The sequence below is a fragment of the Cimex lectularius genome, unplaced genomic scaffold, assembly GCF_000648675.2.
Source record: "Cimex lectularius strain Harlan isolate CLEC.00 unplaced genomic scaffold, Clec_2.1 scaffold335, whole genome shotgun sequence".
Lineage (NCBI taxonomy): Eukaryota > Metazoa > Arthropoda > Insecta > Hemiptera > Cimicidae > Cimex > Cimex lectularius.
The window spans coordinates 38,831-110,919 of record NW_019392870.1 but is presented as its reverse complement, the minus strand read 5'-3'; the positions used below and the strand labels follow the sequence as shown (position 1 = coordinate 110,919).

At 34.3% G+C, this 72,089-nt stretch overlaps 3 protein-coding genes and 1 long non-coding RNA gene across 6 annotated transcripts; 1 reads left to right on the top strand and 3 right to left on the bottom strand.

Moving 5' to 3' along the window:
* The first annotated feature begins 32,310 nt into the window (after positions 1 to 32,310).
* On the top strand, positions 32,311 to 37,866 carry LOC106672456. Of its 3 annotated transcripts, none has more exons than XM_014403911.2 (5): positions 32,311 to 32,419; positions 35,679 to 36,435; positions 36,626 to 36,838; positions 36,920 to 37,099; positions 37,279 to 37,866. In XM_014403911.2, exons 2-5 carry the CDS (start codon positions 35,761 to 35,763, stop codon positions 37,849 to 37,851), a joined length of 1,641 nt encoding a protein of 546 aa, XP_014259397.1. In that variant the 5' UTR covers positions 32,311 to 32,419; positions 35,679 to 35,760; the 3' UTR covers positions 37,852 to 37,866. The 3 variants fall into 3 exon arrangements, with proteins under 3 accessions (XP_014259397.1, XP_014259398.1, XP_014259399.1); XM_014403912.2 differs by lacking the exon at positions 32,311 to 32,419 and adding an exon at positions 32,443 to 32,606; XM_014403913.2 differs by lacking the exon at positions 32,311 to 32,419 and adding an exon at positions 35,493 to 35,517.
* Positions 37,867 to 48,267: 10,401 nt separating this feature from the next.
* Positions 48,268 to 57,089, bottom strand: LOC106672416 (oligodendrocyte transcription factor 2). The gene is made up of 5 exons (XM_014403823.2): positions 57,008 to 57,089; positions 52,373 to 52,644; positions 49,558 to 49,723; positions 49,048 to 49,342; positions 48,268 to 48,990 (listed from the first exon to the last, which is right to left on the bottom strand). Exons 1-5 carry the CDS (start codon positions 57,010 to 57,012, stop codon positions 48,871 to 48,873), a joined length of 858 nt encoding a protein of 285 aa, XP_014259309.2. The 5' UTR covers positions 57,013 to 57,089; the 3' UTR covers positions 48,268 to 48,870.
* A 1,210-nt stretch (positions 57,090 to 58,299) lies between these two features.
* Positions 58,300 to 61,540, bottom strand: LOC106672457 (tubulin alpha-1D chain-like). The gene is made up of 8 exons (XM_014403915.1): positions 61,268 to 61,540; positions 60,042 to 60,264; positions 59,683 to 59,984; positions 59,366 to 59,605; positions 59,115 to 59,305; positions 58,939 to 59,035; positions 58,718 to 58,881; positions 58,300 to 58,638 (listed from the first exon to the last, which is right to left on the bottom strand). Exons 1-8 carry the CDS (start codon positions 61,268 to 61,270, stop codon positions 58,503 to 58,505), a joined length of 1,356 nt encoding a protein of 451 aa, XP_014259401.1. The 5' UTR covers positions 61,271 to 61,540; the 3' UTR covers positions 58,300 to 58,502.
* Positions 61,541 to 70,889: 9,349 nt separating this feature from the next.
* Positions 70,890 to 71,510, bottom strand: LOC106672417. The gene is made up of 2 exons (XR_001341258.2): positions 71,066 to 71,510; positions 70,890 to 71,004 (listed from the first exon to the last, which is right to left on the bottom strand). It is a non-coding gene; the product is annotated as an uncharacterized LOC106672417 (long non-coding RNA).
* Between the last annotated feature and the right edge of the window lie 579 nt (positions 71,511 to 72,089).

The following is a 72,089-nucleotide window of genomic DNA, read 5'->3' as shown; positions in this document are numbered from 1 at the left end:
AACGCTGGTACATGTGTGTTTCGACAAAAAGAGTTTCATTTCCTTCGTGTTCCCAGGTCCGTAGACTCTCCTTCTAAGTAACTTTTTATGTTTTGATGTTTAAATTTAAGAGAATTAGCCCTTGTCCATACTTTAAACGACCTTAATTCTCCCTTTATATTGATATTATTTATGTTTGTTTAGATTTCATTTTAACAAAAAAAATCATTAAGTTTACTTCTCAATATTCACATTCTTGGTTTTTGCTTTTGGAAATTTATGTTAGGTTTTTGCGATTTATCTTCTAACGAGTCACTGTATACAAAATTCTACCAGTGGTCGCATTCCATAGTTGCCTAATTTCCATTTCCTCCTCACCATCCCTAATCATCCCTCATCTATTTCATGATTTCTGTTTTTAGTGATATTGATCCTGGTTAATTTAAATACAGAAAAAAATAATACGGATATGCCTCTGAACAATTTGTTTTCGTAATTGAAAATTAATAATTCGCAAACATACACATAAAGGAGGAGCTAAACTAGAATTACGTTTAACGAGAATCTAATCCACCATTGCAAAATGAACCAAGAACAACTATTGTTCTCTTGACAACTATAAAAATAAATTTATTTAAAATATTTGGCGTTTAACCGGGCAATACCGTTAATTTCCCCTTCCGGGATTGCCAAAAAGATTAAACGACTATATTCTTCTTCAGGTTCAAGGTATTCTTGACATATCTTTTGTAAATTATTGAACTGCGTTAGGAATTGAAAGTATTAGTGCATTCTAAAGAGATTTCTGCGAGTGGTTTGGGTGGTGATGAAACTGTATTTTGGTCGTTACCGTTTTTCGGTCTGTCATCGATGAATAGGTATGTGAGATGGGTTTCTGCAAAACTCCAATAGGGCTAAAACTTAAATGGGAATATAGTAACAGTTTAATGGAGGAACATCCCATACTCATGTCCTCGAAAGATATGAACAGGATGTTTGTGTTCAATCAAAATTTCCAAATAAATCTACGTACCAAAAAAGAATGCGAAAGAGGGAAGGACCCCCCGTTGAGAACGGCACCATCTTCTGGTACATTGACGGATTTAGAAAGCAGGAAGGTAAGGGGATCAGGAGTATTCTGTCCTGGAACCAAATACTCAGAACACCAATATCTTCCAGGCTGAAATCCATCCAATTGTGAGTTGTACCCAGTCAACTGCCATCAAAACGCTAAGTCCAAACATCATTATAATAAATATGGTTCTGAAGTACAAAACTAAACTAAATAGATTAGGTAGGCAAGGGTAAAGTCTCCCTCTGCTAAGTTTCAGGACTTATGGGAGTAGAAGGCAACGAGACAGCGGACGCCCTTGCAAGGAAAGGGGCTGCCATACACAAATTATTGAATGAACACAAATAGAACAGCGGCGTATTGAGCCGAAGGTTGTGGGTTCGAATCCCGCTCGTGACAATAACTTTTTCATTTCAACCATACCTTACATAAAGATTAATTGATTGAAAGAAGTTATTTGGTCAATCGGGCCACGACATTCCATTATATTTAATGGATTATAACTAAGAACAAAAGAATAATAATTAATAGTTTATCTTTCCAGTTAATTATGACATCGTTATAAATGAAACCATCATCGCCGTAGTTATTTAAATAATGAGCCAATTTTGTCGGGCAGACTAAAAAGAATTTCATATTTTCCAACAGAAGCTTTCAAGAGAAAATATCAATATATCAAAATCATTGATCCGTGCATTGCTGGATTTCCAAAAATTCAATCATGAATTGTACTCGCATGAATTTGGACATGAACTTTTTCAAATTGAGTTTAGTCTCACTGAAATGAATGTACCATCATTGTAAAAAGAATCAATAGATTTTTTTCGAAGTAAACATTGCACAAAAAATCCAAACTTTACCATACATGTCACTATCACTAAAAAAATCATCAATTCGCTTAATTTCTAAAAGCATATCTAAATAATTTAGTATAGTTTCTACATAAATAGGGTGAAATTTTCAGCTTAAAAAAAATCCTATCCCTTTCCCCTATGACTATCCGTAAATATGTAAATGGCATAGAAAGCGCATAAAAGTGTGAAACCTTTTCCTTTATTATATGTGAACCAATGTTAGTGGCCCAAAAAAAACCGAAGACGGTGAAAACAAATTGTACACCATAAAAGAGACACACAATACGTTTATTGGTGAAAAGAAAATTTTCACGTCCAACTAGCCAATTTACACAACAGAGCCGTTTTGCCGCCTTAATAATTTGTGTATGGCAGCCCCTTTCCTTGCAAGGGCGTCCGCTGTCTCGTTGCCTTCTACTCCCATAAGTCCTGAGACTTAGCAGAGGGGGACTTTACCTTTCCCTTGCCTACCTAATCTATTTAGTTTAGTTTTGTACTTCAGTACCATATTTATTATAATGATGTTTGGACTTAGCGTTTTGATGGCAGTTGACTGGGTACAACTCACAATTGGATGGATTTCAGCCTGGAAGATATTGGTGTTCTGAGTATTTGGTTCCAGGACAGAATACTCCTGATCCCCTTACCTTCCTGCTTTCTAAATCCGTCAATGTACCAGAAGATGGTGCCGTTCTCAACGGGGGGTCCTTCCCTCTTTCGCATTCTTTTTTGGTACGTAGATTTATTTGGAAATTTTGATTGAACACAAACATCCTGTTCATATCTTTCGAGGACATGAGTATGGGATGTTCCTCCATTAAACTGTTACTATATTCCCATTTAAGTTTTAGCCCTATTGGAGTTTTGCAGAAGCCCATCTCACAGACCTATTCATCGATGACAGACCAAAAAACGGTAACGACCAAAATTCAGTTTCATCACCACCAAAACCACTCGCAGAAATCTCTTTAGAATGCACTAATATTTCAATTCCTAACACAGTTCAATAATTTACCAAAGATATGTCAAGAATACCTTGAATCTGAAGAGGAAGACAGTCGTTTAATCTTTTTGGCAATCCCGGAAGGGGAAATTAACGGTATTGCCCGGTTAAACGCAAAATATATTAAATAAATTTATTTTTATAACAATAGTTGTCCTTGGTTCATTTTGCAATGGTGGATTAGATTCTCGTTAAACGTGATTCTAGTTTAGCTCCTCCTTTATGTATATGTTTGCTAATTAATAATTTACAATTACGAAAACAAATTGTTCAGAGGCATATCCGTATTATTTTTTTTTCTGTATTTAAATTAACCATGATCAATATCACTAAAAACAGAAATCATGAAATAGATGAGGGATGGTTAGGGATGGTGAGGAGGAAATGGAAATTAGGCAAATGTGGAATGCGACCACTGGTAGAATTTTATGTACAGTGACTTGTTAGAAGATAATCAAATTGCAAAAATCTAACATAAATTTCCAAAAGCAGAAACCAAGAATGTGAATATTGAGAAGTAAATTTATTGATTTTTTTTGTTAAAATGAAATCTAAACAAACATAAATAATATCAATATAAAGAGAAAATTAAGGTCGCTTAAAGTATGGACAAGAGCTAATCTCTTAAATTTAAACATCAAAGCTTAAAAAGTTACTTAGAAGGAGAGTCTACGGACCTGGGAAATGAAACTCTTTTTGTCGAAACACACATGTACCAGCGTTCTTGTCCTTCGGCTTTCGGAGCCGAGAAAAACAAATATTTTACCTGGTTTAAGTAATTTTTGACATATATTTTTCTGCTTTTTTGTGCATAAACGTCAAGGTTATTATATATCTGCCTATTTATGTTGGCTTTTTTACGTAGAATAAGAAAATAACATGCTAGATCGTATTAAATGATATTTATAAAAAGTTATAAAAAACGAATAATTTTCCATTAATTAAGGTTTTTAGTTGAGATAAAAACCTTAATTAATTGAAAGATATTAATTGGTCAAGCGGACCACGAAAACTAGTGTATTGTATTTAAAACCGAATAATGTTTAAAAAAAGGTAGTCAGAAAAATATTTTTTGAAACACAAAAACGAAATCGGATTCGATTTAAGCACTCTTTAATGAAATCCTTAAATACGAATTTTCATATCAAACTAAAAATTGATATTTCGGCCTGAATTCACAGGGGCCAATAGCTATCCGGCCGCAGAACAGATCGAGGTATTTTACGGAAGAGGACCACGGTAATAACTGACCTGTTATGTCACACATCTTATCAGGTTAGGGTGACTTTTAGTGAACAAGATGTTCTCAGATTTGTCAGAATTTATTTTAATTTTCCATTTAATAACAAATTTATCGACTTGCAGCAGACATCTACTTAGATACTTGAAGACCCTTGGCATGTCGTTTATGTAAATCAAAAATAACGTTGGGCCAAGAACAGAACATTGAGAGGAAACCAAAAGGGGCATGATGATAGGCTGCCGTACATCCTTCAAAGTGAACAACAAAACGACGATTTTTTTAAATAGGATATTAATGACTTTGTTAGGTAGGCAGGAAAACCATAATATATCAGTTTGAACCCATTGTGCCATAAGGTGTCAAAAGCTTTGTTAATGTCTAGTAAAACCATCCCTGTATGCTTTTTCCTATTAAAGTTAAGGGTAATTCCATCTATGATCCTACATAATTAGGACTGTGTGGATAAAAGAAGTCGAAAACCAAACTGTTCAGGAATTAAGAAGCCACTTATTTCCATAAAACTTGTCAGTCTTACATCAAAAATTTTTTCTAAAAGGTTACTTAACGCGCTTAATAGACAGATAGGTCTATAGTTCAATGGATCTGCTGGGTTTTTCCCACGTTTATGTAGCATAATGATTTTATTAGTTTTACCAAGGAAATAACCAAGAAGGTCAATAAAATTATTATATCAAATAAATAGGTCAATAAAACTAAGGTTTTTTTGGATAATTGTTTTAGCATAATATTAGTTATTCTCTCCAATCTGGTGTCTTTTTCTTGTCTCTCTTATTTTTATGAAAGTTTTAATTTCGTTTGGAGTCACCAATTAACAGGCTGATGGATTGTAATTGATTGAGTCACAATGTTGTTTAACTTTTTGTTGGCTAATCGAGTATGATTTAAAGAACCCCTTCCGGAGTGTGCCACAGCTGCTAGGGTTTTATCAAGACTTTGGGTTCTGGGATAATCGAATTTGAAAATTTTAATAACTGTCCATAATGTACCATTTCTCGGTTTCACCTTGCGTAAATAGGATTGGCATCGAGAGTTTCTCCAGGCCAAGATTCGTGATTTTATTCTAGCGGTACGTCAGTTTAACATTTTTTTGGAAGTTGTGAACGGTATTTTTGATAATTATTTTTAATTCTATTTTTAGTTTCAATTAGCATTACATCTACAAGAACGGTTTCTTGATAGTTTCGGCTTGAGATTGAGAATTCCTAAAATGAAGTTATTACGATGTCAGTAAAGGAGGTTAAGAGGTCCTCGGCCAAAGACGTGTTGTTAATTTTGGAAGGGAAGGAGATGCTTATATCCAGCTTCTCTCTAAATATTTTTCAGTCTGTATTTGCGCTATTTATGAATGTAGGCAGTGGTTGACTCACAGGAGCTGCTAGCACTTGGAAGTATATAGAGGAGCATAGGTACATAGAGACCTATGAAAATATCCATACAAAAGTTAAATATTAATTATGTTTATTTGTCGCGTTAGTATTAAAAAATCATAATATATCATTTTTGTTTAACTAAACAGTTCCGTACCTCAATATATTATGCAGGGTGGGCGACCAAGACCCGAGGGGTTAAAGGCCTGGGTAGACTCGTACCCCACGACCGTACCCCAAAGCCCATTTGTAAGTATGTCGGGTTCGAATGCAAGGGCCGTTGGATTCGAACCCGGGACCTTCACCTTACAGTGATGAACGCCGTGTCAACGCCTAAACCGTTGCGGCCACCGGTGCCCCATCTGGGTTTTTTTGTTTTTGTTGATGTGTATTGTTGTTGATACGGGTGTCCGTGCAACGCATAACAGTTTGGAATCCAGAAACAAGCCTTAATACCGTTCAAGGACGACCGTAGTGGATAGGCGGAGCAGAGATAATCAGCACTGAACAACGCGAAAACCGCTCGCAGTCATCACAGAAAGATTCGATTGGAAAAATCCTATTTATGATACGTATTCACCTGTTAAAAGGGGGAGAACAATCGCCAGAATGTTTTCGTTAGGCTTAAACTAGGACACCGTTTGTTTGCTTCGTCCAATGGAAATAAGAATGATTTATGCAGCCCATTAAATTTTCTGTTTCTATTTGTAGATATGATTTTATCAAATTGCATTTTCTGCTGAATTTGTTTGTTTCGGGGTTATGCTGACCTTTTATATTTGCAGAAATACAATTTCATAAAGTAGCAAAATAAGAAAGCTGTACGTTGCAGAAAAATGAAGTAATACATAAGTATAATCGTCGTTTAATAGTTTGTACATACACAGGAGGTATTGAGATATTTTCTTCATAAAAATCGCAGTGAGATGTGAACGAACGGCGGGAGAGTTTATACGCAGGAGAAAGAAGAAAAATTATATTGAAAATGAGGTTTCGATATGTATGGAATATACAGTTCGCAGGACGTGAAAGTTTTCGTGAACGGCCTTGGTCAGAAACGGCATGTAGCGGAATCAGCGGACGTAAGGCGTGAAGAAGAAACGGAGAAGTAAGGCGGAAGGAATGAAACTCCTCCAGGATCCCCTCCTCCCACGCAGGACGGATAAAAGGACGAGGCAGGAACGGTTCCTTGAGTGTGACGTCACGCAGGACTTCTCTCCACTACTCCAGTGCGACAATTGAGCCGTGCCGCATCCCGTAAAGGAAGCCGGATCCAAACGGAGCGATCCACCCTCGTTCCGAAATTAGAACTGCTGTTCAAATAAAAAAAAAACCAGAAGGGAATTTCTGACGAAAGGCGGACGGCACTAGTTTTGTTTATAACTATTTAGCACCAATATTATGTCGTCTGCTGAGTTTATTTATGCTGATGACCGCTTGTCTGAGGGGCGACCGGCCTGCACGATTCAGGCACCACTTGAACGAATTAACTGAACGATAAATTTCAACGACGAAACCGTCATTGTTTACGATGTCAGCCTTTAATTTAACGGACGCTGAGATTTCTTTTGAGTTCCATTGCTGTCGGTTTGACATTTAGGTTTCAAGGCAAAAAGCCAACCTTAACGGCAATTCTGAAATCTTTTTACGTTAAATAAAAAGGAAAAAATACATTCTTCAAGCAAACTATTTAATCAATTCTTTTGCAACAATTATTTATTTCCGATTACCAAGTTTTCTTTTTTTATTGCAAAGCAAAACCACCACTTATACGTTCTGAACCGGAAGCACATAATGTGAATTTTCAGGAGCAACAAACACAGAAAATTATAATGCAATTATATCAATATTATACTTTTGGCCTGGAATCACATTTTTTGCATCGGCGATTCCGTTATATTAGCTAAGGTTAGGTTGGATTGGGTACTTTTAGAGTTATAATTAGGCCATATTAGGTAAGGTTGCGTAGGGGTTAAGGTTAGGTTTAACGAGAGATTTAAGAATATGTAAGGTTAGGTTAAGCTGGGTGGTTAGGGTAGAATATAAAAACGGGTTAATTTTCACTGGAACGCAGGATAAAAATTGCTCCAGGTAATCCGTTTTGTTTGTTATAAAAATTTGAGGGCTGTAAAGGGTGATTAAAACAAATCTGAACAGTGTTTTTCAAAAACAATTTTTTTTGTCTATTTGAGTGGAAGCTCTTTTTGGGTTTTGTTCTTTTAATATTTTTATCTTACAAAAAAAACAGTAAATCGATTGTTATATAATAACAATAAGGTTATATAATAACCTAGAAATACATGCAAGATAAAAGCAGAAAACCGTAATACAATTTTAACAATGGTATATATTTGGGCTGAATACACATTTTTTGCATCCCCGGGAGGGCGCATGGGTTGCGTAAAATTAGGTTTAGGGTTGGTACTAGGCTTAGATGGGTAAGTTTAGGTTAGGTTGGGTTTGCTTAGGGTGATAATAAAAATATTTTATTTTCTAAATATAGGTGCAATTTACAACAAGTATTTACAGATCGGAATATTTCAATCCGTCAGCCAGGGTTAGGGTCATGGTTTTGGACGGGCAATATAGGATTAGGTTAGTATTAGGTTATGTTAGGTAGCATTAACATTAGCATTAGGGCCTGGTTATATGGCATATTCAGGATGCAATGCTTTTACATAAAGTGTTGGAAATATAATAACGCGACTTTTTCTTAGCTTCTAGAGCTTGTCACGAAAGCTGGGCCTAATATTTTTCGACCTGACATCTCCTAATCAAATCAATTAAAATTTCTGTTTCACTTGTTATAATTTGTTTCATTATTAATATTTCGAAAGTTCGTCTCCTAGTTACACCGTGATGAAAAAAGATTGATTATTTTGATTGATTATTATTTAAAGCAAATTTTGACTTTACACCATCGGTTTGAAGGAAGAAGGGAACGCGTATCTTTTAGTGACAAGAATGGCGGCTTCGAATTGAACTTCTAAGCCCATTTTCGATTTTTGTTTCTGATTTCAATCTAGAATTTTTTCCATTTTGCTAGCATACCTATGTGGCCGTGTATATACAAAAAAACAAACAAATGAAGATAATTTTTTCGATCAAATTTTATATTTTTCCACTTGAAAAAATTCCCTAGCATTCTTATTAATCGTGTGGTCTCCTGGGTATCATAATATGAGTTAAGTACGGGTAATTTAATAATACATTTTACTGGTTATGACATCTCGAAAAGTTTTCATTGACCGGACATCATTGCCTCGATTTACCTATTTATGTTCTACAGTAGAGCCTGGTTTTTCCTTGTTTTTCGAAAATGCATTACGAGCTTGGTCCTCTTTTATGTCAAAATTCCAAATCGTGTCTATTTTCTGCAGATTGTCAAAAACCTCAGTTAACTTCCTATCTTCATATATCTCAAATCAATTAGTACCACTTACAAACCAAAATTCAGAATTAGGCAATGTTAAATATACCATGGCTCAATATATATCAATGACCATTTTCAAGATTTAGCTATTACTCTGACCCTTAAGTCACTCAGGGAAAAATTCTAAGGCAATATTAAAATAAAAGACTGGTTTGATGCAAATGGTTCATTTAAACCACGCAACAACTAAAACATTTACCGTACATCTAAGAGATTTATCATAGGCTTATGGTAATCCAAAATAAATTGAACTATTAGGAAAAAAATGTTGATCCTCTAAAATGGTAGCAAACACTGTGAACACCTAGTCAAAAGTTTAAATTCGAATATCAATTTATTAAGCGGCTTCGGCCACGTTTTCCTGCCCAAAGAAAGGCAGTTACATTGATTGACACCCTTAAGTATCGGGAACATTGTAGAAATAGTTTTATCATGTATACAAGGTCCATCAACTTTTATGACACACCTACTTAATTCGCACACTATTAAATTGATATTGATTGTGATAATAGATTTAATATAACTTTGTCACCCTTTCTCATATAACTGGGAAATGTCACTAACTTTGGTAGTTTAAATGAGAATCCCATATTACATCGTATAATTCGATTCTCGAACTTATTTTCTGCCACTTTTACCAAAAGGAAAATTTTGAAAGGATCGACCAGTTCTGAGTTATGCCCGACGGAAGACGAGTGAGGGGGTATGCTGTTTGTTAATTGGCCTTTTTGGGCAGGGAGCGTATTTGAGCATTTATTATAAACATAAATTTTAATAAATGGCCAAATCTGCAACAATACATAATAACAGCTGAGAGTTATTTAAAAATAAAATGGACTCGATGATAATAAAAAAAATCCTGTTTGTAAAAATTCTTTTTTTCCAAACATTAACATAAGCTAAGGTAAACCAACCCCATAATCCCTACCCTATTCTGAGACGATTCCTGTCCTAAATTAATTTGCTAATGCTAACCGTTTACGAAATAAACGGGGAGGACCATCTTGTTACAAAAAGCGTCTCCCCCTCATGCATTTTCTGTCGGGCATATCTCAAAAATGGACAATCCTATCAAAATTTTCATTTCAGTAAAAGTGGCATAAAATAAGCCCTAGAATCGAATTGTACAATAAAATTGGGATTTCCACTGAAAATAACAACGTTAGTGTCATTTCCCAGCTATATGAAAAAGCTATGTTAAATATGTTCCTACCACGCGATTCCTAGCCAAAATTAACTTGGGGTTTGTGTAAGACCATTTTTTGCTAAAGTTAATATTTTCCGAATTAAAATGGGAGAACTGAAGAATGGAAATTTCAAACGTTCGAAGTGCCAATTTCCTCAAAACTGAGATTTTTTTCTTAATGTGTTCCATGTGCCATCGCCAATAACCCTAATCTTGTTCTAAGTGCCAAATATCTTTATAAGTGGTTTGTTGCATTCGTCATAGATAGCACTGGTCTAAGTATGAGACACATGATTTTTCCAAAAGTTCTATGTGCCATGGTGTATAAGCCAGTTGAAGAATCACAATTTGGATCCTGCATTTTACGTCTAGCGCATTGATGACATTTTCGGCAGAAAGAAACTGGTTATGTGGTCAGATAATTGTGCAGGCCAAAATAAAAACAGCACCTTTATTTTTTTAATGACGTTTTTGGTACAAATTGGACATTTTGCCGAGATTGTTCAGCAATTTCTAATAAGCGGTCATAGCTTTTTATCATGTAACCGAGACTTCGCCATTACTGAAAAGAGGAAAAGGGTTTCCAAATGTTTCACTCTGACAGATTTACAAACCATTGTGGCATCAGCTAAAGTTACAGGGGAACCGTTCTCCGTAGTTAACATGCAACATTCGTACTTTCTAGACCTAAAACACGCCTATGACTCTATATTAAAAATAAATTTTCCAATTACTAAGGCTACTATAATAAAAGTTTCCAAAGATGATCCAGGCTTTATACAGTATAAGTCCACATTCATTGACACAGACTTGTGGAAACGTGTTAATGTACTAAAAAAGGGACTAAACCTGATAATATTGAAAAAGTTTGTATGTCATTGATTCAGAAGCCATTCCTGTCGGGTAGCAAGAAAAAATTTCTCTGCCATGTTGGATCTTTTGCCAGAAATTGCTAAAAACTATTATCGAAACATTCTAAATAATTAAAACTATAATTTATGTTTATACGTTAATTTCATCTATTAAATTATTCACGTTTACCATGTTCTAAGTATCAATATAGTTTTCATTCAAAGAATTCTATGTACCACAATCCAATTCAATCTAAGTAAAGGATACAAAAACAAGAATATAGCTATCATGTCAGATAGTCAAGCAGCCATCAAAGCACTAAGCTCAAGTATCATTAGTTCAAGGATGGTGCTGAACTGCAAAAACAAATTAAACACACTAGGTATGCAGAATAAAATCAGCCTTTGCTGGGTCCCAGGACACATGGGAGTAGAAGGCAATGAGAAAGCGGACACCCTTGCAAGGAAAGGGGCTGCCACACCGCTGATAGGACCCGAACCCTTCTGTAGCATAGGAATCCACACTACTAACGAATATCTCAGACAGAAGGACAAAAAGAAAATGAAGGAACAATGAATTCACTCATTGGACATAGACAATCCAAGAATCTTCTAACCAATTTTGGCAAGAAAGAAATCACAGAATGTGTCAAAGGAAGCAGGAACAGACTGCGAATCCTAACAGGATTCCTAACAGGACACTGCAGATTAAATGGACACCTAAAGAAAATTGGAACAATCCAAGATGGCACATGCAGATTCTGCAAGGAGGCAGAAGAGATACCAACACATTTACTAACAAACTGCGGAGCTGCATTAGCCCGCAGAAGGAAATGTTTTGGGATGTATAATGTGACCATAGAAGAGCTTCACCATTAAAACCGGGTCTATTAATCAAATTTCCCGATGAAATAGGACTCACCGATGTGCTTTAGGCAGAGAACGGGAGATACAATAGCCCTCAAAGGGCGCAGTATACCATACCCTGAAAAAATTACATAACCACGGTACATAGAACGTTTCTTCAATTTCTTATTTTTTGCATATTAAGGAGTTGGTTTTTGTTTTTCATTGCACTATATTACCAATCAAATAAATTCAATAAAGTTTTTGAGTTACCATTTCTCTTACGCAGTTTTACTGCTTTCCTGAAAAAAATAACAGAAGGCACCTAGAACAATTGGAATTTCCACTCTTCAACTATAGAAGTTGACACACCCGTATATACAATCGACTATTGTAAATTCGAAACTTGGTAATCGGAATTTCTTGACAATATGAACTCCTCAGCAGGTCACTTTGGTAAATCGAAAAACTTCTGTGTATTTGGAAACAGTCGGTAATACGAAATATTTATGGTAACAAGGTAAGAAAGAGCATTTTATAAATCTTTATGGAGTCACTTCCCCTCTTTATAATTCGAACTTTTTCTTTGCAATATTATTTAAAACGTTTCCTTCCTTAAAGCAAAATTTCATAGAATTTTCTCTATTTGTTATGTTGGCGGTCAGCGTTTTGTCAATGTGTTCTCAGCTGTGGTTACTTTGGAAAATCATGGCCACGTTGTAAAAAAACCGTTGCACGAATTTTTCTAATAATGTATAACAATTTTCAATTCTATTCCCAATTTTTCATTATTTTTACGATGTTTTATATATGTACAATTCAAGTAATAACTTGTAAAAATGCACGTCAGCTCTTAATAATTTCATTTTCTTTCCTCTTGATAATTCAAATTATTTTTGTGGTCCCTTGGGTTTCGAATTATCAAGAGTTGAATGTATTTATCACTGATTTTTGTCCATACAAAGAAATAAAGATAAATTTACTTTAAACTGTGATATTGACAAATATAACACAAGAAATTAACTTTGTATGTTTCCTTCACGAGAGTGAAAACTTCTCAATACAATACAACATTCTGGACGCCATAGCTGTAAAACTGTCAACCGCAGAAATGAAATCAAATTGTAACATCTTCAAAAAGAAGTATTTAATATTCTGGTGTCCAGGGCATTTATGCCTACTGAAAAATTTGTGATAACAAACTATAGACATTTGTATGTTGACTTTATAATACCATCCCTCGTTTTCTACAATAAATTATTCTTATTCAACGGACAGCGTGACATACCAGGAACAAACATGCTGTTCAATAGGAGGTTAATTTTTTCTATAAACGTAGTGTTTTGAACTGAATATACCTAACACATTCCTTAGTGGTAAGTACTGCATGGGATACGACACAGGACGAATGGAATGAAGTTCGATTTCTGTCGGAAAGATCGTAGGCAACTCAACCGGTTCCTGCAATGTTCATTTCTCTAGGACGCCATTTCGCTAAGGTCGTTGAAATGGAGCATAGAAGTGTAAATATTAATGCAATAAATTAATTTGATTTTTTTTAAATTATTTGCATCACTTAGATGAATGTCTTGCGGCCTTTGTATAAATTTGAATCGGCCCAACTGGATTTTAAAAGTTTGTAATGAAATATTTGAAACATTTAGCCCGTAATAAATATGTGTAGAAATGGTGAATGATGGAGTGAGTGAGTAGGAACTATCTTTTTAAAAAAAGGATAAATATGTGTTGTTAAAGCCGAAAAAACGAACGAGATGGTTGAAAAATTACTCAACGAAGCTAAAAAAGGAGCTGACTAGTATAAAGAACTTAATAGCTCAGACAAAATTGTAACAATTAAACAACACATCACAGTATTTTTTTTTTAAACAATGCTTTATCCAGATTAATAGGTAAATTAACTCATTATAACGCAACAAGCTAGAAGTTCTTAACAAAATCCTTCTCTCGGAAAATCAGAGGCGCTGAATTCGTTCAAAATACGAAATGACGCATAAAATGAGTCATGGTTTCCTTCGGTCTGTTCCATCAGATGGCTCGCATTCATAGGAATGTTTCCAGTCCGTATGTTAGAACTTGGACAAAAGCTTCTCCTTCATTAATTAATTATTGTACCGTTAACCCGTCTCCTCGCGGCTTTAGAATACGAGAAAACGCTGTTCAACTCTCGCATTTCTGTAGCATGTTATTGCAGTTCGCAAGATGGTCCAGATTTATTTTAAAACAACGCAAGTTGTACACACAAAGGGGTAAAGTTTCGTCATAAAAGGAAAATATTGGCGAAACTAAAATAGAGTGCTAGTAGTGTCAGTATTGCTTGTGAGTCACGTTTTTTTAAATAACACGCGTATTTTTAAATAACAAGCCTCTATTTCCAATAGTACTATTCATTTTTTTTTCAAATTGCAAATACATAATAAGAAAGCGAATTTACCAATTAAGCGAACCAAGCAGCACAAAACGTAAATATTTTTTTATCAAATTTTGGGTCAGAAAATGTTCCTTTTAAACTCATAAAAATCAGAAACAGCCTTGAGATCATATTATCTATTTCTCAGATATATATGGGCAATATATTCCATAATTTATTTAAAAAAGCAATTTTCTAATGAATTCCTTTAGTTGTTAAAATTTGCGTTTAAAAAGCGTTTTATTTATTCCGGTCCCGCCTATTTTCACCTAATTCGGATCAAAGCATTTTTCCGATTTCAGTCGAATTTCCCATGTCTAAAGGAAAGTAATCATACAAGGGTTTGTCGCGTTGTAATAGTATTTCTCTTCCATTTGCCAGACATAAAAATAAATTTTACGTTTGTTTTTCTGTCATAAAAAAGGACAAAAAATTCAAATTTCCTTAGGATGTTTCGTTATAAAACTAGTACGTGATTTGCTCAATAAAAGAAGGTTTTACATAGGTTCCGCCTTCAAACATGTTTTACCATGGGTGTTTAAAAATAGGTTTTTTGGTCGGTTTTGTGATGTAATAGCAAGTTTTCCCAGAGGCTTTCAGTCATAGTAATAGGCTTTACATTGTCTTCCCTCAACAAAAATTTGTTTTACATTCCGATTTCATACAAAAAATTCAGATTTCCTTAGGATTGTTCGTTATAAAACTAGTACATTATTTTCTCAATAAAAGCAATACAAGTAGGTTTTCCATGGGTTCCCTTCGCAAACTACTTTTTTTACATGGGTTCGTGTTTTCCAAGTTGTACAATAGGTTCCCTGAAGTAAAATATTCGATTTTCCATTATTTTCCCGTGATAAATGTCAAGTTTTCGTGGGTTTTCTTTCGTCAAAGTAATTTCCTGTAGTAAAAGTAGGTTTTACGAGGGTTTTCCGCAAAAAATAGAGTTTTGTAAGTTTCCTGAAGTAAATGAAGATTTTATGGGGGTTTTCCGTTGTAGAAGTCCGTTTGATTAGAGGTAAACATTGTTTTTCGCAAATAAATTTGTGGGTTTTCTTTCAAAAATCGCTAAACATTTGACCAGAACAAAAATGGCCGAATTTGGTCAAGCTATCTATACACAACAGTTTAAAACACAGCAGACACGACAGAACTTCCCATTGTTTTATTAAAAAGCAATAATTTAGTTTTCTTGAATAAAAAAACTAAGTATAATCACACAATTGTTGCACTCTTTTTCTCTTAATTTATGGTGCACACCTAAATATTTACGTTACACATTTCTTACTAAAACCAAATTATCCCAAAGATCCCAACCTGAATTAACGCAATGTATTTAGTATTATCGAGAGTGCGTGTTTCCCCCGTGAAGTTCCCTTATTATGTATTGATTAATATTTTATTAAAACTTAATGTTACCAGGGTGCTAGAATCAGGCCTACAGAACCTGAAAGTGTATGTATAGAACTTTTATAGAACAAGATTGCAATGGCAAACGTGCTATGAATACACTGAGAAATTTGATACAAAATACGTGAAGAAATGATATTCACAGGGGCGGGCGCGCACACACACACACGCGCGCTTCTTCTCGGGCTCTTAACAGGATACCGAACTATTTCGTTAGAAACTGCAAGTCGTGATAGCAGGAATGAGACCTATCTATCTCCAGGTACAAGATTTGATGCTACTCGACAAAGTCAAAGAAGAAAACGGAATTAATGACCCCGAATTAGATAGCCCCATTCCAAACAATTTTAAATACATCCCAACTATGAACGTGGAAATGAACATGGAGTTTGACAATGTTACATTACATGTACGTATAGTAGCAAGGATCGGGAGAACCTTGGTTGGCTACACAGTGCTCAAAGGCGAGATTACAATAGTGGGACTAAAATTTAGGCAAAAGGCCATTGCTCTAACCAGACAGGACAATTGGCACTATCCAAAGGATAGAATGGTTGGAGCAGCACTGTGAGGAAGATACCAAAATTAAAATTGCGACCGATAGAATCAATGCCGAATTACAACACACATGCCACTGATTGAAAAGATAAGAAGATAACTAGGAAGACTGGAGTCAAGCGGCAAAGTATCATTGGTCGTGGGTGAAAGCGCATGTCGGAATCGCAGATCAGATGGCTAAGGAAGCAACCCGATATGAAGCCTGCCAATCTTCTGTACCAGGATTCCAATAATAGCTATTCAAAGGAATATAAGAGAACGCAGCCTGGAGGCATGGGAAGAATCGTGGATGACCTCGGTCAAGGGGAAAATTAGAAAAAGTGTTTTTCCCAAACAGTATCTCACGTCTTCTTATCGGGGATCTAAAAATCGACCAAAGAACATCGCAAATACTGACCGGATACGAAAGAATAGCGGAACACCTACACCGACTTCCGATCAACAGCCATAACTGTCCATGGTGTGCGAATAAACCTAATGCTAATGGTACAGTAATATTCAAAAACCAGTAAAATTAACAGAAATATTTTTGCACAAGCTACAACCGACCGGATAACAAATTTTAACAACAGATCTGTAATAAATTCTCCGATTAGCACTGCTTTTAATAAAATGAGTATATATTGTTAGAAATGTGTGGTGATTAGTGACCGTTAATCGATATTTATTTAGAAATCGTGAGATGCGGTCTGGTGTGATGTAGGTTTCAGAAAAACATTTTCTTTATCGTGCCAACGTTTCGATCTTTATTGAGATCATCTTCAGGGCCTGAGATTTACAAATATTGTTTACATATTACAATTACATTTTGCAATTTTTACAATCACTTTTCCACATCCTACATGTATTTGTATAATTTAAACAATATTTGTAAATCCCAGGCCCTGAAGATGATCTCAATAAAGATCGAAACGTTGGCACAATAAAGAAAATGTTTTTCTGAAACCTACATCACACCATACCGCATCTCACGATTTCTAAATAAATATATTGTTAGGTTGTTGGCCAGTTTGGACTATTAAAATATTCTCCAGAAGAACGATACACACTTGCGGAAAAGGTCGAGCATTAAAGCGCGGCCCAAGATTAGAGTGACGAGGTCATCATTCTCGTTGAAACAAATCGCAGAGAAGTACAAGGATTAAAGTTAAATATTTTCGAGACAAGAGAGAATCCGACCAAGAATCCCTATACAAGTCTTAAGAGACAACAGCTTATATCTTGTAACAACGGAATATCTTGGGCAGTTACGAAAAATTCTACTACCGAAATCGATCTAAACTAACCTTACATAAGACTTATTAAATTCATTAGATTTCGTGGTCCAATTGACTAAATAACTTTTTTCAATTAATTAATCTTTAAGTAAGGCATTGGTTGAGATAAAAAAGCCAGTGCTACGAGCGGGATTCGAACCCACGACCTTTGGCTAAATTCACCGCTGCTCTACTTCTATACAACTCAAGTGGTAGAGCAGCGGTGAATTTAATCGAAGGTCGTGGGTTCGAATCCCTCTCATGGCATTGGCTTTTTTATCTCAACCAATACCTTACATAAACATTAATTAATTGAAAGAGCTTATATAAGACATTAATGCGACCACTTTGGACATACGGAGTAGAACTGCCACGTGGTTCTGCCATGCCATCCATAATCAGCGCATCCAATCCTTCCAATCAAAAGTCCTCTTGCAACGTCAAAGCTCCTTACTATACCACTAGACACTAGACTATCAACAACGATCTCAATATTCCTTTTGTCTGCGAACTGATCCGTTTCCAATTCCAAAAGTTTCACACCAACCTCTTGATCCATCCTAACCCTACTGCTCTTTGTGCCCCCCCCTCACCAAATGTGATGGCCAATGGTGAAATACTGAGTACATCTACGCTCACCTTGGGTGAATAGTACATAAATAGGAAAGAATGTATTTGTATAGATTTAACAATGGTGCATGGAGCCTAACTTCCTCATCGGGACGGATAAGATCGAGGTCTGAACCCGGACTACCAAAACCCAAGGTGGATGATATATTGTAAATTACACAAAGCGGGATTGCCAGCAGGACCCTAGTCATGAGTTCGACTCTCCACGCATGTGTATGTATGTACATATGTGTGCAGAGTCGCGCTTAAATACATCAGTAAAATCTTTTCTGTTTATAGTCACTTTAGGAAAATATATGTGTGAAGGGAAAAATAGTTGTTTCTTATTACCTCGAGCCCTTCTGTGGCATAGGAATCCACACTATTAATGAGTACATCAGGCAGGAGGATAAAAAGAAACTGAGGGAACGATGGAACTCACTCATTAGACATAAACAATCCAAGAATTTCCTAACAAACTTAGGAAGGAATGAGGTAACACTATGCATTACAGGAAGCAGGAAAAATATGCGAATCCAGGATCTTAAGTGGAAATTGCAAACTAAATTGGCATGACCGAACACGGCAAGATCTGCAAAGAAGCAGAGGAAGCACCAACTCACTTACTAACAAACTGGTGCTACACTAACCCGCAGGAGTAAGACCATAATGGAGAATACAACAGCTCTTAAGGGGCGGAGTATAATCACCCCAACTAATACATCTACATCTGAAACTAGGTTATTACCTCCAGTTTTGGCACCAGGTTTCAACCATCACAATAGACCTTTATTTTTGGGCAGGATACACTTTTTTTGGCTTGATTACTCTCGTTACTGGGGAGTCCGCATGGTTGTTTGGTTATGGTTACGGTTAGAGACGGGCTAGGGTAGATTGGTTAGGGTTAGGGATGGATTAAGTAGAGTAAGGATGGACCATTATAAGAGTAATACTTCATCTGAGATTTTAATAAAAAGGAATTCTTAGCATTGCGAGTTTATAATGACTGGAAAGTTTGACATGTTCCCTGCAGATAAAGCTGTAGGATGCGGCTGAGGTAATTGTATGTGAGAGTTTACTAATTTACGAAAAGGGCGTCAGCGTTTTGCTCTTCCTCACGGTTTTAGCTTTTGTGAAAAAACCCGTCCTTCAAAATCTAACGAAGGACGAGGTATTAATGTTTAATCTTCAATTTACTTCAATGCCTCGATTCACGGCAGAGCCGAGTCCTATCGGAGATTCTATTAGAGCATGAAAGTCGACGGAGATTTGTTTTGACAGAGAATCATTACGGCAAATGAGACATCGATTCCTTCCGACAAAAACCCCCGAACAGTGGAGTAATTTTGATTCCGTGAAGAAGTCTATAGTTAAACAGTCGGACATTTTCCACAAGGCGATTTTTATCGATTTTCAAGTTTCAATCTTCGTTTGTGTCCGGGGGAAGTTTGCATAATTCCACAGAATTGATGAATGTCAGTCCTCCGATCGAGGATGGTCCGCCTCTAATCGCCCTCTGTCATCGTTCACGTTCGTTTCGGCCATAACATTCCAACGTTTGATTTACTGTTACTAATATACTGTGTTTCTGTTTTAATTAATAATGTGTAATTTGTTTCGAAATTTCGCAGACTGGGGAAAATCTCTGACATGGAAAAAATCTAGACTAGTGTGTGTTAATGCAGTTGCAAGTAAAAATAGATAATTAGTTATATTATTAAATCCATTATGTTCAATGGTCTAATTGACCAAATTACTTCTTTCAATTAATTATTCTTTTTATGTAAGGTCTTGGTTGAGATGAAAAAGTTAGTGTCACCAGAGAGATTCGAACCCACGACCTTCGGCTCAATACGCCGCTGTTCTAACCACTTGAGCTATCGTGACTTCGATCCACTTGGAAAATGGCAAAAAAAGAGGAATAATTCGAAAGGTTGTAGGGTGAGATGGGGAGGTGGTGTCCGTATTGAGCGAAGGTAGTGGGTTCGAATCCCGCCGTGACCCTAACTTTTTCATCTCAACCAAGACCTTACATAAAAAGAATAATTAGTTAGATTGTTGAAAAATTGAATGTATGTTTTATTATCCTTTTAATTACATGAATCCTCTTTTAGAACACCTCGTTGACTTTTAGAAAACTCGTCACAATATTTTTAACAAACAATTTTATTTAACAATAAAACTGGACTTGCTCATCTCACTTATTTTATTTGAAATGAATATTATGCTAAATGTTAATTAGAAAATATAGATTTGAAATAAATGATTAATTATTTTGAATGTTGCAATAATTATTGAGTCAATTTAATCAATTATACAAATGAAAGACCTACTTATAAACTACCAGATACGTTTTAATTACAAATCAGAAAAACTTCAGTTATTTTTATGAGTTTTATAATTTAAAACTTGAATGAACCAGTACTGAAAATTGGTTCGACCGAAAAAAAAATATTTTAATTACTTTTCGCTCAAATGGCGCTGAGAGCATGTAGACACAGTTAAGGTCAGCTTGTTTAAATCTTAATTTAAAACTATGTAGTACTTTGTAGTTTGAAAGGCTAGTTATTACACTTGATTATCATTCCACAATCCAGCAGTTGTCGACACTATCTCCTCTGCTCAAGGAAAAAAAGGTATTGTTCGGGCGCATTCGTAGATGTACTACAGGCTTTTGATAGGGGCTGGCAACCGGACTTGGTTTGTAAACCTAAACGCTTCCTGTCCACTCCTTAACCGACCGCTGCGTTAGAATAAGGTGCCGCCATGAGTTGTTGGAAGTCAAACAGATAAAAGCCGGCGTCCCAAAAAGGAGCATTTTTGATCCCATACTTACAATTTTTACTGCTGAATTATACACTCTAATACCATCATCACCCCCGTACTGCATTTTTGCCCTCTAACTCGAATTCAGTCCAACCTACATACCTCCAACATCCAAGAATTCATTGAGCTTATTGAAGACTGGTGCAAAAAGAGAGAGTACGTTCACATTGATAAAACAGTCTTACCCTTTACTGTACATCAACAACAAAAAAATACCGATTCACGTTAAATACTTAGGACTACACCTAGACTGCAGACTGACGTAGAATCCCTACACAAGACATAAGAGACAAGTTAAGAGAAGACTTGGACAACTAAGACAACATCTAGGACCGAAATCCGTCTTGGCTGTCAACACTAAAGTAATCTGTGCTCATCTAATCCTTCCAACCAAAAGCATTCATACAAACTGTCAAAGCTCCTTATTGCGGCACTATCCTCACTATCTACAACGACCACAACATTCCGACCAACTGATCAGTTTCCGATTTCAAAGGTTTAACACTAACCTCTAGATCCATCCTAACCATACTGATCGAGCTCCCTCGACAGACCTTAATGTTTCACATTGAGTGCCAGGCATTGACTGGTTTCGCATTTGTAAAAGGTACAAAAAATTATATATTTTAATATGTTTATAGTTTTTAATGGGGAAAAAAAACTATTTTCGTATGGCTTGGGTTATGTTTCGTTAGGTTGAGGACAAGTTAAGTTAGATTAGGTAAAGGATATTATATATTTTATTACTTTGCTCCTATTCTAACCAAAAACATTCTATTTTGTACTTTTGTTTATGTTAAACAAACATTTGATTAATCATCCATAAAATTACTATGGCACAAATGGCGTATATCTAAACAAGTTAACAAATATTAATAAGGATAATAAAACTGTCCATATATGGAAACTGAGATGAAAAAAATATTTAGCAGAAAATAAATTTTATGAAATTAATCACGAGGTTTACTTTTGTTTTCTAATATAATTTTTTGTCTTACAAGGTTTTTTTTTAAAAAAAAAAGACTAATTGCCTTTTTTATTTATAATTTTTTTTACTTAACTGGTTGGTGGTTTTTCTAAATAAATTTGTTATTTCATTTTTACATTAAATTTGTTGGATATTTCGGGAATTTTGTTCTGCGACTATTACACCATTTTTACTTTGAATGAAAACTTACATTATAATTTCGCAAAAATTAACCACTCACGTGGTAGGTACAAAAGGGATATGATTTTTCAAAATACATCTTTAAACATATATAATGCTGTAATTGTCGTCTTTGACGTTTCCCAGAATCAGTGTTGCCCACAATGTTACTCTAACAAGGTAGGCACCTCCAGAATTTTGACTTGAAATCTGATGATAAATGGTTATTCAAAATACGTCTTTAAACATACGTAATGTTGTAATGGTCATCTTTGACGAGAATAATTACAGTTTAGTCGTTTCTGGTATAAACATTTGTTTTTTCTGCAGCACAAACAAGAAATATTGTATAAGAGTTAGTTGCATGAATCTACAGCCAGTTATACAAACGTAAAAGTGTTTTAATAGCTTTTTTAATAGACTAAATCGATATTGATCCGTGTTTAATGTGTTCAGTACAATTATAAAATGTAATACTTTCTTCTTATCTCTTCAGATCCATACAAAACTTCAATAATATGTTGAATAATATATTCTACATATCTTAATTTTGTTGTTTTCTATCATGCTTTGTTACTAATGTATTCACTTGCCGAATATAAGAAAAGAGCAGTATTTTTATCGAACGTTATTTATAATAATTAAATGATATAAATGTAAATTAATAATATTAATTTGATATAATAGGATGTGGAATAGGGTAAAAGCAAATGTAAATAAGTAAATTAACAAAACAGTAAGCAAATTAACTAAATTCAAGAAATATGGAAGAAGAAAGTCGTATAACTATCTGAAGAATAGAGCCTAGCTATTTCATCAACCTATAAGAAGGTTAGAGTTAACGGGACATGAACAGCAACAGACCTGAAGAATTTTTTCCCTTACGGTTGTAAATTCTTTTAAATTAATTTTCTTTGCACAAAAATTTAACGCCGTGTCGTTCGTGTATTAATAATCTTTTTCAATACGAGGCAATCAAGCCAACAGAAGAAAATAAAATCGTTATAAATCTCAATTTGTAGACAGCGATGTTATAAAGTTACACTAGTTTGTTTGAACTAGTTTTCCTTTCTCAAACTGACATAAAGTTTGGAATTTTATTGTTAGAAGTTTTTAACTGTATGTTTATTTTCCGATTGAAAGGAGATGAAATCGTCGTTTTGTATGTTATAGAGTAAAATGACTATTTTTCTATTAAAAACTAACTTTAATATTGAATAATTAAATTTTTTATATCAATTAAATTTTTAACAGTATTTAAGTAAGAAAAATATTGTATTTTCTACTGTTTGGAAGGCTGATTGTGAGACAAGTCTACAATTTCCTGAAACAGGATGACTAGAAAGTATTCACGGCGTGGGTTCACGCACACTTGACATGATTTTGAACACGATTCTTGGAGCGTTTTCACTATACCAAAATCTGGAAGTCTAACCAGTCAAAAACCAATCATTTCAACTCATTTTAAGCCAAACGCTCAGAGAAATTGACTCAACGCAAGTTCCATATATTTCAAGGCTGCTTATTAAAATTTGAAGTAGTGCATGCCATTTAAATTTTTAAATGAAACTTACATAAAAAAAAGGTCCCGGGTTCAAATCCAGCAGCACTGCATTCGAACCGACATGCTTACAAATGTGCTTTTTTCCGAAAACGAAGGCACCCCGAGGGTACAGATATAACCTCGTAAAAAATTTTTTTTGTTAATAAATTTTTGATCTCGTTTAATCTGGTTTACATTAAAATAAGTATGAACGACATACGTCTAAATTTAATTAATTATAGGGATAACATATTAATAAAAAGTTTAAAGTTGTATTTTAAACTACATTTTATTATAATTTTAAATTATAGCATTTAGATGTTGGTTTTTATCGTGTGGCAATACAATATTTAACATTTTAACGTTGTTTACTGTTACAAAAATTATATAAGTAAACTGAATATTTTCGAAACGGGTCCGTCTGAATTTCTAAAAGAGCCCAAGCATAGCCATACACTTCGGAATCGTCGCCAATTGTTGGTCCTTCAGATAAAGTATTATCGAAAAATAATCGGTTGTAGGAATTTAAAGAAATTAGCCGTTAATGAAAGTCGTAAAAACTAGGAAAAAATAACCCGGCACGTGTTTATCTTGTCGTACGTGACTGTTTATCATTATCTCCGTGGTGAATGTATACAGAGGAAATGTAAATAGATTTGTATAGAAAACAATGTAGGACGATATATATCTGACGTTTACGCATTCGACAATTTTTTCAAAAAGATTTTCGGCAAAGATGAAATGATTTGGTATTTATACAATTGTATCTGAAATAATGTAAAATTGGCCAGGACTTCTTTACGTATATTCCGTTTACGACATTGTCCGAGCGGTGACAGGAACGAAAACCTTTTATCCATAGCGTTTCGAAAAGTTGTTACGAAAGACATCCTCAAACTCCTTCCAGAACGAAGCCTAAAAGAAACAAGAAAGAAAAATAGACGGAACTTCACTCGTAGAGGCAACGGCAGCGGATTATTGTTAACGGTCCTTCACCTCCCACAATTTTGACTTAGGATCTGATGATGCTCGATACTCTCCTTCTCTCGTGGTCGGTACAAAACAGAAATGCTTTTCAAAATATATCTTTAAACATTTGTTTGAAGATATATCGCCTTTAGATCAGTTAATAAACTAGAGACAGATTCTGTCCTAAACAATATTTATATATTGTTAACAAAGCATACAATAAACATAACAATAAGTATACAACAAATATAGTGGTTTCCAACCTAAACAAAATCCGTTTTATAGTTTTATTTTCTACACAGTATGTAGTGATCGAATACGACCTTCACGGACGATACCGCATTCATCTCCTCAGATTCTGACGCTATTTTTGTATCAAAAGCAATCCAAGATAACCAAGACCTCACTACCGCCTTGTGCACTCGGTGGCGCATCAAGCTAAATGAACAAAAGAGCCGATGACGTTCTCACTTAGAAGAAATACCAGCCTACAGTGCACATATACAGTAAGGTAATCACCAACCGAATACGCCACCTTGGGTTATACTTGGACAGCAGACTTACATGGAATACACGCTTATCTATAGATATTATTAAGTTTATTAACTTGGGACATACCGGACTGACGACAGAGCAATTGGAAAAGTAAGAAAGTGGCCTATTAACACTCCAAAACATTTTAATGGAGTCAGACCATGACACAGTCACACTTTTGAATTGAATTTTCTTGTATATGAATTGCCTACGTCGGGGCTTCCCAAGCAGTGGTCCGCCGACCTTAACTAGGGGGTTGCGCGAACTTCGAGAAATAAAAATTACAAAAATATATGGAGAAGGAATAAATAAAATTAGAAAATATAAAACATGTGTTAAGCAACTAGGTCATAAAAATAACAGCTGTTTTTTAAGATATTGCAAGCCAACAGCTGGCCAGTCAACATCTCTTTTCTGTGCTCTGTTTTTTTTTCTTTTTTTCTTTTTTTTAGGGGCGCGAACCACTAAGGGTCATGTTAGCCCCATGTTACACATTGCTCGTTTATATTTTGTTGAGTAGATTAGCTTCATTTAAAAAGTGAAACAGCTTTGTAAGTGTATCGTGATCATCCCCTAAAAGTTCAGGTAGTGGGTTTGGTAAAGTGTACTTATTTCTGATACTGTCATATAGGCGACATGATATAAGCATGTTTTATAGTCACATCTCATTGCATAAATGACAGATTGGTGGTGGCTGACGAGCCATCAAGTATCCCTTCCTTGGTGGCTCTACAGTGCCCGATTCTCAGCCTAGTTAGGATCGCTTCTTCTTTTCTTTTAACTCTAAATGAAGAAGGCCACACTCGAACATTAGATTTTATTTCCCGAAGCTTGTTATCTGCGACATCTGACCAAACCTTTTGCCTTGTGTCCATGCTTTAATTTCTAAAGCGGACTTTAAATCATTTCTTGTGATCTCGCTGATTTTGGTGCCATTTACTGCAGCCTCTTTGGCAGCTCTGTCAGCCAGTTCGTTGCCAAAAATATTCATATGCCCAGGGACCCAAATAAAAATGACACTCTTCTCTCGCTGTGAAGACACCACAGTGAATAAAGGGCATCCCGGACCATGGGGTTATTTGAGAACGGGTGGTTCAAGCCCTGTAGGGCGGACATCGAGTCAGTGCATACGTGTATAGTTCGAACAATCAACATTCAGGGATTTAATTACTGCCGTCATTTAAGCTGTATAGTTACTCGCTATTGAGTTTAAGGAGAATAAATATTTTCTGTCTCCAACAACACAAGCTACTCCCACCCCATGGGGGCCTTTAGGGCCGTCCGAATATACGTACGTTGCTGAGGGTAGCTTACGACTATTATGTGGAGGGTTACCTCCAGGAAAAAAATAGTTAAGTGGGTGTGCAGGACGGCAAATAATTTTGGAAAAATATTTTACATCTAACAAGTTTCGTCGGAATTTAAAGGAAGCTCTCCAGCATCCACATGGAGACTGTTAATGGGACTGGACCGGAAGGCTCCCATAATTTTTCTAAGTCCGGTGTTTTGCATAGGGTCAAGCAAACAAATTTTACTTGATGAGGCTGAGCCATAAGCATTTGCCCCATAGTCAAGACGCGGTCGCACAAAAATTCTGTATAAACACGCAAACCCCTTGCGATCAGCACCCCATGAGCTTACGGTCTTCATGACATTCAGTGCTTGGGAACACTTGGATTTCAAAGTTTTGAAGTGAGCAGTTCAATTTAGATTCTAATCAAAGATAGGGGACTCGATCTACGAGTTTGATTTGGTTATTTGAAATATACAAAACTGGACAACTACTAGGTCGTCTTTTAGAAAATAGAATTCCTGCTGACTTTTCAATGGAGACAGTAAAGTCATTTTTGCATAGCCACTGATAAACTTCCTTTTAAGATAAATCCTAACCATCAATTTGGGTTTCGACCTCTCCATTCCACTGTTCAGCAGTGCTTCAGAGTAGTCGATACGATATCCTCGGCTCTAGAAAACAAACAATACTGCTAAGCCGTATTTCTGGACGATACGGAAGCATTTGACGGAGTATGGCACCCCGACCTCCTCTATAAGTTAAAATGAATCCTCCCTAATTCCTACTATCTTATTGTGAAATCGTTCCTCTCGGATGGATGGTTTAAAGTAAGAATCGGCACCGATTTTTCACCTATCACCCCATTCGAAGCTGGCGTTCCACAAGGAAGTATCCTAGGCCAAATCCTCAACACTATCTACTCTGCTGATATACCCACACATCCAAACACACAAATCACAACACCACAATCTTAACATCACCTGAACCGTCTTACCAACTGGTGCCATCTGTGGCGGGTCAGGTTAAGCGAACAAAAAGAAAAAAAAACAAATGGATAAGTCTGTTCAAATTATTAATTATATCAAGTCGCGGCCACTATGTCAAAACTTTTCTTAACACTATCATCATTCCCAGCTTCACCAAACAGAAGTTAGGTGGCTCCCTTGTGCGAAAGCACATTCCAAATTTCAGGAATTATTTCTATTGATTGACCACACTGTCAAATTGGCCAACGATTTCAATGATGAGAAATGGCATTCTGTCGTAATTATCAGATATTTTCATTAATATGAATGAGACGAGTCTTTCTTTGCATGGGAAGAGTATCACACTTTTAGATGCGAATGCTGATTAACAAAGTTAAAAGAAAAATCCAGTTTTGGGTTGAATTTGTTGAGAAGGAAGAAGTGGGGTGTTTTCCTGTGTTAAATGACTTTTTTAAGAAAACAAACAGGAGCTTGTGAAAGACGCGATTGATGAAATGGACACCTTCGAAGTTTGGAGATGTCCTTTGAGCAATACTTCCCAACTGCTCGAGATCAACGATGCAAGACCATGAATGGGTGGTCAAACCGTTTTCAGTTTGGACAAAGCCAACCAAGGTATCTTCATGTGAATACGAAAATGTTTGATAGACATTTTTCAGCCTCCACTTGAAATCTACTTTTGAGCCTGATATTGTCCCTAATTTTTGTCTCCGTCTGGAATACAACTTATTTCAACCACTCGATGAAAAAGCAATAAGTGTTCATTTGCCAAACCTTTGCAAATCTGGATTGTCTATCTATACAACCACCATAACTAAATACCGAAGCTGTGTAGATGCTACTCGTCATCTGTATCCAGGTATCAAAAAAATATGCTCAACATATCCGAATTTTGCAGGCTAAAACAACCTCACACTTCTCATTAATACATTAGTCATTAATGTTCAAATTATTTTGTTGTTAGTTTTTTAGTTTCACATAGAAACGTCGCCAAAGTGAAAAAGAATATTCTGCTTTTGTCTAACATCCTTGGCCTCTCCACCCCAAAACCTAACAGATTTATTTGTTATGCTCCATAGGTTGCTAAATTTTTTTATGTATCGCATTTATTTGTTTTATCCGTTCGGTATTGTATGACCTCCTATTCAGCGTAAAAAGCTATTTTTGAGTATCTTAGGTGAATACAGTATTGAGGTATATGAGGGATAGGATGGATCTAATAATTAAACCTTGAAGGACTTTACCAGCAATGTGCCTGTGTTGGCAGAGGGCTGTTTGAAAAGAAACAGAAATAATTTTATGGAGATAAAAGTTATTATTTTTGTTATTTACAGAGGGTTATGTTAAACAGTGCCAATGTGTGCCTTGTGTATGCGAGGTGGTTCCTGACATTTAACCTAATATAACAACATTACCAACATACGATCCAAGCTAGTGGTAGGTTGGTTAGACGTGGTCCGAATTCAATTATTCCGTTATTACATTAACTCTTTACGACCTTAAGCACCGCAACCAATATGTATCTATTCTGCTATCTCCGTTATTGTCTAGAGCATTTCTTTAAGCTTAAGACTTTTCAGCAGATACAAAAGCTTTGTTAAGTACTCCCTTTTCTATCATTCAGGCATAAGCGTTACGTCTTTTTTCCCTAGAAATATCTGCATATGATTGTTTCTGCAGCTCTGAATCTCTATGCTTCCGGAGTCTGCAGTGTCCAGTTGGCAGCCCAACTATTGTTCTAGACCTAACACGACCTAGGTTTAGTAATTCTACCTTTAGGTTTTGCGATGATCCTTTGATGAACTTTTTCGCATGCCACTTTCCTTGAAGAGAACCATTGAACCATGGAGTTATTCTTAACCTATAGTTTGATGGATCTGCGAAGTAGTCCGTTTATGTAAACATATTCAATAACAGGCCGGATTTCTCCATTCAAAAATGCAGGAATTTATATTACAAGAGAAATGATAAAATATTGTTGACAAAAATACCGTATTGACTGGATTGGGGAATAGCATCAATGAAATAAATCTTAAATGGAAAAATTCAAATGATTATAAAGGCTCGACGATCTAATTATTTATGTCCCTACAAATATGCTCCCAATCACCTCTGTAGACTTTGTACAAATATTTAATTGACCAAATGGTTGGCGACTCACCTCAAGACATGATATACAGTGTATAAATGTAAAAATGTAAATAACCTCAAATTACGAGATGTATATTTTATTAATACAGGCAGTAATAAATAAATTTAAAAAAATTATTTGGCGATAAACGCTGTAAGTTTTACAGAAACTAACCTTGAAATGTATCTCATTATAATTCAGATCATGAACTTAATTACGTTTAATTATTCATTTTGTATAATATGTTAAATTGTAGTGTGACTGAGATTTTTTGTCCTAATTCTTGTCAAAATGAATATGTACTACACAAACAAGAAAATATGTGTTAACGTTAAAAAAGTAGTGTTAGATGTGGATCCAATGTATGTTTACGATTAAAAAGAAGAAACTACAACCACTTGCCAGCTTCCAATTCCACTATAATCCACATAGTCAACATATTTGTTTAAAAAACTAGTTTCTTATTGACGGGTCACGTTTCTAACATCCATGCTAAGTTTTTATTATTTTTAATGCAAATTATACGGCATATTTGAGGATTTTGATTGCACATAAATCTGGTTTCTACTTATTCATTTATTAACACATTTGCATTGCTAAATTGGAATCAAATTCTTTCAGTGTTTACCAAGAATTCCTTTTTAATTAGAAAATCAAGAGAATTGCACCAGAGTCCGTTTAAGCAGGAAATGCATTGCTTTTCCTAAGATGCGTCGAAAAATGCACCACCCTGCAAACCAAAAATCTTTCATTCCGATTTAACCGAAACCCTCACATCGAAAATACACCACCCTGTATATGAAAAATCTCAATTCCGATTTAACCGAAACACCCCACATTCGATTATGTAGGATTATAGTGTATTTATCGTTGGGCAAATTCTAGGTCTATGCTTTTTTATGTTTTATGTTAAATTCTAGGTCGTAAAACAAATGCTTCCGTTTGGAAAAGTGGACTTCGTCGTGTGTCAACCGCTGAGGTCTTAAAGTCAAACAGCAGCAGCAACAGAAAGAGCAACAGTGCTGTTGTTTTCTTGCTGGCTTTGAAATTTTAATTATCTCGGGGTTCACTATTGTATGGAGTTTTTCCAGCCAAAGAATAACGTTGAGGCGTATTACATTTGTTAAAATATAGAAATTAATAGCTGTAACAAATGTAAATCACCTCACCCTTATTTTTACATCTTGTTGGTTGGAAAACGCCGTAAAATCGTGAAATGTAAGACATTTTTATTTAGTTTTCCCTAACCAAGGTAGTATATGAGTATATGAAGTATATGAAAAATCTCAAATCCAGTTTAACTGAAACACCCTCACATACGATTATACAGGACTATAGTGTATTTGTCTTTGGATTAATTTTAGGTCTATGTAGGTATAATAGATGATGGGGTTTGATCTGCGTGTTGGCTAACTCATGTTGAACACCGGGTCTGTCTTCACTCGCGGGCTTTTTGTTTGAGTTATCTATGTAGGTAGATGAACACAATTTTAGAGGATCTATGGTTTTTTTATGCCGTAAAACAAATACTCCCGTTTGGAAAAGTGGACTTGGTCGTGTGTCCCGATCCGGGCTTAACGTCAAACAGCAGCAGGAACAGAAACAGCAGCAGAGCAATTTTGCTTTAATGCTGGCGTTGAAATTTCAATTATCCCGAGTATCACTACTTTATGTAGTATTTTCAGACAAATATGTAAAAATAATATTGAAGGGGAATTATATTTGATACAACTTTATGTTAAGTGTATAATTTGTATGTTAATTTAAGTTTTATTTGAATGTAAATATGTAAGGGTCAACTGGCAGACGACTAGATCATGCCATTACAAGTATTATTTTGTAAAAAAAGTGTAATATTTTGTTTTCTTTTCTAAATATACTTTTATATTTAAAAAAACTATACTGTAAAATTAAATTAAATTCTTTCAGTGTTTACCAAAGAATTCGTTTTAATTATAACGCTGAAACAGTCTATTTGTCATTGCTTTTTATGTGTCGATAATGCACCACTTAGCAAATCAAAAATCTCTCATTCCGATTTAATCGAAACACCCCCACATATGATTATAAAGAACTGTAGCGTATGCTAAAAGGACTGTAGTGTATGCTATAAGAACTGTCGGGTGAATTCTAGTTCTATACTTTTTTATGCCGTTAAACAAATGCTCCCGTTTGAAAAAAAGGACAACGTCAAACGGCAGCAGCAACAGAAACAGCAGCAGAGCAATTTTGTTTTAATGCTGGCGTTGAAATTTCAATTGTCTCTATTTCAATTATTAGTTTCAATTATATTTGTTACAACTTTATATTGCAACATTGAAATTTAATTCTTTCAGTGTTTACCAACTAATTCGTTTTAATTATAACACTGAACCAGTCTAATTGCCATTGTTTTTCTTATGATGCGTCGAAAAATGCACCACCTTGCAAACCAAGAATTTCTCATTCCGATTTATTCGAAACACCCCCAATACTACAATTCAGGGCTGCAGTGTATTAGCCATTATCTACATCTAAGTCTATGTAGACGAACACAATTTAAGAACATGTCTGGGCGTCAAACGGCCTGCATCAGCAACAGCAACAGCAACGTAGAACAGTAACATTAACACAATTTTTGCCTGTTCGAAGTCGGAAGCGTGGCGGCCGTGGAAATGAGGAAAGTGTGCGGGGCGAGGGCGCATGTCCCTCCGGGCGGAGTTGCCGGTTCGAACTCTCCCCCCACCAAACGACGGCACAAAACTAATGCAACTTTGCTTACTTGCTTTAGCTCAGTTGATCTCCTGCCCTCCTGCCTTTCTGCCTCATTCGCAGACGATCTACACAAATTTCACATTACAATTTTTTTTTTCAATTTCAAGAAACAAATAAAAAAGGTAATTTTTTGTTTAAATTTCGACGTAACTGGAATATTTTCGACAAAAATCGACTTGTGTTGTGTGTTTTGGAGTGCTTCTCGTTTTGGATTTATTTTTAAAATTGTTCCGGAGTGCGACCAGCTCTTGGAAGACAGGTGGTTTTCAAAATCGACAAAAGGAATTTATTATTGAAAAATAAACAATAGTAAGTAATAGATTTAATTTAAAAACACCCCACGTTATATAACCGAGGCGGTCAAATTCGATCAAAAGCCAAATTTTCCTAAGGGTGCCTTTTTGTTGTAAATTCTCCTTTTTCGAATTTCCCCCGAATACTTCAGAGTGGCGCGTGATATCCAGTTTTGTCGGTTGGATCACCTTTGAGATATCGCCACGGCGTCGAGCGCCCCGGCCGTAAATAACAACCCCTCGCCTCCAGGATGAAATTTAAATTTAAATCCACGGCCCCCGGGGGCGGCGGCTCCGAGACATGCACCCTCCCGACGACCGGGTCGCCACCTGGGAGGCTCCTCCGTCCGAGCCAATCCGTCCAAACACCAACCCGTCTCGTTCGACAACGAAATAACAAAACTATCAAAAAACCTAATACTATTAATTTAAAAAAATGCTTGTAAAACGTACATAAAGTAAAAATGTATACAGGTTGTAAGAAAGCATAAATACAGGAAGTAACAGTACAACGCAAAAGCCACAATTATCAACTGGCCTTGTTTTAAAATAAATAATAGGAACGTTTAAATAAAAAGTTAGACCTTAAAAGCTTCAGGCGAAATTGCGATAATCAACAAAGATGAATACATCAAATATTTTCCAATAAAAAATCGGTTTTCAAAAGCTTGGAGGCCTGAACTTGTAAAAAAACAGCATCAGTTAAACACAAATTTCTTGTCCTTGGATCACAGCTTGTACATAACTTTTTTGTTTGCAATAGTTTTAAATACAATTAAAACCAAAAACTTCATAATTAAGAAAAAAAGGCTGTTTGTCTTTATGGCGACAAATTATATAATGAATTTATGACAAATACATATGTATGTGCTATTGTTGCTACTATTGCTCTAAGTTAACTTCTGTTGGTTCTCTCATTGCTGAAGACCAGACATTCCAGCCAATTATGGGTTTTTAAGCATAAAGCAAGAAATTTATTGCATTTATATTTTTTTTAAACAATTGCTTTGAGTCAGTAGTTTTGTTTTTTCAAATTTATATTGCCTGTGGGAAAAATATAATGTTAACATTATTTTATTTTTATGAGGGTATTTCATTCAATTACCCCCCGTTTGGGTAATGGTGTTTTTTAGAGAGAAAAAATGTAAGTACGTTGGTTTTGAATTTAAGGGCCACTGGATTCGAAACAAGGACCTTTATCTTAAGTCTGAGATGTGTCAACGCCTAAACCATTGCAGTCACCGTCACCCTTCAAATTAATATTTAAATTAACTATAGACTATATATATCTTATTTATTTCATTTTCCTATCATAGGTAAATAGGACTGGATTTTGTGCCCTAATGTGTGTCGAGAGTGAATGTATTTATCAGCATGAGTGTTTAGTGAGAGGATTGATGGCTGAATACTAAGTGCCCCATCAACACTTAGGTTGATTATATAATAGGTGTAGATGTGATTTAAGGATTAATAAATAATAAATTAATCTTTATTGCCAGTATAGATCTAAGATCGAGGAATTGAGAGTGCAGTACCTTCATTCTATATAGAGAGCTGTATAGTAAGCTTCTTGATATGAGAATCATGCTTGAGCAGGCAGCGAGTGTTTGTGATGACCCCCGTTCCAATTTTTGGAGGAATCAGGATTGTTCCATTGTTTTTAGTGCTGATAGTTTTGTGTACTTAGCCTGTGTCGATAGTGAATGTATTTTTTGGTGTGAATGTAGTGCAGGAGGGCTGATATGTTGAGAAATATTGAGTACCCCTTCGACCTTCAATTAGATTAGTTATATATGAAGTAATTTCTAGTAATGCACCACCCCAATTGAGAAAATGGTAAGTAAATAGGAAAGAATGTTTTTAAGAGTGAATGTGATTAGTTTGGATCTAGGAACTGCATGTGTTGGATGCTGAATTGTCCTAGCTGTTGAAAACACCCGGAGCCCAACCTCGGAGGCTGGACAGATAAAACTGAGGTCTGACCCAGGATTGCCAACATGGGGTGGGTGATTTTCGGGGCCTGCCGTTAATTTATTGTAAATTACAAAATCTGGACTTGCCGGTGAACTAAGGATAAGTGATAGTCTCAATGCTATAAATGTGCATACACATGCAGATTTGCCTGTATAAATTCAAATCTCATTTTATCAACTTATTACATTTTTTATATTTTTTTTTACAAATTATAGCAGCTTTTCAGCTAAGCTATAGTCGAATTCTTTAAATTGTATGATTTCTTTTATAAACATTCTATTACCGAAAACAGATCAATATTTTGTGAAATTTCCTCCTATTGTCTGTACTGGTTGATGAACCTGTAATTTAATCCTTACAGATTAAAGGGCTGGTCTGTTAAACTGATGATGGCAAAATGCTGACACACAGGTTGATAGGCAGACCATGATCAGTAAAGAATGACAGGTTCATCACAGTGTAAATCACAGGTGGAAATCTTCACAAAATATTTGTTTTGCGTTAAAAAAATATATTTAAAAAAAGCTTTTAACATAAGCAAATGAATATATATTTAAGAAAATATAATTTCTAATTTTTTTTAAATTTAATTACTAAAATAAGTGATAAAATGCAAGATTTAATTGATTTAATAATTCGTTTTATGCATAGCAATTATGTGTGTATATAATATTATTTCAGTACATAAGACCTAATCCTGTATAAGAATATAAGATAACTTTTTTTTTCTAACAATGTTGTTAAACAAAGTTAAGCTTTTGATCTACGTTTTATTCTACCTCAGCTGTTCATTATTTTTATGTAATATTTTTTATTTAAGCATAATGAATTAATCAATTTTAAATTATTTTAACAGTATATTTATTATTTTATTTTATTTGAATAAAAAATTGACAATTTTGTAAGGGCGAGACTTTCTTAGGAATTATGACTTTAGTGAAAACCTCCAGGCTGTATTTATTGTTTTGTTTTTATCACTGCTTTCTATTAATGTATTTTAATTTTGTTTGAATGATTATTTTTGTATAAAAAATTGTAAATAAATGTAATTGTTAATTTAAATGGTGGTTAATGATATTTTAAAAATGTTATCATTTGACCTGTCATGTTTCAGGGTACGATTTCAGACAAGAATTCAAGATGACTTGATGATCAGGTGTGGAAGTATATCTCTCTCTTAGAACCTCTTGTGTTCGATGGCTTTGCTGCATGTTGACCAGATTGAGATTCACAGGGACATAGAAAATAGTGAGGATTGTATTTCAGTTCAAAATGATGCGAAGGCACCTGACGAAAAAATGTCGACAAATGGGCAATTACATTGTGAACCAAATTTGCCCATCGAGTTCAATAAGGTAAACGAAGACGAGGGCGAGACTAAAAAGAACGATTTTACCTTTTTTAATATACCCTATGACAAAATGGGCTTAAACAACAGCGGCCTTTCTTCCCATCAAGGGGATGTCACTGAATTGGTTCCAGACCTCTTGTCTTCGGATTATGAAACGAAAAGTCTTTTAGGAGAATGCCCTCCTGATAGGTCAGATGGAAGTGATTCGGGGCTCGGCTCTGAAATTACAGATGACAGGACGTGTCATAAAACAGACTCTTTGTCTTCTGATGAACTGAACGTTCCTCCTGCTAATGACTGTGCCTGGGAATCCCTGCCCTATCCGAGTTCCGGCTTCTCCAGTGAACCACCCACCTCAAGCAGTTCAGAAGTCAAACCAAAGAGTATGCTTAAAAGGAGGAGAACAGATTCAATTGGACAAAGCCCTACAGCTAAAAAACATCGAAAATCTATTGCATTCGGAGAGGTCCATGTTTATTACTTTCCGAGAGCTCAAGGCTTCACTTGTGTCCCTTCTCAGGTATGATCATATTGTTTAAACATTTCTAATTAAACCAATTTAATATGAAAAGCATTTAAGGCTTTTGAGATTTTTTCTTTATTTATTTTGTTTTAAATAATTGTGTTACTTCAAGTAATTTGCTTTAAAAACCTTGACCAGTTAAGAATTTTTACACTATTTAGAAATTCTTTTATTTTTTATGTTACAGGGTGGTTCTACTTTAGGAATGCAGCTCAACCACACGGACAGAAGAGTGTTTTCAATTGCTGAACATGTTTCTGAGCAAAGACGAGTACACCGAGAAATTCTCGCTCAGATCAGAAGCAGCTCTTCAACAACTACATCTTCATCGAGCGATTCTGATACTGATGATCAGAACACCGAATCTGAGCTAGATCCTGATAATTATTTTTTTCTTCAAGTATGCCTTTTCTCTTTTGTTTTGTCACCCTTCTGAGGAATGTAGTAGGTTGTTGGTTCTAATTAGTTTTTTGCTCTTCAGCCTGTTCCTACACGACAAAGAAGAGCATTACTCAGGGCAGCAGGGGTTAGGAAAATTGATACTCTTGAGAAAGACGATTGTCGAGACATAAGAACATCAAGGGAGTTTTGCGGCTGCGCTTGTAAAGGTTTCTGTGATCCTGACACGTGTGCTTGCTCTCAAGCTGGAATTAAATGCCAGGTTAGAAAAATAAATATACTAACATATAAGACTTGAATTGACTTATTGATGATATAATCATTCTATTTAATCTAGAAATAATGTTATTCAACAATGTTAAGTTTGTAATCATAGGCCCACTTTTAAATTGTTTCCATTTTAATACTTTTGAATCTTAATTTTAAAAATTGCTTTTGAAGGTGGATCGGCTTAACTTTCCGTGCGGATGTACACATGACGGTTGTGCCAATTCGAACGGGAGGATCGAGTTCAACCCGATGAGGGTGCGTACTCATTTTATCCATACTATGATGCGTCTCGAGATGGAAAAGAAAAGAGAAGAAGAAGTAAGCATATTGGCGTTGCCGCTTTCCGATGATAACCAGTCAAACTTCCAAAACTTCCCGTATAGAGACGACCTTTACAGCTTTTCTTTCGACCAGGGTCAAAGCACAAACTTCAATTATACATACAACAATTACAGTTCTCAGTACAACACAGATATGTCGAGCAACATCGATTTTCACCACCAGCCATACGACAACTTCCATCAGAGTTTCACCACCGAACACAGATACCCAGAAGATAACAAATTAGAGTCTTTTTCAGAGCTCTTGCAAGGGAGATATTCGGAAAACGTGTTAGACAGTCTGACATCATTGCCCGAAGATTTACCATCAACTTCTAATAAAAGTATCGTGCAAGATGATTGTGAAGCGGAAAATTTTGGTGAAATAATTAAAAAAACGATGGTAGAAAGTGCAACAGCTTAAACTTGTATACACATATTGGGTGATATTATTTGATAAAGTTAAAATAGGAGTAAGATACCTAAAGCTAAGAAAACAGTTGAAAATTATTGGATATTAAATTAATTTTTTTATATAATTTTTTAGATGATTTTACCTATGAAAATAGTTATCCCAATAGGAATTTTAATTTAATTTAATTTTGTTTAAAGACAACAACTTGAATAATATTAGGTTTTCAAACATTTCAAACTCCACTTAGAATCTATAATGGATTGTGCTTGTTTAAATAATATGTATGAAGTATGTTTTATATATGTAAATAATGTATTATGCACATTAATTTTGTAAATACAAAAGGTCAAGTATATTCTTAAAAAAATGTGTAAATACTGTACACACAAATATATTTATTTTCAATTTTTTATTTAATTGTATGTAAGAAAACAATTTAACACAGTACAGTCTCTTACAAAAGCAACAGTTTTTTATTTAGTTAAAAGTTTTGACGTTTAGGGTTTTGTTAAGAATAACCGATGAATTATCGATCAATAATTAATTGAAATTAAGTTAGTGCTGTTTTTATGACACCCAAGTGTTTTATTCTGGTCTTTCATGTCTAAAACAGTAGCCAAGAAGATGTAAAATTTTAGGGACTGGACTGTTTTAAAAAGGACTTTTTTCTCTAATTTTGTTTATTTTCTATACGAAACAACTTATTAAAAGAACGCTTTATCAAAAATTCTAAAATGAACATGTTAAACGTTATTAGCATAATTACAATATGTTTGTTCACAGTTCACACTTTATACAATCTGATGTAAAATGTTTGGTTATTAATAATTCAAGTAATTTCATATGTTGAAGAGGTATGAATATTTTTGAAATCACAATTTTTTCTAATTTCTTTATATGGTTTGTTTTTAAACAAAGAATATTGTTGGAATGCTATGTGACTACCAACTTTGATGCCCTCTTGTTAAACTGTACAGAACAAAACCATGTTTCAAATTAGAAAAAGACTTGTGCTTGTGAAAATGTATGTCTTGTGCTTTACTGGCAGATTAATCGTTGTTTACTGTATATATTAAAACTCGTGTATCTGTAATCCTTGAACCATCTAAATCTATCCTAAATTTATTTTATCCTAACATATTGTGACAAAAAAACTGACTGTATGAGTAAAATACTGGGTCAAATTATCATGAATACAGTAATGATGAGAAAATGTAAAATTTGACAATTTTCAATGTAATAAAGTTAGCTGTAATGTTTTAAGTCAAGAATTTAAAATAAGAAATACAAATTTTATTCAATGTTTTTAAATAACATTCTTGGTATTCAGAAATTTTTTTTAAGTTTACAAGTTTACTATCAGAATTTTTTTTAACAATTTCCCAATTGTAAAAGCATTGGCTTTGAAACTGAACAAAGCAAGAGGGCATTGTTAACAGTTACGGAAAATAATTGTATTACAACAATCATTCTATTACCTAGATATCCCCAATTATATAAACTGACTAGCTATTCGTAGCATTGATATTATATTGTTTTTAATTAAAAACAAACCGCTCTTTAATAAATAGAATAATGATTATTAATTGAAACATAAAAACTCCAAAAATTGAGTGCTTTAGGGACTAAGTATATGTAGTTATAGGATATAAGGAATTGAGGGCAACAAAGTACCAAATTTTTACTATAAAATAGTTTAAAAAAAAAGAAAAATTGTTATAGTTGGTAATTTTAAAGTTGTATCGTTAGTGCAAATCACCAAAATTTGCAATTGTAAATAAATGTTTGTCATTTGTTAAGACTTAACTATAAATTGCCACATTAAGTGCAGAAAATTTTGAGAAAGAAATGCCTGGTTTGATCATTTTTTAAAGGATTGTTTTGTTTGAAATATCAATTGTTTACATTCATTTGTTATGTTTAGACAATGTACAAGTTGCTCATGATTTCTTCCTCATTCTTAAAATAAAAAATTTAAAAAAAAAATCCTTGGAATAAAACGAAAAAAAATTTAACTTATAAACGAACAAAATTTGATTGGCATGAAAGTGTTTGTCAATTGAAATAAATATAGAAAAATAAAATAGTTTTTAAAAATATTAACCAGAAAACAGTGTAAATTAGGATAAAAGTTTAAAATGGAAGTTGGACGATATAAGCAGGAGTTGAACAATGCATGGGGCCAATCGAGTAGTTTCGTGACCTACGAAACTCGTTTTGTCATTACAAAAAAAAATTTGGATGAAATCTGCATTTGACTTGACTCCTGCATCAAAATTAAAAATCTCTTTAATGTAGATTAGAGAATATTAAAAAAAAAAATGTATTTTTATGCAAACTAAGTGACAAAATTCTATTGAATCATTTTTACATTATATTAGCATTAATGAATATGCCTTGAAGAATTATTAACCTCTTATTGTAAGGTTTTTATAAAGAAAACCATTGTTAATATTATTAATGATTAACTCCAATTGTTATAGTTGAGAGCCTCTTTATAAGGAAAAAATAATGTACAAAAAGTGTTTTTTCTAAGTCTTTAATAATGTTTTAATAAGCTTATTTATTTGATTTATTTATAGTTCCTGAGGGCTCAATATTTTACCTGAAAAACTACCCTTAAGTATAAAGTGCATTATAATGATGAAACAAGTGTGTTTTATTTGGATTTTACCATAGCAATAATTTTTATGTAAATAATATCGAAACCTAGTTACATAGCAATATTTATAAAGAAATTGTGTTTAAAAAATATTTATTACAATATTTGGGCAAACATTTTATTTTTATAATACAGTTTATGTACGTCTTAAAAAGTGGAGAAAAATGTAACTTATTAATGAAATTAGGAATTGAAATCAATTACTCATAGTTTTGCATTGACCAAATGAAACAAAAAATGTATAACTTAACTATGTTAAAAAAAGGAAAAGAAAAAAAGGTCTAATGTGAAAAAGGTGCCTATTTTTCTGGTGGAAATTTACTTTTTAAGACTACCGTTTTTGAAGGATATTTCTTCTTGGCGAAAATGTTTGTGCTTAATTTACCGGACTTAATATTTATTCTGTACAGCTTTTTCTATTACTACAATAACATAAATGAAGAAAAAGAAAAAAAAAGGAATAAGAAAAGATGTGACTGAAAGTATTCATCAATCTTTAACTTATTATAGAGTTATCAAAATATATATCAATTGTGTTTATTAGCCTCGCTTTCTATTTTCTATTCCATATCCCTATTACAACTCATTTAATTGAAATTAACGTTCCCTCAGCTCGCTTGTGTCTTTTATGGCCATTGTCATTCCAGCTGTACTGCTGACACGATCAGTAAGCCAGCATGATAATGATGGCGTTCGATTCTAATAAGTTCATGACATGATAAAGATAACTTAGGTGGCTGCGTCGGTGAGCCGAATTGCCAGTTTAAAAAAAAACTAGGACAAAAGCCAAATTGAAGAGGTACAACTAAGTTGGAGGATTCAAAGAAATTTGAGATTTGACTAATTTTTCAAGAGATTTAGTGAGGTTAGAGATAATGGAAATGAGGTGGAATTGATGGAATGAGGCTAGGGGTTTGACCAAAGGATTTATTTATTTATTTTTATTATAATGAGGGTTCGCAACAGCAGCGGACGGCTGGATTCGAACCTGGGACCTTTACCTTACATCGATGAGCGTCATGTCAACGGCTAAACCGTTGCGTCCACCGACGCCCCTCTAGGTACAGTGTTCTATTGTAATTTATTGAAATGAAAAATGAATTCAGTTCAGAATAAACCTGTACAACTGCAACAAACCACAACAGATAGTGAAAACAGGTGCTCGAGCCGTACTGAGGCTTGCCATCCATCAAGCCACAAGCCTTGACTAAAGATTGCTTCCATGATATTGGAAAAAGGGAATTTTATAAGAAAATTTTTTAAAATTCAATTAAGTACAAGGATGGTTGGAAAATGCCTTGATCAATTTTACTGGAATTCCGTTTGGACCAACCCTGTTGGTGCTTATGCTCATGATGGTATCTTTTAATAATATAATCATAAATCTTTTTTTCCCATAATGGAAAATTCAAAAGATAATAATTTTTTTTTAAATTCGAAGTTGAATAATTAAAATACATAAAAATAAATAAAATTAGCATATAATCATAAAAGTATTTTGTTACAGTTATTACAGCCTACTTCCCATAAGTATAAATAATTGTGCTGGATAGCAAGAGTTGTAAAATATAAAATGTCTACAACATTAATTTATATATATATATATATATAGGCAAAAAACCAACGAGGGCTATCATTGCCTTTATGTAGTTAGGGGTCGGTATGTGTACAGTGGTATGTAAGTGTGAGTGTGTGTGTGGTTTGTGTCAGTTCTGGGGAACGCGTACAGCCAGCCGCCCGGCCACCACCGCCGAAGAAGGAGGGACCCAGGGGCTTCTCCGTCTTTTGTTTTTCTTTTAAACATTAATTTAGAAAAAAAGAAGAAAGACTTAATTTCTTGAGTCAAGCATGTATGAATGTATAAATTTTTTGTAACTGACTAAAGTTCTGAAATTACTGATATTAATTCTATTTCCATAAATATACATTGATGGACAACTTTAACGCACCACTCAATTTATTTAGTTTAAGATTACATCCATTCTACTGATTAACCCATTTGCAAAAAAAGTAGCATTACGCCATTCCATTCTGCTACACCTAAAGATCGCTTTCAGTTAACCTTTTTCCTTGTTGATTTCAACTTATATTATTCTTATTCTCAAACCTTATTCAATGGCTCCAGCCAGGCATTTGAGTGAATATGGCAGTGTCAGGGTCATAACATTATTAGGGGAAGGATACATCCAGTGTGAAGTCGCCAGGAGACTGAGTGTACTTGACTGAACTTGACAACAGGAAGGGGTTTTCTGCACTTCAGAAGGATTTCTAGGGCTTCACACTAGAAGGCCAGGACAGGTCGACCGAGGTCAGTCATTAGGCTCTAAGAATTGCAGCATTACGGAAAAGGAGATAAGAAATCTGATAAAACATTTCCAAAATGTTTCGATTTCTTCAAGGGCTATAAGAAGAAGGCTTAATGAAAATAACCTCAGGGCCTTTCACCTGGCTTGTGGGCTTCTTCTTACAATAGCTCAGAAAATGGCCAGGCTTAAATTCGCACGGTAACAAGTAAATTGAACATTGGAAGATGGGGGACGAGTTCCCTTTACGAATGAGGTGAGAGTTAGGCTCGTCTTCAGATGGGCGCAATTTCATATGGGGACGCTCAAGAGAACGGTAAACCCCGTTATGTATGGTTCCTCAGGTGGCATTACATGGTGGCTCATTGATGTCCTGTGGTGGCATTTACTTGAACGCACGCACCGAATTAGTTGTTGTGCGAGGAAGATCTCTAACAATCTAACTGCAGAGAGGTACTTAGACCGAAGAACATGAACATTTGCCCCCCCCCTCACCACATCACTGAGGATTGCTGCAAATGCAATCAGAGCATGTATTGAGGTATTGAACTGAATGAGGTAGGAAAAGAAACTGAATGCTTGGTGTGGCCAGCTCGAAGTCCAGATTTGAACCAAATCAAACACATTTGGGACCAACTTAATTGACACGACAATGAAACCCAATTCCTAACACCCTAGAAGAATTGGAAACGGCTGTCCTTGACGAATCGGAAAGGACTACTAAGTATTTTACCAGAAATCTTTTCCAATGAATGTGAAAAGGCATTTAACTTACTTTTTTCTTTACTCAATAATTGTTTTTTAGAATTAGATAATAAACATTTTCTTCTTAAATGTCTTATTTTTACAACTAAAACTTTTTTAATTTTTTGTAAAAGGTGGTTGTACTCACAAATTTGTTGTTTTCAACAATACGTATTTCGAGCGTTAAACACACATCTTCAGGTCCAACTGTCCAAGGATTGACAACTGACAAGTACGTCTCTTGACATGAGTGAACCCGCCGGATCAACCGTCAACGCGACCTTCCAATGAGAAACTGATTCTTATTGGCGCTCAATTTTGAACTTATGAAAAACGCGCCTAACAAGCCAACTAAATATTATATTTTTGAGGTTTTATAATAGCTTTTAGAGGGACGTCGCACACCCACAATAAAAGTGACACAACAAAAGAAAATTTTACAGGAGAGAGATGGAAGTTTAATTGTTTTTGACTTATGTATTAAGTACACGCAATTACGGTTGTTGGTAATATAAACTGACATGATTCATCAACATTGTTTTTCATTTGTTCAAGACTCAAGAGGAAACACCAAATTTTAAAAATCTAGTAGTACTACTAATAAAAAAAACTACCCCTTTTTGAGTTGTGATACTTTCTTGTATATATTAGTTCTCGGTAATTTAAGTTATATAGTTTGCTCTAATGATTATGGAGGCAATGAATGACTGTAAGTGTATTAATTTCTTCATGGCAGTTACAGTCAACGTACAAACCTAACAAACAACCATAAATATCCATGAAGTAAGTTTTACTAAGATTATTTTTGTCCCAAACTAATGTGCTTTCCTCTTGGAGGGCTAATTTGTTATTTACAATAAAAATTAATTATTGAAATAAAGGTTTTACTGATGATTAAACATAGTGTAATTAAAACTTTCAAAAAAATTGTTGAAACTATAAAACAACGTAAAAGTCAAAAAGACAACCTTGTTGAAAATATGAAAAAAAAAATTATAACTAAGAATGTTATTAAAATAAAAAACAATGAAACTAAAATAAATAACGATCATTCTGGATCAAAGTATTGTCTTGAAGAAAAAAGCAAATTCAATCCTTGCTGCCAACCTTTCGACTTATCTTTCAATTAATTAAGGATTTTAGTTGAGACAAAAAAGTCGGTGTCATGAGCAGGATTCGAACCCACGAGTTTTGTCTAACCTTCGAATCCCACTCGTGACACTGACTTTTTTTTATCTCAACTAAAATCCTTAATTAATGGAAAGATATTAATTGGTCAAGAGGACCATGAAAATTTGTGTAATTTCGACTTATTTTAAGGTCATCATTGGGGTCTATACTAATTTCAAATTATGAAAACCATTTGTAAAATAGTTTTAACAATTGTTTTTCATGATGTGAAATTAATATAGGTTCTGATGATGATTTAAAATAGGTCGAAAGCTTGGCAGTAACAACAGAATTTGCTTTTTTCTTCAAGGCCATACTTTGATCCAAAATGTACATGAGTGAAAAAGTGATCGATTCTTCTAACATTGAAAACTGAAATAATTCTAAAATTAGTACTACTTCTCCCCAATGAAGGGAAAAACACAGCATAAGAACTAGGAATTCTGTTAGATTTCTATTAAAGACATTAAGGATATTTTTTTTCGCAGAAAATATAATTGTGGTAATTCAGTATTTACAATATTTTGATTTTCTGTAACATTTTTGACCTGCAACTTTGAAGCTGAGCCTTCATACTTCCCAGATTTGTTAGTGAAATCTGAAGAGCCTGAAATAACAGGTAATATAGGTCAAACTTTTCTTCTCTTTACCTGGTATTAAACTGCAATGAGAAGAATATCCATAACCTTTTGCCTTAAAGTTGCCAAAGAGGTGGAATTTGAAAACTGACAGACTTTATTATCATTATTGATAGCAGTTTCCTTCTTGTTATTTGTTAACAAATTTAGAATCAGTTTGTCCATGTGATGTGAAATATTTATACATATATTAAACAAAAAATGTGTGCGTGTGTGTGTGAAAATAAACTCTACATCATGAATGCATCAATGGCAATCATTGATCCCTTGACACACAGGAATAGTTTATGAAAAAAATTGGTCAATTATTAAAACAACTGTGCCACTTTTACCAATAAATACTCTGATGCTATAAAGCTCGACACAGTACTAAGATATGCCACTTTTGTGAAGGTGGACAGAGCATTTCCACCAATTAAAAAGTGATACACAGAGCTGCCTGGCAGCCAAGAGTCCACCTACAGTTGTATAATTTTTCCTGTACACCTGAATCAATTTAAACAAACTAAATAATCAGGCCTAACTAAATAAAAATGACCTCAAGAAGATCCAATACATCAATTTAAACTGTGGAGGTCGATCAATATCAACTAGAATAAATAATCAGGCTTTTAGAATTTTTCGATGTTTTAGTATGCGGCTTTAAGTTCACTTAGGTGCCTGACCACTTGAGACTATTTTACTCTTGAGAGGCTCTAGAGAGCTGTACTTGCTAGTAACTTAAAGATGAGCTTGACAAATTGTCAAAAATGGGATTTACCAATTTAATTGTAATGATTGCTATATTAAATATATAGGACAAAGTGGCATAGAAATTAAAACGAGAGTTAAAAAAATATGTGCTTAAATCAAACAAATTATCTGAATTTAACAACCATCTAAATGAAACAAAACACAATTTAAATTTAAATTTAAATAGAATAGTGATATACAGTTTCAACAAAGGTTGGTTTGAGAAATTTGAAAAAAAAAAAAAAAATTAAAATTAAACACGGAGAAAAATGCACAAATAATACAATAGATTTTGATTTACCTCCTATTTTAAATATGTACCTAAATAATATGTGGCATACATACAAAATAATCACTAATTAAAAATTATTTTCTTACAGTATTTATCAGTGTTAGTTGTGTTCAGTCTTACGATTCATATCGAGAAAGTTGGTTGTGAATCCTTCAACCTGTGCTGAGCTTTAAGCTTTAAATCTGGAAAGCTGAAAACAACAAACTGTGAGTAGAACCATAATTTACAAAAAATTATTCTACATATTTATTTAATTAGTATCGATTTATTATTTCCAATTTTTATGCAATGATGGTTGAGAAGAAGCCAGAGGTTGTGGGTTTGAATCCTGCTCTAACTTTTCTTCTCAACGATCTTTGCATAAAAATTGAAAAGCTACGTATTCACCCCCACCTTCATCATTTCTCCAAACCTATTTTTGGTATAGGTGCATAAATAAAATGCATTCAAATTTAAGTGTGGTGCATTTATTTTGTCCATCAGTGTATTTAAGTACACTGTTATAGGAAAAAAATTATATTAATTGTATTTATTTTTTTGGTAAATCATGGTAATGCATGGTAATCTTGGGTGATATATAAGTTTAAGGATTTATGTAATAATTTATATCTAAACATATAAAGACATGGACATTTAAAAACAAATTATTTTAAATTGAAAACTTTAAATTTCTTGTATAGCGACTTTGTGTTTTACATTTGCGGTTTATTTCAAATTATTGTTATTAGATAATTTTGAGTGACTTTTAGGGTGCATAATATATTCTTACTAGTTCCTCCGCACAATTGTGCTAAATCAAATTAAACTGATTTTTACTTTTGAACTGTAGTTATGTGTGGTGTTTAGTGACCGTTAGTTAACGATTATTTGGAGATCATGAGATGCGGTCTGGTGTGTAGTTTCTATTTCAAACTTTGCTACAAATTCATTGCTACTTAATTAGAGTAGTTTCATCAAGGAAATTTTTTATGAAGGATTTAATTGTCAATTGATATTTTGTATTTATATGTGTTAATGGGAGTATTTTATCCTACTAAACTTACTCAGTAAAACAATCAAGTCATCATCTTGAAATGTTTTATTTTTTGAATAATGATGAACCAAGGTCATAAATTAAATTCATTAATATTGAAAAATTTATTACACATTGATTCATAAGGCAATTTGTTGCCTCTAAAAAAAAAAATATATATATATATATATATATATATATATATATAAAAAAAATTGTCCAAACATAAACTGAATGATTGTGCAAAACCATTAACTAAACAGTATGTCATCAAAGGAGTCTATTACAAATTTTTAGTAATATACGAATGCCATTGTTGTTTTTAAAATTTAAATTGTATTTGAATTACAACATCACTAATAATGAATGAAGAAAATAATGCAAAGATATATTGAACTATTTACTAGTTATCAAAATTAAAAATGTCATCATCCCTATTATTCTGACAGTATTCATGCATAGGACATTCTCTACCTTACTCTATAACTTCAGTCTTAGAGGACGGCAACTTAATTAGATCTATACAAATTTTAAACAAATCTAAGGAATGTCGTAAGTTGGAATTTATAAAATAGTCGAGTAGTAAATTTGTCATTCTTTGGGGATAAAAATTCATTTAAATAATTTATAATGGACATAAATTTTGCAGTAAGTTGCAATATCTAATCTAACACACAATAAACATTATTATGTATATAATAAACATCAATTATCATGAATCATCGAAGTGTTTTTTAAATTTTAAATAATACTTACATAAATGTTTGGTAATACATTAAATTTGACTAACGTTGCATCCTCTTATGTTTTATTTTGTTACAAGTTAGGATGTTTTTAAATAAATTAATATTTTCTTTTATATTTGGCTGATGTAAATAAATAAACACTTTAAAATACACAAATAAATAATATTATAGTTTTGAAATAAAAATGTCTACAAGAAATATGAATACGCACTTCATAATTCATTTTATGAATACACTAATGACTAGATTTCTACAGACATTCATTTTTTGGCTTTTAATTATTATTGCTAGTTATCAGGCTTATATAATAATTGGAAAATTATTATGGCACTTTTACTATCTACATTAAGGGAAACAATCCTTTGGCACATATTAAATCAGTTTGGCAAGTTTGACAGCATAGCCTTGACAGTAATACTGTTAAAAAATAATATCAATAAATATCTACTGATCACGCATAACAAAATCTCATTTTAAATACTAATAAATATAATTTTATTCAAATTATCACACTTGCTTTTATATCATTTTTTAATTGCAGAAATCACAATTGTTATTCTATTTAATATTTTCAAGTTCAACATTATTACGGAGTAGTGCATTTAGTCACCGAGTCAACAAAACTGTCATTGTGCTGTTCAACGAGCACATTTAGAATTTACAGAAAAGTGATTTTATTTATTTATTATTAAAAAAAAAGAAAAATGAAAGGACGAATGAATTACTAATTCATGAAAGGGGCCCATCAGATGAAGACTCCTGTTGATTAGCAGGAGATTCTAATGGTTTTCCAGGAAACATAGCAGCATGGAGATCAAATCCTGGAGGAATCGCCATCGGCCCTTGAGCCTAAAATTTCAATAAAACGTCAATATCTCAGATAATTTGTTAAAATCATGTTATTACCTGTAAATAAGTAATTAACCGTCTCAATTCATCCAATGCATTCGCCTGCATTAATATATAATTTTTCGCTAAGAGTAATGTGGCTATTTTAGAAAGTTTTCTCACTGAGGGCGAGTGAGCGTATGGTATGACGCTTCTAAGTTCGTCTAAAGCATCATTGAGATCATGCATCCTTCTCCTTTCTCTTGCATTTATATTTAATCTTACGAGTTTCCCTTGTCTTCCTTTAGCCTTTCCTCCTCCTGAACTCTGCCCAGGACCTCCACTATTTAAACCGCTCTGTCCTCCTTGCAATCTTAAAAAAAATGTTTTAAATTTTATAAAGCTGAAAGAAACTATAAATTATATTTTTTGCTAGATTGTTAGTTTACAGAAACCTTTACGAGGAATTCTGAAGTCACACTGATTTTCAATTTTGTTTTATTAATCCAAAGAATAAAAGAACGACATAATTTTGGTTTAAAACCCAAGCTTGCTAAGTACTAAGTGTACCAACACAAATAACTTTACCTATTAGCATGATTTTGTTGGTGTTGGGTTTCTGGTGTGTTTTCATCCGAGTGGGTAGAAGATGAAGGAAAATAGTAGGGCGAGCCAAGCCCAACTGCTCCTAATGGCGTTCTCCTACCTGGCACTTGCCCTTCGGCACACATATAACCACCAACTCCTTCCATGTCTTGAAACAACAATACTCACTTATGCACCAAAAATATATTTCAAGTAGAATATTGCAACAGTATAAAAGCAAGAACAGAACTTTCAATTTTCAGATTTGGTTAGCATTCAGGCAAAAGATGATGGCTTTTGAAAAAAGATAGTTTTGAATGTATAACATAGATAACAGAATAGAAAAATTACCTTTAAAACAATTAACAATAATGATTATGTAGCATAATTGTTTCTGAATATCACTGTCTGTCTATTCTCACTGGTTTTATCTGCCTTACATGTGTTTGCATCTCTCCATTTCAAAAATCTACCACTGAAGATGGTGACATGCTAAAATATGTCTAACTGACAAAGTCCTACTATAGACCAGGATGGTCAGAGTCTATCAAGCTAAGGTCTGGTCTCTTACAAAACCTAAGTTCACTATCTCATAATTATTATTTCATTTGAACTAAAATTGGCAGTATTAATAAGGGGAGAGACCTACTTGGAAATCTCAAAATATTGATTAAAAAATGCTAGATGTCTTCCTGTATCTTTTGGTATAAAAATTTTGTGATTCTGACAGGCAGAAGTTTTTTATTTTATTTTTGAAGTTGGCAAGTTTTATGGAACCTCAATGTCAAAAATTATGGATATGTGTCTCAAGGGTTTTGCTGGGAAGAAATTGTGCCTGGACACCTTTAATTCAACTTTATCTTGGATTCATTGATGTACCTTTATAAGGCTCCAATTTGGAATTTGGGAGTTACATTGATAGTGTGTCAAAATCAATTTTTTTGTCAGTTATGTTTGCAGCCATCATACTTAATCGTATTATGGCCAATATTTAGGGATATACTCCTAATTAAAAGTCTGTTTGCTCTTTTAATGTCATCCTCAGAATGGATAGAGCATTCCCATTGTTGTTTACATGGTATGTAGTTATATGCATTGCTCTTATCAGACAGGCAATCTTTGCAGTTTTTGCTGATGTTCTTTGCCTCTGTTTTCATAAACTGTTTGTCCACTGTATGAATATTCGTAGTGTATAGGCCATAAACTATCTTGAGATTTATCCCCTTAAAAGTTTTTATATTGCATTTTTAAAAAGTGATTTTTATAAGTTAAGTTCTAGTGTAAAACCTAAATGTTTAGAGATTGCTGGATGAAAAGATTACTGGTTTGTATTTGGTGCCTCCACGTTTTGCTTCTTTTTGTAAAATATAGGTGTTTCTGCTAGCTAGCATTGCTATATCATACTTCTACAATGTTGCTAAAGGCCTGGATGCATTTTACGTAAAACATGAATATTATTGCAATCTTAGATTTTACCTATAAATCTTGATACAATGTAATCATGTGTAATGCATGTGATTTTTCAACATCAATAGATATTTGAAGGATTATCTTTAGGCCCTTGTTTGGAAAATTGACAGCTCAGTTTTGCTTATATTGAATTTTTATTTATTGTTAAAATGAGTAAATGATCATGATACAAATGTTAACCCAAAACACACCAGATAAGTCAATTTTGCTGAAGGAAACTGAAGCAACCAAAACACCGGTGTCAAAACATATTTAGTCATTAGTGAGCCATAGTAGTTAAGATTCCTTTTTGGTGTATGGTCTGATTATACACACAATATGTGTACCTGCCAAAAATATTTTGATCTACTGGTGCCATAAATAATAGGTGCCATGGCTTCTGATGAACTGATGCTATTCATTGGATTATTTCATTATTAATCAAAACATTTCTTGTTCTTCCAACTGCTTAAATTGTCAGTTTAAATTTTTCGTTTCCTCATCTTTGACAATTTATTGATTAGGTAGACGAAAGCAACCAAGCAGTAATTATCCGTAGGGATGTGGTTATTGACCAGCAATTTTTAATTGTTGTTGTAGAGTGGATATGGTCCAAGCCATGGTAGAGGTAGAAGCAACCAAGCAATCATAATCAGTAAGCATATAGTTATTGTCCAGTAGCTTTTAATTCTGGAGATAGATCAGGAAGTGGTCTATGTCTCGGTGCAGGTAGATAAAAGCAACCCAGCATTGATAATCAGTAAGGATGTAGTTACTGACCAGCAGTTGTTAATTCTACATGTAGATCAGACTGGATTCCATGGTGGTCCAACTGGATCTAAATCTTGTGGTTTAAAATAAACAGGTGTCAAATATTTAATTAAAATTATACAGGGTAAAAAATAACCAATGCTTTTGAACTGATGTTATATTTGATACATTTTTGCCTGTTTTTGTTTCTCCATTTTGAATTTTTAAGTTCGTAAATCCTGAACTTAAGTTGTTTAAAATATATGTCACTATTCCGTTGGTAAAATATTACATATTAACAAAAATGTTTTACTTATGGTTATTTCGAATATTCGAGTTGGAATTAAAACATAAAACCTCGAAAAATTGTATTTTATGGGGCCTGAGGAATGAGAATGAACTCTCCTTAAAAAGCTTTTATTTCATTTTGCAATGGAGTGCGATGAAGCAAGTTGTTTATGCATTAAGGGGCGTAAATAAATAAAAATGACTTATAATTGAAAAACGTATCTGAAACAGTTTATTAATGAGATAAAAGCGAGTAAAAGAGACGTCTCCCTGTTGGGGGTTGTTTGAGAGTCGGGGAGGAAAAAAGGTAAATAATTAAAGAGGGTCTTACCTCGGAGAGAGTCACGGATGATCCGAGTTTCTGCAGAACCCCGTGAGATGTCTCTTTGCATCAGCTGAAAGTCATTGGGAGTGACTTCTTGAGGTCTACTCGATGAAAATCTGTGGACAAAACTTGTCGGAGGCGGAGGCGAGGGCGAGCGGATTTTCAGTCGGCAGATCCGGGCACCGTCTCGAAATAGGAGGGTGTGCGCCCAGGGAGGACTGCAGGAGGCAGATGGGACCGACAAAGGCCGTACCCATAGCAACACCCCACCCTGGACCCTGGAACAAAAGACCTATAACACTTGTCAATAAAACCCCCCTCGGACGTTTAAACGGTATCGGATTGAGCCGGAATGGGACAAATGCGCTTTGCCAAACCGCCGACAAACAAGATCTCCGGGGAAAAAAAGTTAATGTACTCCCCTGGCCATGCCCGATCGTTTACTCAGATTTTGATCCACCATGAATAAATAACCAGGGATAAATGGCTTAACAATTATTTGGACAAAGCGCATTCCTTAATGAGAAAACTTGTCCATAACGAGAACTTGAACATCGTTCACAAACTGGCCATCAAGCCAGAATGTAGCCTTTTATTATTGAGAGGTTTATTTATGAATTACTTTGTATAATTTGGCGAAAACCTTTGGCACCTATGCCCAAAAGCGATGAAGGAATCCTTTTCACTGATGCACAAACAATTAAGTTTTTCACAATTAAAGTTGACAAAACGCGAGTGCCAAACGAATAGAAACCATTTATTGTCAAATTTTGGTGATAATATCATCATCAGAGCGATATATTCTTCTTGACTAATTTATTTGAAGATGGCCTCTTGCAAATAGCAAAATAGAGAGATAGAAGGATTTGATTCTATAAACAGATAATTTTGACATTCTGTTACTCCTACTTTTTGCCTGTTAACTAGGCATAGGGATAAAAAAAAAACCGGCCACAAGGCCTACTGCACCTCAACCTAAATATATCTATTGTGCTCCCCTGTTATTTATAACTCACTGGCCAGCTTCAGGTTATTAATCAGCCTACACAGTTTTGCCAGAGGCTTCTTAGTGTATGACCTTCTTGCAGTTTTTTTTGTCCTAGTTGCAAGAACCGGCACCTAAATAGGCGTTCACAGAAACATAGAATTAGTTCTGCGGTCTCCTCCCCTTCCTGGCAGTATCTGCACCGTGTTTCTTCTGTCTGTACTCCTATCCGGTGCATGTGCCTTCTTATGTGGCAGTGCTCTGTCAGGAGCTCAACCAGAATCCTGGTTCGGCTGCGGTTGGCCTGTTAACTAAAGATAATAATAAACAAATGTCATTTCCGAGGGTGCGATGGAATATGAATGCTATGGTTCGGCTTGATGATGATAATAGAAATGTAAGAAGTGCAGGTTTCATGTCTCCCGAGCACTGCAGCCTTCAGACTTATACTTTTCCTAGTTCCTTAGTTCAATATGTCGATTCAATCGTTCTTTTAAGGAGGTCATTGACCGTTGTTGCTACAATTTCTTTCCCTGGGTTTTCTTTTTATCTCAGGTTACGTCTCCCTTCCAGTATGTATGCTTCCCATTGGGGGTCGCAATGCCATCAGAATGACACTGATGTTCTTTAACGTGCGCACCTGGCACATTCCTTTCGAATATGTTAAGGGTGGCTGTTTCATCCTCCTCACTGCATAACCTTTTCTTCTTCTGGCTCTTTTTTTCCCCGCCGAAGCTTAGGGAAAGCTTTGAACAATTATTTAATTAAACAAGAAATTGTTAAATTCATCCATTTATCGAATTTCTAATGTATTGTTGCATCTCTTAATTAACTTTAGTCAACTTGGCAGGTAAACATTAGTTCACACCTAAAAGTAATGTTTTAAAAAAGAGAGAAGAGAAAATCTTTGTATTCAAAATAAATGCTGTTTCTTCTTTTCTTCTTCTGTTTTAAATTAAAAAGTGTTGCTTCCTTAATGTTAGTTTTCTGACCTCAATCACAGAAATTTGTGAACGTATTGTGAGAATTCTTTCTGAGGTCTGCGGGGTGACGAACCTCTTGTATCTTCGTATTTTTAACCTGTCAGACGCATTTCACCATCTTTAATGATTTGTGTTTTCTGTCATTCCCTGCTTATATCTCTGATGGCGAAAGGCCGAAACGCGTTCATCAAACAACAAACAAAATGGCTACCAAGCATTTTTCGTACCTTTTCATCACCACGAAACTAAAAATTTGATTTTGTCATTTTATTTTAATGCTAATTGATGCGATATTTACTTATTTTTGTTTATATAGCGTGAAAACAGTAATTGATATTTTTTGTTCTCAAAAAGATTTCATAGTAAAATAGTCCGGGATCTACTTTAGATGGAATAATTATAATAATTATAATAATTATCACAACTTAAGCAATTCAATTATGAAATCCTCCACCAACGTAAAAATGAATTTTGTACTTTGCAGAGTTTGCAGAAAAAGATTTGAAAGCGTTCTACTAAGCCCTTAACTCCGTTAGGTCTTTCCGGTAGACCTAAAGCAACTCGTAGGCCTGTTAAGGCGAGTTCTCACTTTTGTTGATCAATAAGAAAATACATAGTTGAACGAAATCTATCGTGAGATTATTTCGTTCAATACTGAACAACATTAAAAAGATGATCAAGTATAGGCTTCCGTTCAAGTTATGATTCATGCTTTTGAAAGTGAAACGTGAATTGAAACGTGCAAAACTTAGTGCAACTTTTTCTTTTTTGATTATCCGTACAGTCAAAATTAATTATTAAAACTAAACAAAGAACACACCACCCTAATTTTTAAATTTATATATGTATTTTAATTTATGAAAAAGGTTCGGTCAGAAAAAAAGAGGCAAAAAATAAACATATCAGGTTCTCAGGACAAATGTAATATATTTAACGCGTGTAAAATACATATAATTCTCCAAACATTGAATATGGTAAAATATGTTTGTAAAAATACAACTTTTTAAAAAACACTGGCACCGCAAGGGTTCATATAACCTTGTAATTGAATAACCGCTTCATACATATTTACTCCCTCGACCTAAATCCTCCTGGATGAAAAACTTTTTTTAATGTATATACCGATCCCAAATGGTTTCTCAAAACTTGGGACTAAAACTTTAAACTTGTTGTTGAGATTCAAAATAAAAAATGTACTGAGGGAAAACAGCCTCGAAATGCATAAACTAAAATTATTTGGAAAAGCTTAAGACGTTTTAGATAAATTTAATCAACCATAAGCAGTACAAGCGGATTTTGTGTTAACAATATCGTTAATTAATTTTTGAAATATTAACCCATTGTGCAATATGATGATGAAACGGTTCTTTCAATTATATTCTTAATATCTGCCAAACCGGCAATTGTAGATGTCCTCCTTCCAACATAGGTTGTTAGGAGTTGGTCTCATTACGACCTTGCGCGCGAAGCTCATGACTTTTTAAAAGATCCTAAAACATCATTAAGGGTCATGTAACTTCCTGACCTTGTCTCTTCCTCCTCTCAGGAGTAGGATCTCATTTAGTATAGGCCTTCACACCAACAGAGGACATGCTTCTTGTTTTTTCTTCTTCTTGGCAATACCTGCACAGGATTGTTTCTGCTACTCCGACTCTATACATATGCCTCCGGAGACTGCAGTGTCCAGTCGGCAGTCCTGCTTTCATTCTAGCCCTAACATGTCCTAAGTTCAGAGTTCTGCCGTTCTGAAATGTTCGATTTCTCATGCAACTATCGAGAGAAATATTCCCATTGCGCATAGGACTTATGTAGTTAACCCATTGTCTTTTGGATTTGCGTTTTGGGGAAGTTGGCATGTAACGAACGAGGGCCGATGGGTATTTTGATCAAACTTTCCTTGTCCTTTTCTTCAGCCTTCTCGTTACTCCAAAACAAAAGTAATTTTGTTGTTTTCACAAATGTCTTTTTCAATTCATTTTCAAACAGATTTCGACTTTACTACCAATGATGTAATTGTCTTTAGTGCAGCCTAGATGTCGGAGACTCATCATGTATATCAAAACAATAAGGGTGGCAAAACACTACCATGTAGCAATTAGCAATTGTTTTTTGACAATATGTGGTTGACTTGAGCGAAAAGGGAAGGCTAGGGAGGTGGAGTCACCAATTTCAATGAAATTTTTTAGTGATACTAGATAGAAAAATATTAGACAAGTACCGAGGGTTCTGTCTAATGGAACATGGTTAAAAAAAGGTGTACCAATGGGTTTCACAAAGCTAGCACTGCTCACAGCTCTCTTAATAAATTGGAGTGAAATTTTAAAGAATGTTGGTACATCGAAAAACATTGGGCTCATTATAGGGGTTTGGCGAAATAAGTCCCAGAAGTCCGTAATAAACTTTAAATATTGTTAGTGCCCGAGGGGATCGAAGTTACGATAGCTCAAGTGGTAGAGTAACGGCGTATCTAGCCGAAGGTCGTGGGCTCGAATCCCGCTCGTGACACTGGCTTTTTTTATCTCAACTTAAAACCTTAATTAATTGAATGATATTAATTGGACAAGCGGACCACGAAAAATAGTGAATTTAAATATTGTAGTGTATTCTGGCTCAGTGAAAAGTCAAAAGTTAATTTCAAAATTTAATTCATAAAAAAGATTTCAATTTTCTTACTTCATACTTCTTTGTTCACCGCCAATGAATGTAAACCAAAACACGTATTTATGAAGTTTGCTTGGGAGGATTGAAAGCCCATGAGGCTCACTAACGCTGAACAAACATCACTAATCAAAACAACAAAAATACTAGGGCTAAGTGAACTGGTACGATCAAAGTGCGAATGTATGCTTTTATTCGACTATTATTAATATTTTATCGGTGAACGTATGGATATTTGTTGAGGACAAGAATGACAATGAGGTAAACCGAATTTCATATTAGGCAATACTATGCAGGATGAAATGTTCTGCAGTTGCTAGGAATCGTGAGAGAAGTAAATTATTAAATCAGTAAATTATCGACGAGAGACGATAAATAGTTAGAAACCAGTCAGCATTCGTTTTCAGAGCAATTTTTTATGTCTCAACTAGTACAATATTTAATAAACCTTTACAAAATCCTAATTATGACAAAAAATCAGAAATTTCATGATTTTACTTATTTTTAATTGACAATAAGTGACAATGGTATAACGTTTTATTTAAAAAAGAAAACGGCGATTTTTTTAAGACAAATCTTTTTTGTACATATGTGCTACTTGTCATTTTATAATAAGAAATATTTATGCTTCCTGAAACAGCTTTTGAACATATGCTCACTTCCTCCCTACATTGTCAGCAGGGTGCCATATGGGGTTACAATCCGGATTCCCGTTACCTACGAAATAAAACTGTAAAAGCTAAATGTCAAAAACCTGTAATACAAAACTGAAATATTTAGGGAAGTTTTTTCCAACGAAACTATCAATTCGTAGTTTGAACAGGATAAATGTCGAACAAAATCAAAGCCAGTTTACATCTTTTATACGGTCATCAATTTGAACTATGTTAAGGTTTAGTAATGTTTTCTTTAAACTCAAACCAATTTATTTAGAGCAGGAAATTGAAATTCTTTACAGAATATGAACAGAAAAAAAAATAAATAGGATTTTTTCTTGAGAAGGAACGTCCAATTTGACGAGAAAGGGGAAAGCAAGTAAATTAGAGGGGAAGGTACAAAGAAGAATAATTGACCGAGAAGAGGTCGGTAAAAACTCTGTAGTACAAGATTACTTCAGGAAAATTTAATGGTTGGAATAAACAACTCACTCCAATCCGCCCTGTGGACTCTAATGCTTTTTTTTCATATGAAAATTATAAAAATTTAAATTTATATCTCGGGGCTTGACTTGTCGACAATTTATATTTCAACTTGTGTCCATGTTTCTCCAAGGCTTAATATACAATGTAGGTAAATAAAAAGACCGGTTTTTACGAATAATTTTTTAATTCAACTAAATTTGCGGAATCAGAAATGTAAAATTGCCCGTTTAAAACGTTTTGCCCTTCGTGCCAGTTTCCAAATCAAACGCAATTGGCCAATAGGGTGTTTTAAAACGGAAAAAAGACAATTTGTGTTTTCGCCACATGCTCATTTATAATATAATATTTGGTATTAGAGGGGTTGTAATTTATGCTTCGTCTCCTCCTTCTCCTTCTCCTGCTTCGACCGAGTCCATTCCGACTTCTTCGTAGTCCTTCTCGAGGGCGGCCAAATCTTCACGGGCTTCGCTGAATTCTCCTTCTTCCATGCCCTCACCTACGTACCTGTTGTCAAAGAGGTTTAAATCCGATTGTACTTTTTTATGACATTTTATCGTGTCACTTCATAAAACGAAAAGCTCACCAGTGGACAAATGCACGCTTGGCATACATAAGATCGAATTTGTGGTCAAGTCTTGCCCAAGCCTCGGCGATGGCTGTCGTGTTAGCCAGCATGCAGACAGCTCTTTGCACTTTGGCGAGATCACCGCCAGGCACGACAGTCGGTGGTTGGTAATTGATTCCGACCTGTTAATACGATTGATAACTATTTTAGGTTTAACTATAAACGATTGATGGGTTTACCTTGAATCCGGTCGGGCACCAATCCACGAACTGAATAGTCCTTTTTGACTTAATAGTCGCGATGGCCGAGTTGACGTCTTTAGGGACCACGTCTCCCCTGTCAAACAAGAAAATACATTCAGCATTTATTACGATACGGAAACTTCCCGTTAATAACGTAATGTTCAGTGTTTTACCTGTACAACAAGCAACAGGCCATATATTTTCCGTGACGTGGATCGCATTTTACCATTTGGTTGGCTGGTTCAAAACACGCGTTTGTAATTTCAGGGACCGAGAGTTGCTCGTGATAGGCTTTCTCCGCTGAAATCACCGGTGCGTAGGTCGCCAAGGGGAAATGAATTCTAGGATACGGTACTAGATTGGTCTGCAATGGTAAATCGTCGTTAATTTGTTTTAAACGATATCAATGGTTCATGTTTCTTACCTGGAATTCGGTCAGATCGACGTTTAAGGCGCCGTCGAACCGAAGTGAAGCCGTAATGGAGGAAACGATTTGTCCAATCAATCTGTTCAAGTTTGTGTACGTTGGTCTTTCAATGTCTAGGTTTCGTCGGCAAATGTCGTAAATAGCTTCGTTGTCTACCATGAAGGCACAGTCGGAATGTTCCAGAGTGGTGTGGGTGGTCAAAATCGAATTGTAAGGTTCAACGACGGCGGTGGAAATCTAAAAATAATTAGATAAAACGAATCTTTTTAAAAGGACTTCAAATTAATTGGACTGGAGTTCAAAATTCGACTCACTTGGGGTGCAGGATAAATAGCATATTCAAGTTTACTCTTCTTGCCATAATCTACAGACAATCTTTCCATCAGGAGTGAAACAAATCCACTTCCGGTACCCCCGCCGAAAGAGTGAAAAATAAGAAATCCTTGCAATCCACTGCATTGATCAGCTAGTTTACGGATCCTGTCCAACACCAAGTCGATGATTTCTTTTCCAACGGTGTAATGTCCTCTGGCGTAGTTGTTGGCTGCGTCCTCTTTGCCTGTGATCAGCTGCTCGGGGTGAAACAATTGTCTGTAAGTTCCCGTTCGTACCTCATCTGCAAAGGACGGCAATCAGTGACACGAGTTAAAAACGGGCTTACCTACCAACTTACCGATTACTGTAGGCTCCAAGTCGACAAATATGGCTCTTGGTACGTGTTTTCCGGCGCCTGTCTCGCTGAAGAACGTGTTGAAACTGTCATCTCCACCTCCGACAGTTTTGTCCGAAGGCATCTGACCATCTGGTTGAATACCATGCTCGAGACAGTACAATTCCCAACAGGCGTTTCCGATCTGTACTCCTGCTTGCCCAGCATGCACTGATATTACTTCCCTCTACAAAACAAAACATTCCGCGTTGTTATAACTATTAACAAAACCGTGAAAAGGGCTGACAAGTTTTATCTAGTGAAGATTTTGTGAGAGTTGTTTATTTTCCATACAATATTAATTTTTCTTTTTGAAAAGTTCAACGGTTAATCAGAAGAAAACATACAAAAATATTAGCCGGATGAAATTAACTGATTTATAAAAACAAATTTGATTATTAAAAGAAGCATAGAAAAATATTCTGCAGTAAAAAAATAAAGAATTGTCACGGCCTTATATCGACATATTTTTATAAAAATGATGGTCAAAAATTCAGTAATTCAAATATCAGTTTTTAGATTATTTAAAGAAAAAGTTATTTTTTTGTATGTAATTAAATAGTTTTATCGGATTATGACAGTTTGATGTTTTTTCACCAATGTTTATATTTTGAAATTATCTGTATTATTCGGAAAATACATTATTAATTTTTTGGGATAAAAATTAAATACAACTGTTAATAACTTACAGCTTAAAACCATTGCAGTAAATTTTAAAAAGCTTTAAAAAATACAAGTACTTTAGACAATAAATCTTGAACGTTTGTTTAAAAAGTCATGCCCAAGATAAGAAAAATATGGGCCAAGAAGGGTTAAATTTTAGAACAAGTTTTCATGTTAAAAAAGTTTGGATTAAATGTGGTTTTAAAAGAGAGTTAAAAGGGAAAAAAGTTTTTGTCAAAGAGCTTTAAGTTTAAAGTAAAAGATGACAGCTGTTAACCGTCCAAGGAAAAAAATGTTATTTGCCATTTCAAATTATTTAAATTTTTACATTATTAGCATAATCAAATTGATTTGGGAGTTAATTCAGAATTATGCAAACCGAATACCATTTTCTTTCATGTACTTACACAACTTTTTGGAAAAGTTTTATGAACAAAGTTAAACCTGCTATTAAACGTAAAAATATCATTGTTAAATGCTAATCTAAGACAGCTTAAAGCTGTAAACGCAAAATAAAAAGTACTCACCATGTTATTTAAATAATAATAAAGAAATAACAATAAAACTAACGACTGTTTCCGGCAAAATATCAAACAAGACTGTTCAATTCGGTCAGGTGTTTGACTTTAAATTTGAACTAATATGATTTTTTTAGAAATTTACTTATAGACCCAATTGAAAATCAAAAGTGCCCAATTCCAGTTTTTTCTCCCGTAAAAAAAGAGTTCAAAAAATTATTTTAGAAAAATAAATATCTCTAGTTCCTAGTGTTTAATCTTTAACAGTGAACTTCAGAATAATATAAAAAGAGATGGAATCGCGAAAATCACCTAGGCAATGTAAACACATGATTTCAATTAAAATCGCAAGTTTTTTTAAATTTTGAAACAACTTTTTTTAAATTTAGATTTCGCATTTCAACGATTTCTTTTCGAACAGATAACTCAAATTAATGACAAATTAGAAAAAAAAGTGCAGACTTATTTGTTTTACATTCTGAAGTAAAGATTTCCACATATTTAGATAAAAACCGTTCTTTTATCAATGTCAAAAGCAAATTTCCTCCAAAAAATCTAATAAACAAATGTAAGCAATAATTAAATAAAACCTTGCTTCTTTATGGCAAAATGAAAATTAATTTTCCTGTTGGAAATTAACTGTTTCATTTCTTACATTCTCGTGGTTGAATTATGAGCTGCATTGCTAGAAATTTTCAATTCCATTATTTAAAGGGAAAATATGTATTTATTTATGGTAATTTTTTGGCCTAACGGAAGAAAATAAATTTATAGCCGTGCTTAGGTTATTACATCATCGGACCTTTACAACCTATAATTAATTACAAAATTCAATTTATTATTGTGCCATGATTAAAAAATAATTAAAAAATGTTGGTCGATAAAAAACAGGCAAGATTTTGAAATAGTAGTGGTGATGTCTGAAGAAGCTTTATACCAAGATGTTAAGAGAAGTTAGAAATTTTCAAAGAAAACTTATTTATCAAATTATCAATAAAAATTTATTGGTATCACTTGAAAATTAATCCGATTCCAATGCTAATTTGTCTTTCATGAAACAAATTTAAATTAAGCAGCTTTATCTAACAATTTTAGTGTTTAAAACACGAAGAAGTTAAAAATATAATAAAAAATAATATAATAAAGTTTACTTATATCAATTTATTGTTTAAAAATAAACTTTTTATTGTTTCAATACGTTATCAGTTGATTTGTGCTGCTATCTGAAACGTTTCAGTTGGAGGGGACAAAAAGAGAATGCGCTGGGGACTTATTCCATGGAAGGGACCAATAATCTGAGATTTATTTAGTCTATTATTAATAATTGTGAAACAATAATAATTATTTCAATTTATAATTTATTTTTAATTGGAAAAGAAAATGTATTATTTAAGAATTTCAAGATTTTGAGGTATCTGTGGCTTGAAATCATTTATATACATCAAGAAGTTAAGACAAAATTGGAAAATTTTCAATAAGTAAACGATGAAAAATGATTAAAATATAGCAACCGGTTTCGATAAATTGATTTTGATCTCTACATATAACGTTTATAAATTTAGTACAAAGAAAAGTATAAATATAAAATTTCAATTATTCGGATGATCTGACGTGACCTGACGACGAGGGGGTTAATATCACCCGATTAAGAATAGGCCAAGCGAGGTTGACACATGGACACTTACTTTTGGGCCAAAGCCCAAGTATGTGTCCGGTATGTGGTATCAATGCAGCTACCCGATAACGTGCTTGAGCACGTTAGCAAGTAACGGTGACCCTTGTTTCGATTTTTGGAAGAAACTGGGTTGTTTTATTGCATATTGTACTGATAAGTTTGTGCACTTAGCGTGCAATGAGACTGAATGCATTTATTGGCGTGAATGTGTAAGAGGGCCGATGGCGGAATGTAGAATACACATCGACCCTCGTTATGTTAGTTATGTAAATGTGGAAAGAGTGATGGACGGATATCGATACTCCACCACCCTAACTGAGTGAATGGTATATAAATAATAAAGAGTGTATTTAAGAGTGAGTGCATGAATGAGTTTGGATTTAGTTGTGCGTTGGGGGCTGAAATGACCTAGCTGATGTCGAGGAACCCAAAAAGACCGTGGTCTGAACCGGGACTGCCAACAACTAGGGTGCTTGACTCTCGAAACCTGTCGGAAATTTGTTGTAAATTACGAAAGCAGGAAGTACTGGTGGACTGCTAGAAGTGATAGGCTCAATTCTGTACTCGCTTGTTTGTATGTACATATAAACTCAGATTTGAATTTACAATACAGTAATCATTAAATGACCCATTTTATTAGAAATCTTCTTTTATTTTTAGCAAATTATTTAATGTCACTCTTATAAAGATGTTTTACAAATGTTTTAAAACATTTAAGAAAATCTATAACATGTTCTATCATATAAAGTAATCAATTTAATACTCGTTGTTACGCTTATTAAAAGTACTGTAAATGACAAAGAAAATACCTCGGAGAATACAATTTGTCCGAAACGTTACATCATATACCGAAAAGACCTTTCAGCTGATCAGTTCTGCAAGGGAAATGTTGTCAAAAAGGCCGGACATACGTCGAAAAGACAAAAACTACTTTACACTGTTGACTTTATTTGACTTACTGCGTAAAAGAACAGTAAACTAAATTAAGCCGTTTACAATACAACTTTCAATCCGACCAAATTAATGCCTTAATCGATTCAGGTGTGCGAACTAAGAAACAAGCTACGTTATGTTGAGTTACCTAATCAACTCAATTATTTAGTTTTCGAAAGGCGAACATGTGCGTATTTTGTTAATGAAGTTTTTTGTCAACTTTCAGCTTTTGTTTTGATAAAATAAATTATTAATTGAACCGCAGTAACTGTATTGCATTAGAGTTTTTAAAAAGAGGCAGTATTTCGGAATTTAGTTGTAATTAATTTATGATTTTTTTTTTTTGCTTTGTCCTAACCATCCCTAAATGTATGATTTAGGAATTGTTGATTGTACAACCACTTTTGTCCAGTTTTGGAGAATTGCAGTTCTGCTGATTTTCTTTGTATGTTTCTGGTATATATTTATAATTCCTGTATTCTGACCATTGTCGGCGTCTCGTGGTATTCAGTATTTAGACATAATAGGGTTACGGTAGACAATTGCAGAGGCGATTATAGTAGGATGAAAGAAATTAAAACGTACTTTTATTGATCGTAAAGAAAATCACAGTTAACCTTTAAAACCCTGTGCTTGAGTTGACTGTAATCTAGAGGTAATAACGAAAGATGACCTAAACAGATAATATTAAAAAAAGTACTTTTTGGAAAAGTGAACTAAAGTTTTACGATAACAAATTCGAATTTCTCCTTAATATACAAATAAGATAATAATATTAATAACAGTAATAATAAAAATGGGTGATTGATTATTCAAGAATTAGAATTTGGAAAGGATAGCGGTTGAAACAAACTTATAAAGTGAAGTTAGCGAGCTTTTGACAGTCGGAAGGATGCCGTCCATGGCCTCTCCAAATTTGGCCTCTTTGACCTTTGGACCGAAACTTAATTTATACTACGAGAAAACATTTTAAATAAACAAAAACTTTAATCCTAGTTTAGGAGGGGTTTCTAAGTTTCTAAAATAAAAATATCTAACTTTCTAAAAAAATGGTAAAAACTGAATGATTATTTTTCCTCTGTAGCCCAAAGATAAGTGTCTTCAGATGATGATATTTCCGTTGGAAGACAATATAATAAGATGATCTTACAATTTTTTTTTTACTTCAAGAATGTACATGGCCACCTCTTACATGCCAAGGAGCAGTAGACGTGAGACGTATAGATGTCTGATTTTATTATTTTATTGTTATCGGCATGCCCATAATAAATATTTTGGGAGCAATAGGAAAATAGATGAATGACTGTTTGGACAAAAGCCTTAAATGTATTTTCAAATAATTAAACAATTCATAACGGACGACGAGTCAACCTTAATTTCTTGGAAATAGCAGCTCTCAAATTTTCACCGTTAACATCATAGGATGTAACTTTTAGTTGTTATTAAAACATAATGAGATAGGATCGTCGACATTTGCACTATGAGGGCTAGACTTGGTATTACACCATCATCCCTCTCATATATTTATAAGAACTGCCTTTATGTTGGGTGTCATGCCTATTCGCTACCTCCTCTCAGCTAGCAATCCTCGACTAAGTGAGCACGCTGAGCAACCATTCTCTACAAGCGGGACCACTGCGTTGGGTTTTCCCAAAAGTAGATGGCCGTGTATCAAGTATGGCCTATCCTCAAACGGTTGAGCACGATCCCTTCCTTGAGTTTCAGACCTAAGGTGGGCAATCGTTCAGGCGTGTTATTGACACGTAAGAGCTTCTCTACTGTTCATACTTCATTGGGCCGGATCGCATTCTGTTTGGAGGAAAGACGTCCCAGATATCGCCTCCTCTCCCCGCCAACATCTGGGTACCCAGACGACTACCTCATTTTTTCCCAGGCACTCCAGCTCAACATATCTCTCTAATAAGAGAACGACATTTCTTAATTAAATATACAAGTTTCAACTAATTTTTCAAATTGAAAAAATTGCTAACTGTTCTTTCAATTTACAGTTATTTTAAAACCTAATTCCAGACAGATTCAAAAGTATATTGAATATTATTTTACAATTTTTTTTATTTTTATATAATTTGAGAATGAAACAAAAACTTCACATTAACTGGCTACCATGCTATACATACCACGTAAAACAATATTGTAACCATTGCCTAATATATTGACAGGTCACAGACATGGAAAAGTCTACGTATATCACATTATAAAAAAAAAAAAAAAATCTGTTGAATCTACCAGAAATAAGAATTTTCAACTGGAATTGTTTATAAATAAAACCAAAATTGGAACTCCTTATAATAATAATAAGTATTTATTATCAAAAAAGAAGAAAATACAAATAAACAATGACAAAGAATCAAGTGACAGACTATATTGTAGGCCATTTCACCGACAGAGAGGTCGTCTTTCTTTTTCGCAAATAACAGAAATAAAAATTACGCCCAAATCTAAATACGAAAGTAAAAAAATCAATTAACTAACTAAATTAATACAATAAAGAGCCTACACCTGTCTACAATAATTTTGTAGTCCCCTTTAATAATTGACCTCTGTAATTAATTCATATCAGTACTGCTAAGAATCTTAAGTGAAATTGACAAGGACCTTCCAGCATTTACCATTTAACTAGTCTATAAAGTCATTTTCAATTAGACTTGGTTCTAAGTATTTAAGCCTGGCTTGGGCCAGGCCCTACCTTCAGATTGCTCATTGAATACAATTTAGATTGATCTGTGTACCTTTATTTATTCAAATAAAGTTAAAACTTTAGATTGAACTGTGTACCTTTATTTATTGAGATAAAGTTAAAACTTTTCTAGTTTAATATTAATTAATCTGTTTTGAAAAAAGTTATGATGAAGGCACTCTGAACACGGAGGAACTAGAAGTACGATAAGCACAGATTCTTGTGCCAGGTTTCAAAAACCACATTAGACCATCTTTACCATAAAATCTGACTTAGTTTATTTGTTTTTTTAGTTATTATAAATCGTTAAAAATGAATAAATTATTTTATAGTCTTCTTTTGAACGGCGGTTGAAAGTCATTAATACTGACGGATTGTTTATTGATTGTTCGTGTTTTAAAAATAATCTTTTAATAATTTTTGCTTTCTAAAGTCATAAATTATTGCTTAAGTAAATATTAAGTCATTGTTTAATAAAGTATTGCTTTCTCGATTGCTCAATCTGGTTTCCTACGAACTGTACCTTTTTGCGGCTCAACAGTTATGCTAAACCAGCCCGACGTATATACCGTCAGGGAAGTATCAGGCCCCTGTTAAAATCAGTGGTTACTAATGTTTAACTTACTTTCTAAAATTAATTTACAAATAAGATATTTAAAAAAATACATTCTAGATCTTTTTGATTTTTTATAGAAGATAGAAAAAACATCCAGTGTAAACGATATTTTTATCTAGTTTGTGCTTGTCATCATTGAACTAGCGTTTAACTTATTGCCGAGTTATATCCATGATGTTTCTTTGACAGTAATGACACGATGATAAACGATTTGTTAACTTGTTAATTGAAGTCCGATAGTTCAAGGCGCGTAGGATTTTGGGAAATTTTGTATCAACTGTTCTACATGTCCAATCAATTTTCATGTTGGGTGCTGCGCGTACGTCAATCGCCGTGTGAAATTTAAATTGAAAACTAACCCCCTCGCCGACGCGATGCCCCCTTCCATTCCAGCAAACAACCAGCTTAGTTTACCCTTCCGGACCGTGCGCAAGATAATGAGATATTACAATGGGATTTTATCGGCCGATGATTTATTTTCACCCTCTCCCCAACGAATATTTAAAAGCGTGGATCGTGAAGAGTTGCATTGATTCCACTATTAAACAGGAAGATTATTTAAAAAAAGGTATATCGACAAAGAGCAGCCTTGCGACTTATTTTGAATTCATTTTGTCCATGCATTTTCATTATAATTACATATATAAAACAAACAACAATATTCAATTAAATGTAAATACAAAAGTTGATATAACTGACGCAAATACGGACCGGCGTTTTAAAAGGTACGATCTTACTCAAAGGTTACACTTGTTATCTCAAACGAGACCTCACCCTGTGATGTATCTGGTACGTTTATTATGATTTACAACTCATGATGTTGGGAAATGTTGGTTTTATTATATTTTGATATTGTATACAGTTAAACGTAAAAAAAATTAAAATGCAATTCATTTGCAGAATTTCTTTGGAAATTTCATTAAAAACATCTAGACAATAACAAAACCATATCCAACAGTCAATAAAAAATAAAATTTATATACAGTGACACAACTATTTATCTAGTAGAAAACAACAAATACACAGATAGACTAAAATGATATAAATTATAACATTGCAGACAGAATATAACAATAAGAAGAAAAAACCTGTTTATTATGTTATTGGCATGCACAAGACAATGCAATTTTTGAAATATATTAACTGTTTTAAATATATTTCATATATTAAGAAATATAAACCAATAGCACAAAAGTTGGTACACATTACACCCAAACTCATTGTAAGAAAATGCTATGTTGCATGGTCCAAATTAAAAAATAACCATGTAATAAAACAAAAATAAAGCAACCACACACACACACACACACACACACACACACACACACACACACACACACACACACACACACACACACACACACCCACACACACACCCACCCACAACTTGAACTGTTTTCTGATTTCTGATGGGTACCCCCTACTGAATTAAATAATGTACGAAAAATCTGTACGGCTAACCGAAGTTGTGAATTTTCGATAAAAATGTCAGAAATGGTGAATTTTGTGTACCCCTTCACCTCCTAACTTCGAAAAATCGCCAAAAAATGAAATTTTCGGCCGATCAGGCTGGTTTTAATTTCATTCGACGCAGAAATTAATCCTCTACAGAGTTGTTTCGAGGGTTTGCAGACACAGGTTCATACGCCATTTTTTACTCAGCGTTCAATTTTCTATATGATCTGGATATTTATACATATATATCTTATAAATTATTATGACTTATAATGGAAAATAGACAATAAAATTTCTATTACTTACATAATTACTAAAAAAGGCCGTTCGTAAATCCCAAAATTAATAGCTGTATTTCTTTAATAGACCATGAAATAAAATTCAAACAGGAACTCGGTCTTTGTCACATAATCACGTAAAGTGCGATCAGATCCCATAAAATAATTTTTTGAGTCTGGCGACGGGCCCTCCGCAGTTTGTAAAAAGTCTTTCTGTCTAGTTTACCACCTACCAAGAAGTTACATAAGTTCATGGCGAAGACATTACCGATGCCGTTGTCGTTTCATGCGTTTTGGAGGGTTGTCGGAAATGGTTAGGGATGAAAGTTGTTGGACAATATCTATGAGGGATAGCTGGGGTTTTATGGAAGCGTCTGTTCCGAATTCTATCGGTTTCGAGTATAAATGAGAATTGAAGGTCTGTGTTGGTAGTAAGGTTGGATACGAAACGGGCAGCTTGGAGGTTTTGGGCTGAATTGATTGGATTCCTTGGAGGTTTGAAGCTTGGTTGGAACAAAGTTGTAGACAATTGGAGGAGAGTTGAGCATTTTCCATTTCTTGGACCCATCTTCCAAACAGAGTATCTACTTTGGTCATGGAGGTTTCTGAAGTTACACACTGCGTTTGAGCTAGGTGAAAGGAGGTCGGCGTATGCGTATGTTAGGAGTACTGTGTCGACATAACGATGAATAGGAAGAAGAGAGCTAGGGCAATGGCCCGAAGAATTTTGGACTGTTCTGATGGTGTTCTTTGGAGATTGGAACGCTCGGTTGAATCCCACAGTTCGATCCAGTATGTTTTGATCGATGAAACGAATGAGGCTTTTGCTCGATAGTGAGGGTTTCGATCTTTTGTCATGTAGTCTTTAACGTAGTTTATATCGTCTTTGTATAAACTTAAAAATACTTATTTGTTGCGGTTTTGTTTCATTAGTCTGATCTTGTAGTTCTTGTTTCAAACAGGTGAGGTAGTCCTGGATAATACTGGATCTGGGTTTGCTGAAAGGATGGCGATATCATTGCATATGTAATATGTACTTGGTGTAAACTCGAAAGAGAATGGAACAGAAGAATCGGCCTTGCGAAACACACTTCGGTATAGTGGATGGGGGCGAAAGATATTTCGATTTGTATTGAAAGCACCGATTGGAAGGATAGAATTTTACGATGTCGCAATAAGTGAAAGAAGAATCCTGTTGAGTTTTAAGAGCAATCCTGGTTCCCATTTTCTATGGAGATTTGAGATGTGAGTTTAGCAAAGCTTCCAAGTAACATTACTCTCTCATTACTCGCCCATGGGAGGATGCAGTGGTGTCTAAAACATTGTGTTACACTTCAATGATGGTAGAGTGGTGACGCCTGAACCCAAATTGTTGGAATAGAATGGCACTGGAGACTTCAGATGTTTTAGTTTTCCAAGGATTTTGTCACGTAATGGCATCAAACTGACGCGCAGGTAGATTGCGGAGGTTTTCGAGTTTTGGATTAGCAATTTTATGATTGATTTTCATTGGATTGGGGTAGTTCTGTTGAATGGTAGTGCCAGATGTGTGGTGTTTAGTGACCGTTAGCCAATAATTATTTGGAGATCGTGAGATGCGGTCTGGTGTGACGTAGGTTTTGGAATTGTAAAGACTCTAATAAAGAAAATGTTTTTCTAAAACCTACGTCACACCAGTCCGCATCTCACGATCTCCAAATAATCATAGGTAGTGCCAAAATTAATAATTGCAATTAATAAAGGGAAACCAGAATTGCATAAGTATTCTGGCAAATCTTATGCGTAACATGGACATCTACGACAAGTGCTCACATTGTAGGAAGATGAATTTACTGTGAGACTGAAAATATTTTTAGGGTTCCTGTGCTCGTAACGGTAAAGAGACTAAAGTACATAAGAATAGGATTCTTCTATATATGTTTTGTCTGAGTGCATGTATTTATTAGCGTGAATGGCGAGAAACATGAACATTTACCTTACTTAATAAAAACATTATATTTCGCTGCATGTTATATTGTTTAGTACAAAAGTTTTTTTTGGTAGGATAGATAACGGTGCTTTAGAAAACGATGGCGTTTGCTTTCATCTAATCTGGAAAATGCATCGTCTATCAATTAGAAAATAATCCAAATAAGAAAACTGGGCCTGTTACCGGTTGTTTTGTTAGAAATCCAAAAAACCCATTTCTTTGGCCATTTGAGACTTCAATGGCACTTAAGTTGACCTTGTTCGTTGTCGAGATGCAGGCGTGTCGGTTCTCGTAGTGCTCTTGAGCTTCCTCCAAACCCAAACCTATGTACAACAGACCGTTGTAATAAATATTCCAATGTAAATACACTCAGAAACATCTTTTATCAGAGCATAAATCAAATGTCACCGGAGAATATCAAACAAACATAAGGTATTTGCATGAGGATTTTTCTTGTTGATCAAATTGTCCCTCAAAAGTAGTGAAAGTTGCAAACCCAGCGTCCACCCGTGCCGAAGCACTTCCCCTTTTTAATTGATCACAACATTAGATGAACTTGTCATTTCATTTGTCGTACAACAAAAGTCGAAATCGAAGTTTAATAACAATAATAACAGCTGGTTGGAAAGGCTTTTTAAAACACGTGTTATTTACGAGAATGACAGCCACAGAATTACATCAAAAGACGAAAGGCTCTTGTAAATGGATAAACGATTTCACGATGGAAATACAGTAACGAGAAAACGGTAAAGTTTCGCGGATCATTGAATAGAATTCGTGGGACTGTATAGGGGCGCGGATCGAGAGAGGACAAAAGTAGAAAGGAGAAAGGGGAAACTTTTAAAAACTTTTAATGAAACATTTTTTATTTAGATGAATAAAGTAATTTTGTACATCTATTTTTCCTCAAGAGCCTGGAATAAGAAGAAAAAGTTTTTGTCGTTCGTCGTCTCATTTATATTTTACTATTGCTATGCCCTAGCCACCCTAAGTCTTGTCAATATTAATTGGCTTCAACAAATAAAATAGAAAAAAAATAATAACAATTATTTGGTTTTATGAAATGCTAAGAAAATTTAAATAAAAAAAAAAAGAGTTTTCATTCTGAATGAATTTGGACGTCATGAAATTTACTGTTAACTTATTTTGATTTTTGAGAAAAGTAACTTGCTACAACTACAACTTTTCTTATTTATAGATTTTTTTG

Excerpts from the sequence above, each read along its gene's own strand:
- LOC106672456 (XM_014403911.2), top strand. The coding sequence starts at position 35,761 with ATGGCTTTGCTGCATGTTGACCAGATTGAGATTCACAGGGACATAGAA. Across the intron at positions 36,436-36,625 it reads TCACTTGTGTCCCTTCTCAG|GGTGGTTCTACTTTAGGAAT; the intron begins GTATGATCATAT and ends TTTATGTTACAG. Across the intron at positions 36,839-36,919 it reads ATAATTATTTTTTTCTTCAA|CCTGTTCCTACACGACAAAG; the intron begins GTATGCCTTTTC and ends TTTGCTCTTCAG.
- LOC106672416 (XM_014403823.2), bottom strand. Across the intron at positions 49,343-49,557 it reads CAACAAAATCATGCTAATAG|ATTGCAAGGAGGACAGAGCG; the intron begins GTAAAGTTATTT and ends ATTTTTTTTAAG. Across the intron at positions 48,991-49,047 it reads GGTTAATTACTTATTTACAG|GCTCAAGGGCCGATGGCGAT; the intron begins GTAATAACATGA and ends TTGAAATTTTAG.
- LOC106672457 (XM_014403915.1), bottom strand. Across the intron at positions 59,985-60,041 it reads CTTGGAGCCTACAGTAATCG|ATGAGGTACGAACGGGAACT; the intron begins GTAAGTTGGTAG and ends CGTCCTTTGCAG. Across the intron at positions 59,606-59,682 it reads CTATTTATCCTGCACCCCAA|ATTTCCACCGCCGTCGTTGA; the intron begins GTGAGTCGAATT and ends AATTATTTTTAG.